The sequence below is a fragment of the Salvia miltiorrhiza genome, chromosome 8 (assembly GCF_028751815.1).
Source record: "Salvia miltiorrhiza cultivar Shanhuang (shh) chromosome 8, IMPLAD_Smil_shh, whole genome shotgun sequence".
Classification (NCBI taxonomy): Eukaryota; Viridiplantae; Streptophyta; class Magnoliopsida; order Lamiales; family Lamiaceae; genus Salvia; species Salvia miltiorrhiza.
In genome coordinates, this window is record NC_080394.1 from 33,352,386 (window position 1) to 33,424,474 (window position 72,089).

The 72,089-nt window shown below is 37.0% G+C and overlaps 3 protein-coding genes across 3 annotated transcripts; 2 read left to right on the top strand and 1 right to left on the bottom strand.

Annotated features, from left to right (window-relative positions):
* The first annotated feature begins 18,728 nt into the window (after positions 1 to 18,728).
* On the top strand, positions 18,729 to 20,840 carry LOC130998358 (uncharacterized). The gene has a single exon (XM_057923782.1). The coding sequence runs from the start codon at positions 18,729 to 18,731 to the stop codon at positions 20,838 to 20,840; it is 2,112 nt and encodes a 703-aa protein (XP_057779765.1).
* Positions 20,841 to 24,099: 3,259 nt separating this feature from the next.
* On the top strand, positions 24,100 to 26,353 carry LOC130997817 (probable xyloglucan endotransglucosylase/hydrolase protein 32). The gene is made up of 4 exons (XM_057923255.1): positions 24,100 to 25,051; positions 25,116 to 25,216; positions 25,299 to 25,516; positions 25,598 to 26,353. The coding sequence occupies exons 1-4, from the start codon at positions 24,832 to 24,834 to the stop codon at positions 25,962 to 25,964; spliced, it is 906 nt and encodes a 301-aa protein (XP_057779238.1). The 5' UTR covers positions 24,100 to 24,831; the 3' UTR covers positions 25,965 to 26,353.
* Positions 26,354 to 70,627: 44,274 nt separating this feature from the next.
* Positions 70,628 to 71,674, bottom strand: LOC130997818 (uncharacterized). The gene is made up of 3 exons (XM_057923256.1): positions 71,624 to 71,674; positions 71,164 to 71,454; positions 70,628 to 70,873 (listed from the first exon to the last, which is right to left on the bottom strand). Exons 1-3 carry the CDS (start codon positions 71,625 to 71,627, stop codon positions 70,866 to 70,868), a joined length of 303 nt encoding a protein of 100 aa, XP_057779239.1. The 5' UTR covers positions 71,628 to 71,674; the 3' UTR covers positions 70,628 to 70,865.
* Positions 71,675 to 72,089: the final 415 nt, after the last annotated feature.

Here is a 72,089-nt window from a genome sequence, read left to right on the forward strand (position 1 = left end):
AACAGTCATGCTGACTGGTGGTCAACCAACTGCTGCTTCTACGTTTGTCAACATAAAAAGCAATGAAGTCCGAGTGCTCATCTGAAGAGGAAGTCATCCTGATGAATCATCCAGGATCACGTGGTATCAACTGACTACTATGTTCAGTTGATCAGTAAGTATTTTAAGATGCTTACCTTTTCAAAATCAGTTATTTCAGTTTAGAGCTTTAAGTTTTTAGTTCAAAATCTTTTCTCTAACTGATCAGTTTCTTTCAAAAACTTTAACTGATTATTGGAATTGTTGGAATTGGAATATCCGAATTAGGACAAGATTTTTATAAAGTAAAAATCTGTTTTGATTGAACTTGTCCTGATCTTTTTGCCAAAAATCCTTCCAACCTTTTTGCCTCTGCAATAAAATTTCTTGAAACGCTCATTGACATGACATGTGTAATGATGCCTTTTGAATTCCCTCGCAGTGACGGCGGACGCGAAATTTTTTCTTCAATTGCATTTAAGGCACAGTTTTCGAAAAACCTTTTCATCTTCTACATGGTTCACATCTTGTCTATTTATACCATGATTGTCTTCATAGTGTTTCTGCATCAACTAACAACTCTCCACAGCTTTCACTGTGAGAGAAAGTTTCAATTGTTTCCAAAGTTGCAGATAAAAATTGTTCCGACTAAAGGAGAAATCTATGACTGCAAAGTCATGGAGTGGAAGAATGACGCTCATAGTCTTGGTCTTCACCGGACCCTTCCACTGGATCACAACGTCTCTCCGGCGTCAAAGTTTGCTCTACCCTCACTTGTATCCAGCGAAACGAGCGTCTTCCATCCTCATGCCCGGCACATGGATTGGAAGTTCCTGTCTAGAATATGGACAGACTTCACCTGTTTCTGAGGAAACTTCTCACCTTTTGGTGAAGACTCCATGTGGTGCAACAGCAATGCGCAAAAGCTCATTGCCATCCGGCGCAAAATCGACAGTGCTAGTCCTCACGACTGTCACTGATTCGATTCTCCATCTTCACATCTTCTTCTCCCCCATGTATGACGAAGGCATGTTCTGATCCAATTCTTTCATGAACGCCTCGTCATATATTTCCTTCGTTTCTCCTCCCCTCCTCTCGCACTTCTAATTCATCTCTTCTCGTCTGTCTCCTCGCTCTTCGGATAGTATGTATAGCTATATCTCATGATTATCTCTAACAATGCTATGCATACTTTCCCTTCCTTCAAACTGCTTCCCATCATTCCTCTGTCTCCCCGCCTTCTCCGTCATTCTTTTTCTTTCTTCTCCACCCACTCCTGACGTTCTTCTCCTTCTGCATTCTCGGGACCTCTCCTCTTCTCAAGACGTTTTCACAACTTGAGAATTGGAGTTGTTGTCTCATTTGATTTTCAGCTTCCATGGTCATCTCTCTCTTTTTGATGTTGCCAAAAAGGGGGAAAGTTGGGAAAGAAAGAGTCAGTGAGTAATCTGTTTGAGAAGATTACTCCTGTCCCTATTTCTTGACTGTAGATGGGATAGCTATGGATCACCAGAAGGATGACGTTTCAGAAGAGACCCCAATTCAACGGAAAACAAGTGAGAGTGAAACAAGCTTAGGAACATTGAAGACACGAAGACAGAAGATGAAGATCAAGAAGTTCAAGGCGCAGACAAGCAGACTGCTGGAGTCCATGGTTTATCCATGATGTTTTTGTTTTACTTTTTACTCCAATGTAAGTCTTGCTCTGTACCTAGACTGATGGCTTATCAGTCCGTTTAATGAAATGAACTTCTTATTGATCTCACCCTGAAGACAATGACTCTTTGTCCAGGCTCTGATTTATGGTTTTGTTTCTGTCTTCTTGTTGTTCTGTGTTTAGAACTATTTTCGTTCTTGCTCTGAGTACAAGTTATTTAGGTTCTGTTGTTAAGGGGGAACAGCTTTCATCCCTTGTCTAGAACTTGTACTGTGAGCTCAGTCTTTTTGCTGTCTAGAACTGCTGTGTGGTTTTGGCATCATCAAAAAGGGGGAAATTGTTGGGAACCTTGTGGAATATCCTAACCCTTGTTTTGATGATACCAAAATTCATAGGACTTAAATGTAATAGACTAGAATCGTTTTTGAACTCAAGTGTTAGAGTTCGTTTCTAGTTTAGTTGCGGTGTCAAAGACTGAAGACTGAAGACTGAAGAACGAAGACTGAAGACTGAAGACTGCAGTCACCAACTGAAGTATCAGTTGAAGAATCAGTTGAATACTGATTATTTAATGCGCGCAACGGACTGATACTAAAGTCAAGTATCAGTTGAACATTCCTCCTAGGACTGATCTTCCAACGTTCAGAGGAAGCCACGTACGCTCAAGTACAGCCGCATTAAATGCAGAGATATCTCAATATCTTATCTCTGCAGAGGTCATTCCTATCTGGTGGTTACTTTTCAGAGATGTCACATCTCCTGTCCATCAAAGAGAGCCGTTTCCACACAGACAAGGAACCTCGAAGATTGAAGCCTCAGCCCAAATTCGAATTGCTCTCCAACGGAAGAAATCTTGAGGACGATTTACGCCAACGGATCTATTCAAGAGTTCTCCTACAAATAGCGCTCGAGGATCACTTCAATCTTCACCGATTCAACGACATAAGCTGAAGCTCTGCCGAAATAGCTACTCAGCCTAAAGCTTAAACCGCCCAAAGCTTGAATCGAAGAAGAGAATTCCAAAGCCAAAATCAGTCACTGCTGATTACATACATTCTCTTAGACCCTAGGCATATATTCTGTGTACCCAGAAGCCAAAGGTCAAACTTGCTTCAAAGAACTTGTTCTTTGTAAGTATAGTTGGCACTCGTTTAAACCTCTCCCCCATAAGAGTGTTTGAGTGACTCGGAGTTTCAGAAGGTGTTCTGAACTCTGATAGGGAAGTCTGAGCACGAGGTGTGCTTAGCAAGGAAATCCTGCGCGAGCTGTGTAGGTGCTGAAATCCTGCGCGAGGTGTGTAGGTAGGGAAACCCTACGCGAGGTGTGTAGGTGCTGAAGAGAGAGCTATCTTCAGTTCACGGTTTGCAGTGCACCCGGGAAGCACTTGCGGAGTGGATTGTTGGTCTGATCAACTAGCCGTGGATGTAGGAAAGAGTTTTTCCGAACCACGTAAAAGTCTCTGTGTTATTTACAGCTTTCAGTTTTATATTCATAACTGTGTTATTTCAATTGATAAAACTGAATGCTGACTAACTGAAAAGAGAAACCTTAATCCAACTATCTGCTCCACCGAGGCTATTCGAAACTAAGTTTAATTTCCGCTGCGTATGATATCAATCTGACTCACTATCCTCTGATAGTAAGGAAGAGAGATATCATCTTCATCTCTGCAAACATGACTGAAGCCCTTACGTGGATCAGTTAAGTTCCAGTGACTTAACTGATAACTCTTTACTGAAGAGCTTTCAGTATCAGTCGTCAACCCTGTTGGTCAACACTTATTTCGGTTAAACAGGTGTCTTGTTTGCGTGTAAAGTTTCGTTTCTATCTCTGACTGAGATCCCTCTGATTGAGGTTTGTAGATAGTCATAAAAATAGCCTATAGGTGTATTCCCCCCCCCATACACATATTCGAGACCCCCCGGACCCAACATCTTCCTCTCTTCTTCCCCCTGAAACTCACCCCTCCGGCGAGTTCCGCCACCGCCACTGCCGTCCCTGTCGCACTACCTCCCTCTCCGTCTCAGGTATTTTTCTGGTGATACGAGGAAGGAAAGAACTCTTTGACCAAGGGATTCAGCTCCTGTTTCTTCAACATATCTACAATTTCCTTCATTCGCAATTCCGATTTCGAATCCACATTCGAATTCAAACCAGAATCGTTAACACCATCAGAGTTGTCAGAATTAGAATTACCAAAGTTTTCTATGTTATTTTTAGGTGACGAAAGCTCGACAGCAGCAGCATGAGACTCCATTTTCGAAACTGCTACTTCACCAAACACCTCTGCCCCAGCAGCCATTGGCTCAAACCACTCCAGAAACACGATTAAGGCTTAAAAATCAATAAGAAGAAAGGAAAATATTGAAGAAAGGGCTAAATAGAAAAGAATTGAGACTCAATGGTATTAAATAGCATTGCTTTTTCACGTCTTTCTTTCCTCAAGCATAAAACACAATCTTTATATCTCTAATTAATATAGAGACAATCAAGAATTGGCCCCTTTTTCTATTTTTTTTTTTTTAGATTTGGCTAATCTTTGTGTAACATCTAGAGAGATTCTCTCAATGTAAGTGCCTGCATACGATCCAATAAAACGGTCTCAGTTGCAAACCCAAATGGTAGGAATTTGATGAGAGAGAGAGGGAGGTGCAATATTTTTGAAGGTTTTTCTCTAACAAAATTCTTGATCACAAGTGGCAATGGTGGTTTATGGAATGAACCAACAGGTGGCCCTTTGCTTTGGCTTTTCTCCATCATCGGAGGAGAGAGAGAGAGAGGCGGGGGAGAGGGGGGGAGGAAACACATAGAGAGAGAGGGAGAGTATGGTTGATATGGATTTAAAAATTAGAATATAAAATGACATGGATTAAAAAAATATATAATTTAAATTACATTGTGTCATCCGGCGAGCGACGTCACGTTTCTGGTGACCGAAAAATAGATGCAGGATATATTTAATAAAACCCTGATACTTTGAGGGTTTAGAGAATATTTCGAAACTTCCAGAGTATTTTTGATTAAGTGGAAATAATTCAAGGTTTACTATGATATTTACTCTATGAAAAATGTCATTAACCACGACACCGTATATGAAAGAAACATTCAAAGATGCCTAATAATTGAACAATTCTGAATTTTCTAAAAAAACCTGACACAACTAAATTTGCCATGCGCATGAGGTGATCATAAATAAAATTTTATTATTATTAAAATAGATGTTATATATAAAGAGAAAAAGAAAAAACCTAAAAGCAACTATGAAAGCACAGCAAAGCAAACTATGGGCCGAGCCTCATTAAAACCTTGTTATGGAAAACCCAAAGGGAAAAACCATAACAAGGAAAAAGAGTACTCGTCTATTTGACAAAGAAAAAGAGAAGGAAAGCCAAAAAACCGGTGACGGGGGGAGGGGGGCGAGGGGGGGAGGGTGGGGAACTTCAGAAGCTCCGGCCTAACCATCGCCCCTAAGCTATTCCGGACCACCCTCACCGCAAAGCGACGCAAAGCAAGCACTAACGAGTGCACCAGACCAAGCAAAGAAAAGCTAAAGAAAAATAAAAAGAGAGGGCCGAAACACCCATCACCAACTCCACAATGACAGTTCAATTGGTGAACAAAAAACTCAACGTCGATGGTGATAAACGGCCATCGCAGAGAAATAAAAAAGACACGCCACCATGCCCCCAAGCCCGAGCTCGCCCGAAACCTGAAAAAAGACCACGTGACATGCCAAACCCCAACCCGAAGACAGCCACCCTGCTGCAGTGCGAAAAAAAATGCAGCTACTGCTGCCACTACCAGTCCACAGCTCCTGCCGGAACCCGACAGTCCAGGAGGGTGCTGTATCGAAATTTGTCAGCTGCTATTAAGATTTGCAATAAATGTAAATTTATTTGTTTCAATTTCAGCCATTAAGGTTATATGTTTTTTGCTTTGGACTTCATGAGTTTTAATTCTCACATAAAATCATACATATATCGTTTAGGTAAGTTTTATTTTTTGTTATCAGATTTTCATTTATTTTTTAAATCATAAAAAATGAGATGTCAACTTCAACATTTTTTGACTTGTCATAAGGGTATTTAAGTATTTTTATCCCAAAATAGTTAATAAATTCATACTTTTGTGAGTGAAAATAAAAAACTTATACACTTTACACTACAAAAAAACCGCGTAAATAGCGACGGCGATTTTGCCGTCGGTAAGGCGACGGCATTTCAGGCGACCTGCCCTTTCTCAATCGCCGGCCAATTACCGCCATCGGTAATTATATTATTCATATTATATATTTAATTTTATATCAACGCTAACTAGCGACGGTAATTGCCGTCGGTAATTAAGTAATATTAGGTCACGCGGGGACCTTTTTTCCCACTTTTGCGCCGCACCCTTCCCCCCCACCCCCACAGACCCCCTCCCCCTGCTGCTGCTGCTGCTGCTTCTCCTTCTCCAGTCGCCACTCGCCACCGCCGCCGACCGCCGTCCCAGGTGCGTCTCTCTCTCTCTCTCTAGATCTCTCTCATTTTAATTATATATATAATTATTTAATTTTCACTTATTTTCCTTGTAGTTCGACGACCCCGTTTCGCCGCCTTCTTCACGACACCTCGCCGGAAACCACCATCGTACGTTTTTTGTTTCTCTTATTTATTTATTTAATTATTTATAAATTTATTTATGTATTTATGTTAATTAAATAGATTTATTTGTTAGATCTAGTTAATTAATTATGAATAATTGATTTTTAATTGGCTTAGTTTATAAATAAATTATATGAAGGATGATTAATTTTAAATTATATTAAGCATGATTAATTTTAATCAATTAGTTTAAGTTGTTAGTTTATATATAATGAAATGTGTAATTAGTTTAATCAATTAGTTTAAGTTGTTAGTTTAAGTTGTTTGTTAGAATAATTTATATATGTTGGATAATTTTGTTAAATTAAATGTTATGTGTTATGTGTTTATGAAATGTTATGTTATTATATATTGTGGGATAAATTTAATCAATTTTTTAAGGATCTTCTCCCTTTGGGATAGAAATTGATTATTTCTTAAGGATCTTCTCCCAACAAATGATTGTTTTTAATTTAATTACCCTGGTTTTTATTGTTTTTATTTGTATTGTATTATTGCTTCGACATTGGGGGGTCGGGTAAACCTAGTATACGCTTAGTAAATTAGGATCACTATGGTCACTATAGCTGCTGGTAGAGTCGAGCACTTGGTAATTAGGATAGTGGGGTTATGCTGTCGAAATTTTGTTAGATTTCAATTTAAAATATTACCGAGGGCAAACTACCGTCGGTAATTAGCGACGGCATATTGCCCTCGGTAATACCCTGGCCAACTCCGGCGTGTGCGCCACCGCCGTCCGGTGGAAATTACCGACGGCGGTGCCGCCGCCGCTAATTAGCGAGGATATTTGCCGTCGGTAATTTTCCGGCAAATCTCCGCCGTTCAACGGCGGAAATGCCGGCGGCTTCGCCGCCGTTAATTGTCGGCGGCGGCCGATCGCCGTCGGTGATGGCGTTACCGACGAGCTGATTAGCGGTGACAAGTTGCCGACGGCGCCGCTGCCGATAGCATATTTCACCGGGGGCCGTGCCTTATTACCGACGGCAGAACGGCGGTCGTTCTACCGTCGGTCATTGTTCGTTTTTTTGTAGTGTTATTAATTTGGGTATTCATATGTATTACCGCTAAATTATTATGATGTAAGGAAAAAACAAAATTTATGAGTTCAAACTTTATATATTAGCATTCTCTCTCTCTACAATTATGTATGATGACAATAGTATAATTCCATAATCATTTCAGAACACTGAATACATTCTTCCCTTTACAGCAGGGGAGTCTACAATCAAATCCACTATCATCAGCTCTTGTCCAAGACAGTGAAGACACTATGGAAAAATTGCCGTACTATCATTTATGTCATATCTGTTTCTTATCAAAAATTACAAAACTATAGTTTTACAAAGATAGAAGTCCTTTTTTATTGGATTAAATTAAATGAATGAAAAAATAAAAACGGTGAAAATTGAATCATTAATCTCACTCTTCACATAAGATATAGTCTCATGATTTGAAATACTTTAATAATATGTTCATCAATCATGCATTCATGCTTAATTACTCGCTGAAATTGTAATTTATGTTATCATATAGTCTTCTAACTCAATATATAGAATTTTCAAAATTTATGAAAGTGAATAATAAACGCCCCTTAAAAGATAAATGTAAATTACAGGAACTCATTGGGCCAATTGTCTGACAAGTCATACATAGTAGAAATATGTCAAGATGCTTTTCTTATTTCGCCTAGAAAATGTTATTGGCTTTCTTAATCGTACAATTAAGAATATCTATTCAACCTTAACTTTTGGCTTTTCTCTATTAAATAAAAGAATATCAAATTTTTAAACTTCCGAACCTCGAGTTTAATTGAGTCTAAATATTTTTTTAATTTATATTTATATTTAGAATATTAATTGTTTTTCTTTTAAAATAAATTATTTCATTCACAATAATATAATATGATAATTATTTTCTTACAAAAAATAAAGTTAATTTAAAGGTTTAATGCAATTAATACTAATTATAGTATATAAATATAAATTTACATATTAATAATTTATATTTTCAAACTAAATCACTTAACGAACTTGTTCACAAGCTAATGAATCAAATAATGCTTAGCTGAAACTTGATTCATTTATTTATCGAACTCAATTAAATAAATTTGAACGAGCTTTTTTCAAGTTGTGCTCCGAACAACTTGAAAGTGATGGATTGATTTGTCTACTCCTATGAATATGCCAGGAAACTTTTGTAAATTAATTTTGGCACCTATAAATTGACGTTAAAGGAGAATTATTAGCTTCTTTCTCATATATTGAAAAATCGACGGTGCACTTTCATACATTAAAATATATGAAAATTATGAAATTATTGCAGTAAATTGATAAAATATCGTCAGCTGGCAGCATCCTAAGCCATTCCCTATATTGTCGGTAGAGACATCAAAATTAATTAGTTGATCTCATGTACGTACTTGACCCCCTCGTACAATTACCCAGAAAAAAAAATATATTGTCAAAAATTGATCGACGAGATATATGATGATCTGCAGAAAGTTTTACATGCAGTTTTTATTGCATCCACAATTTAGTCCATTTTAGACTTTTGATCACTGGTTAGTCAGAAATTTGTATGTCAAAATATAAAATCTATATATAGTTTTTTTTAACCTCTCAAAACTTAAACAGTTAATTTTATACTCCAATAATTGGGTATAGCAGAATCTTGAGATGGGGGAAAATATGTATTAATTTTGGGTGTGTTTGTTGGAAATATGGTTTTAATGCCATATCTGGAAATTATTATTTAATTAAATATTTATTATTTAATTAAAATAATGATTGGATGTTAATCTACATCTCGAGTAGATCAACGTGATATACTTGAAGTCTCAAAACCGATTTCCGATGAGTGAGATATTGTATGTCAAAGTTTGGATGTTGAAGAGGAAAAATAACATTTGTTATGTTATCCCACATTGGAAAACATAGAGATGTTTTTCATGTATAAGAATAGCAAAGCACATGGAGTTGATAAATTGACTTGTGGGTTTGCTAGTGGGCTTGATCTAAGTACTAGCCTCGCGCGCACACACACGCGCGCCGCCGCCGACGACGATCGATCGATCGGACGTCCGGACGGACGGACGACGACGTCGCCGGACGGGCGGGTCGGGTACGGGACTTGGATCTTGGCAATTGGTGCTTTGGGGTGGTGTTTGGGGCCCAAACTATTTTTTGGACCAACTCCACTGGGCTTTTTATTTATTGGCCCAACAGAATTATTCTTGGCCCAATGATTATTTTTTATTCCCAAGCCCAGCAGCAACAGTTGTCAGCAGCAGAAGCACGCCAGTACGACTTCTGCATGGCAACTTCGATTTTGCAGCTGAGTTTTGACTGCGCCCACCGGCCATCATCTTCAACATTTACGGCTTCCAGCCGTCGGAGTAGAATTCAAAGTCTTGAATTCATACTTACCACATGTCTATAAATAGACCTCTGGAAAGCTTGCAGAAGATACACCAACAAATACTGCATTCTGCCATTCCTTCACACTCACTCTCTGCACAACACTTGTGCTCTGTTCTTGATCCTATTTAGTTCGCCGGAGCTCGCCGGATTGTGGTGCTACATCCGACGAGACGTAGTCGTTTTACCTTTGGGGAAGATACGCCAAACCGAAGAGCACTACCGGGGCGATAATCTTCTTGCGGGAAGAGATTCATCTCGACTCGACTTTGTTTATACGTATAATTTATTTATACAGTGTATTTCAGTTGTATCAAATTATTTGAGTTGTAATTTCTCAAATTATTTTCGTTGTAATATCTCAAAATATTTTTTTTGTAATATCTCGATCGTGTACCCGGTTCTAACAATCGCAAGAAGATTATTTCTCTGCCGTTGATACACGTTCGAGAAATGGCTCACACCGACGTCAATATGGATGGCTCCACCACCTCTGCAACCATCGGTTCAACCACGTCGTCAATATTTTCCTCGTTTGCATCAACGGGGGCTTCATCGTCAACATCTAGAACTATTGGTCTTGCCGAGAAACCATCAACGTTCTCAGGCAAGAACTTCAAATATTGGCAAGAGAAGATGCTATTCTACCTCACAACCGTGGGGTTTGCCGGATTCTTAATGGATGATAAACCTCCAACCCCGAGTGAAGGGGAAGGGGAGACAAGCCAAGAAATTCGTGCCGGATATTTGAACTGGTGCCGCGGCGACTACTTGTGCCGTAACACCGTTCTCATATCTCTGGACGAACGGCTCTACCGTGTTTTCAAGGTTCATGAAACCGCGAAACAATTGTGGGAGGCCCTTGATCTGAAATATCAAGTGGACAAGGCAAATACTACCAAGTATATTGTCGCCAAATGGTTGGAATATAAAATGGTCGACTCCCGGCCATTGATGGACCAAGTGGAAGAGTTCCAAAATCTTTCACATGAGGTTCAAGCCGAAGGGATGCCCTTGGCGGATGCATTGCTCGTTGCAATCATCATAGAGAAATTACCTCCTAGTTGGAGGAAATTTCAAAACCTTTTGAAGCATGAGCGCTCGGAGATGTCCGTGCCGATATTAATATCCAAGCTTCAAATGGAGGATCACGTGAGAAGTCGTGATCAAAAGGGAAAAGCTCCAATGGAGGCAAAGGCCAATCTCACCGAGAAAGGCGGTCCCTCCAACAAACGTGGTCGCCCTAACCCTAATAATAAGGGTAAAGGGAAGCAAGGCGGACATCAACCATCAAAGTTTGATGGTGTATGTTATAATTGTGACAAACAAGGTCACATGGCTAAGGATTGCCGCAAGCCAAAGCGGAAGAAGGCAAAGAGCAACGTGAACAACGTCGAGAAGGACTTCGACGATTGGAACCACGATGACTTTGCTGCCATGATCTCCGAGGTGAATCATGTGGATAATCCTAACGCTTGGTTCGTGGACACCGGCGCTACCGTTCATATATGCATAAATCGTGAGTTGTTCCACAACTACAAGGAAGTGGAAAACAAAACGATAATGGAGGCTAGCGAGCGGACATCCCAAGTCCTTGGCATGGGAGATGTGATTCTTCAACTCACGTCGGGCGTGGAGATCACATTGAAAGACGTATTACACGTTCCAACTGTCCGAAAGAATTTAATTTCGGGCTTTAGGCTTACGAATAAGGATTTTGAATTGTTTTTCAAATCTGACTATGTTGTAATACGCAAGTGGGGAAAGTTCCTAGGGAAAGGCTATGCCTCCGAAGGACTTTTCAAACTTGGTGTAAGAGCTTGTAAGCCTGCCAAGGCTAAGATCAATAAAGATGCATCAACCTCTTCTGCTTACTTGATTGAGTGTTCTGATTTATGGCATTGTAGACTTGGACATGTTAATCTAAATGCTATAAAGAGATTAGTAAAAATGAATTTACTAAAAGTTGATGAATACAACTCACAAGAAAAATGTGAAGTTTGTGTTGAAGCCAAAATGGCTAAGTTACCGTTTAAATCGGTAAAAAGGAGCACTCAACCATTGGAACTTATTCACACCGATGTTTGTGATTTAAAGTTCGTGCAAACTAGAGGTGGCAAGAAGTACTTTATCACCTTTATAGACGATTGCACAAAGTATTGTTACCTTTACTTATTGAAAAGTAAAGATGAGGCTATTGAAGCTTTTAGAAACTTCAAAAATGAAGCCGAGAATCAACTTGGATGTCGAATTAAGATGGTTCGAAGTGATAGAGGTGGAGAATATGTAGCTCCGTTTGCTGAATTATGCAACGAAAGTGGTATAATCCATCAAACGACGGCTCCTTATTCACCACAATCTAACGGCGTTGCTGAACGCAAGAATCGAACTCTTAAGGAGATGATGAATGCCTTGTTGATTAGTTCAGGATTACCCCAGAACATGTGGGGGGAAGCTGTCTTAACGGCCAACTATATCTTGAACAAGATTCCACTCAAAGGGAAAGATGTAACTCCCTATGAGCTATGGAAAGGAAGGAAACCTTCGTATAAATACCTCAAAGTGTGGGGGTGTTTAGCCAAGGTAGAAGTGCCTTTACCAAAGCAAGTTACAATAGGACCTAAAACGGTGGATTGTATCTTCATTGGTCATGCACTTAATAGCAGTGCCTATCGTTTTATAGTGCACAGATCGGAGATACCTGATATACATGTTGGGACAACGATAGAATCAAGGAATGCTATATTCTTTGAAAATATCTATCCTAACAAGGATGAAGGTACATCGAACTCTAATGATGGAGTTGATGGTGATGCTACAGGTTCTAAACCTATGGAAGTAGCTAGTAATTCTACTCAAGTAGATGATGCCACAGGTTCTAATCATGTACCACCTAATAGGAAAAGACCAAGGTCTAAACCTATGGATGTAGAACCGAGACGTGGGGAACGAGTTAGAAAAGCTAATGTCTATGGACCGGATTATGTTGTCTTGATGCTAGATGGCGAACCGGTGACGATTAAAGAAGCTATGTCTGGCTCAGATGCAGCTCTCTGGAAAGAAGCCATCGATATTGAGATTGATTCCATTATGCAGAATCATACTTGGGTGTTAGTGGATCTACCACCTGGAAGTAAAGCTTTAGGATGCAAATGGATCCTAAAGAAGAAGTACAAATCTGATGGTACTATAGATAAGTACAAAGCCCGACTTGTCGTTCAAGGTTTCAGGCAGAAAGAAGGGTACGATTTCTTCGATACCTATTCACCTGTGACCAGACTAACATCTATTCGGATGCTTCTCGCTATTGCTGCCTTGCACAATCTCGAGATTCACCAAATGGATGTGAAAACTGCGTTCTTGTATGGCGAGTTGGAAGATGAAATATATATGAAGCAACCTGAAGGGTTTGTAGTACCTGGGCAAGAGCACAAAGTATGCAAACTTCAAAGGTCTTTATATGGGTTGAAGCAAGCACCGCTTCAATGGCATTTAAAATTTGACAGTGTAATGTTGTCAAATGGATTCAGAATCAATGAGTGCGATAAATGTGTCTACATTAAGAATTCTAATAACGGATATGTTATTGTTTGTCTTTATGTAGATGACATGCTCATCATGGGAAGTAATTCCCGAGTGATTCAAGAAACCAAAGGCATGCTAAGTAAAAATTTTAGCATGAAAGATATGGGCTTAGCTGATGTTATCCTTGGAATTAAAATTCTAAGAAGACCTGATGGTATTACTATAACACAATCTCACTACGTTGAGAAAGTGTTAAAGAAATTCAACGCTTTTGACAAGCCAATAGCTAAGACACCATGGGAACCTAATGTGCATTTGAGTGTACACAAGGGAGAACCTGTTGACGCGATAGAATATGCGAAGATTATTGGGAGCTTGTTGTATCTAACAAATTGCACTCGTCCCGATATAGCATGCTCGGTCAACAAGTTGAGCAGCTTTACAGCTAACCCTAGTAATGAACATTGGAAAGCTCTTGAAAGGGTTTTGAGATATTTGAAATATACTCAAAACTATGCGATTCATTATACTAGGGAACCCTCTGTACTTGAAGGGTACTGTGATGCAAATTGGATATCTGATGCCAAAGACTCGTTTTCAACGAGCGGTTATGTATTCACTGTGGGGGGGTGGTGATGTGTCTTGGAAATCCAAGAAGCAAACATGTATTGCTAGATCGACCATGGAATCAGAATTCATAGCTTTGGATAAAGCTGGTGAAGAAGCCGAGTGGCTTAAAAATTTCCTCGAGGATATTCCATGTTGGTCGAAACCTGTGTCGTCCGTAATAATTCATTGTGATAGTCAAGCTGCTATCGGACGAGCACAGAACCATTTGTATAACGGTAAGTCGAGACATATTCGTCGACGTCATAATACCGTGAGACATTTGATCACTAGTGGAGTTATCTCAATTGATTATATAAGATCAATTGATAACATAGCGGATCCTTTGACAAAAAGTATCCATCGAGATCAGATGTATAAACTGTTAGGGGGAATGGGTTTGAAGTCCACAAATTAAGGATAATCATAGTGGCAACCCAACCATGATGATTGGAGGATCCCAAGAACTTGGTTCAATGGGACAACTAAGCTATGAAAATCCGTGTGTTGAACACTCGAATTGCCTATTCCTTGTAGAACAGTGAGTGTTCGGAAACCTGCACGTGGTGAGGTTAAGTCTTTGACTTTTAATGACTCTAGAACTCCTCGAAGAGGACAAGTATAGCAGGATACTTGAGTTAAGAGTCACCTATGTAAGTGTGAAGTGGGGCCGCTTCGATTGAAACACTTATGAATCCAAAGAGGTGTTCCAAGGCCAGTAATGGACACAAACGTGAGAACGAATAAGGATTGAAGCAATATTGTGTCAATATTGTTGACTCAGTATACACCGAGGAGGACTAGTTCAAGGAACCATATCCACTAGGCCGCCGGTATACTCGATAACATTGACTATGGCAGGTTCAAAGCCACAAGCTACCTTTCCAAATGCAATGTTGTTTCTTAAGAGAACTGAGCTAAGTGTTTGCATACTTTCGCATACTGTTTTCTCACTCATGTGGGGGATTGTTGGAAATATGGTTTTAATGCCATATCTGGAAATTATTATTTAATTAAATATTTATTATTTAATTAAAATAATGATTGGATGTTAATCTACATCTCGAGTAGATCAACGTGATATACTTGAAGTCTCAAAACCGATTTCCGATGAGTGAGATATTGTATGTCAAAGTTTGGATGTTGAAGAGGAAAAATAACATTTGTTATGTTATCCCACATTGGAAAACATAGAGATGTTTTTCATGTATAAGAATAGCAAAGCACATGGAGTTGATAAATTGACTTGTGGGCTTGCTAGTGGGCTTGATCTAAGTACTAGCCTCGCGCGCACACACACACGCGCGCCGCCGCCGACGACGATCGATCGGACGGACGGACGGACGACGACGTCGCCGCCGCCGCCGGACGGGCGGGTCGGGTACGGGCCGCGGCCAAGGACTTGGATCTTGGCAATTGGTGCTTTGGGGTGGTGTTTGGGGCCCAAACTATTTTTTGGACCAACTCCACTGGGCTTTTTATTTATTGGCCCAACAGAATTATTCTTGGCCCAATGACTTCTGCATGGCAACTTCGATTTTGCAGCTGAGTTTCTTCAATGACTGCGCCCACCGGCCATCATCTTCAAGCCGTCGGAGTAGAATTCAAAGTCTTGAATTCATACTTACCACATGTCTATAAATAGACCTCTGGAAAGCTTGCAGAAGATACACCAACAAATACTGCATTCTGCCATTCCTTCACACTCACTCTCTGCACAACACTTGTGCTCTGTTCTTGATCCTATTTAGTTCGCCGGAGCTCGCCGGATTGTGGTGCTACATCCGACGAGACGTAGTCGTTTTACCTTTGGGGAAGATACGCCAAACCGAAGAGCACTACCGGGGCGATAATCTTCTTGCGGGAAGAGATTCATCTCGACTCGACTTTGTTTATACGTATAATTTATTTATACAGTGTATTTCAGTTGTATCAAATTATTTGAGTTGTAATTTCTCAAATTATTTTCGTTGTAATATCTCAAAATATTTTTTTTGTAATATCTCGATCGTGTACCCGGTTCTAACAGTGTTGTCCTTATATTGGGATACTGTCTTATTTTTGTTTATGAAGATTTAATCATTTAATGTTAGATCATAAAGACAAACAGCTTGTCTTGAACATTTTGGAGCCCATATACCTTGCTTTTTAGGGCGTGAAAGTGAAATGACATTTGCTCGTCTACCTAGGAATACCCTAATCACTCAATTCCATTTTAATCACTCTTCTTTCAAGTATTAACAACAAAGCATTCATAAGGGAGATGAACGAGATTTAATTTCATGTTGCGTATATTTTATTTTGTATATAGAGGCTCTACATAAATTAACTCAGAATTTGGCCTGAATACCCGAAATCAGGGTGTAGGCCCGTCTCAACTATGGGCTTTCTCGACCACCCCAAATCTACCGTTAGCTAATTAAAATTTGTAAATTAAAAATTGACACAAAAAAATTGAAATTGGAGAAATTTATTAAAATATTATACTAGTACACTATTGCTTAGATTAGGCGTGTCATCATATTCATAGGTAGTTTAATTTCAATGAAATCGGATTTCATAAGTTTAATTTTTTCTTCTTCATCTCAAATTGATAATAGAGAGAGAAAAAAAATCATCGGGCCCTAGACAACTAAAATTGCGCTCCAATTCTTTTATTTATTTTTGACTTAGGGGAGTTGGGGAGGGGGAGCAGTGAGGTTTGAACCCGAGACCTCACAGTTCACACACAGGAGGTCGCACGGCTTGGTGTCTTCTTGGAGACACTGCTCTCCAATTCTAGCTACCTATGATTCCTTTTTTTTTTTTTTTGAATTAAGCTACCCATTCCTTTTAATTGGACTATAAAACATTTCATCCCCCCAAAAAGAAACTCTAAAACATTTAATAAATTGACTGGGACTTCAGAAAATTCCTGCCCTAATAGTTTAAATCAGATAATTTTCAATTGTCATTTTCACATTAAATAGCACGCCCACAAACAATCTCCCCCATTATAATTTAGGCTAAAATATCGCCGACACATAATATGGAAAAATCGTCTTACCTAGCTCAAGAATTAACAAGTAATTAAATTATATCAAAATACGAAAAAAATAGGTCACTAGAATCAACTCGAAATGAAAATTATATAAGCACGTATTCTTCCATCACAAATCATGTTTCGTTCTACTTTCAATTCTTTAATGCAAAAGTATTTACACATATTTCTAATGTTTATAAAACTATGATAAGAAATGCGCATTGATCTTGATCAATGCGCATAATATGATACTGCTAATACCACAATTGATAAAATTATGATAAGAAATACTATAGTCACCAGTTGATCAAAGCGTAATTTGAACAATGACTAGTATTTCTTATTAGTAACATAATCTGATACTGCTAATACCACAATTGATAATTTAATAAGGCAAAAAGAATTACGCCATCATCCTAATTCGAACAAATGAAATAAATTATACTTTTAAGTATAATGTTATTTTACTAATTCGGGGCAAAAGGCGTGAAAATAGCACATACAAAAAGAAAGTCAAAAGTGAAGAATCTGGAAAGTCACATGAAAGAGGTCCCTCATCATTAAAACTGTCGAATTTTACCAAAGGATTTAGAATTGCCGCCGATTTCAAATGCAAATACTTAATAAACTTATATAATGTCCGTACATAAAGTATTAGTATGATTTCGTGAGTTAGGTGGCATTATTTATTGCACACGCTTCACCTAATGGAGAAACTAGTTTTTTATGTCCTTATAGATTATATGGGGACAGCAGCCTCTGTGTAGTATCAAAATTGCTTCGAATGAAAGTATGATATTTTTCATTAGTATGGTCCTCTTATAAATTTGATACTACAAAATATTAATTTCAGATAGCCTTTCCATCCCCATTTTGGCATCTTCTTAGTAGATTAAAATCATTTTAATTAGTTATAGTTGTTGTTGAGTATTTGATACTCATGTTTGGTTATTGTCATTATGTAGACAAATTTGCTAGTGTTGCTCTCAAAGTATCTGACAGAGTTGATACTTCGGCTGGTACTGTTCATTACGGGAGTACTGTTCATTACGGGTTTTCAGCTTTGCGATTTTCCAGCTCATTAGTGTTTGAGTATATCACGTCTCTTATGGATATATCTCACATTATATCAGCTATATGCTCGAAATATTGAGGGTTTATGATTATAGATTGAGTATATCATCTTTATTAGAGTTCTACTCAAGATATAACTCTTTCTAGGGTTTGCCTATTTAAGGAAGAGAATGAGGACGTTTTTGGTGGCTGATTTCTTTGATGTTCTTCTACATATTGGAGAGTAATTTCGTGGGTTTCAGATCATACAATTTCGTGAGTGTGTGTGATCTTGTTCGATTGCTTTTTCGTGGGTTTATTGAGCAATCTGTTGGGGGTAGTGTTTTCTTATTCGTTTGTTGCTTTCTCCAGCCTGTTGGTGGATGTTATTTTCATGGGTGTTGGTGGTGAGTGAGGTTCATTCACGCTTAGAGATTAGATCGTTGTTCTTTTCTCAATTATTCATCGTTGTGAGGGTTTGGGAATATATTGAGGCTAGAAGGCTAGAGAGTCTGTCGCATAAGTCCTGTAAATATCTTATCTTCACTAGTGGATAATTTACCCTGGGCGTGGCCCCTCAGACGTAGGTGTTTTATCACCGAACTGGGTGAACAACTCTTGTGTTCAGTGTTGTTACTTTCGTTGATACTTTGTGCTGCACGTTTGCTTTTTGTGTGTGCGACATATGCAATTGGATAGGTAACTTTTCAATTGGTATCAGAGCGGGTCACCTAAGTTATCGGTGTTGATCTTGGTGTTTTCCGCAATCTATCCCGTTGTCGCGCTCGATGGCCTCGCAGAAAGAAAGTGGGTCAATTGTCAGGCCACCATTACTGGATGGAACGAATTATGTGTACTGGAAGCATCGAATGGCCTCATTCATTCGAGCAGTGGATGAAAATTCATGGACTTCTGTTGAAGAGGGCTGGACTTCTCCTGTGGATGATGAAGGAAAAGAGAAACCTAGAACCAAGTGGACGACCAAAGAATTGGCTGCATCGAATGCAAATCAAAAGGCGCTAAATTCTATTCAGAATGCTGTTTCCATGGAGGTATTTACTCTGATCTCTATGTGTGCTACTACGAAGGAAACTTGGGATGTACTTCAAAACACATACGAAGGAAATTCTAAAGTAAAGAAACAGAGGCTTCAACAACTGACTTCGAGGTTCGAAGAGTTAAAGATGGACGAGCATGAAACTATCACTATGTTTCATAGTAAAATTCTTGCTATTGCAAACGAGAGCTTTTCATTGGGTGAAAGAATACCTGAAGAAAAACTTGTTCGAAAGGTGATGCGTTCCTTACCGGAAAGGTTTGATTATAAAGTCACAACTATTGATGAAGCGCATGACGTGACTGATATTAAACTTGAAGAGTTGATTGGATCACTGAGAACGTTTGAGATGAACATAAGGACTGGGAAGAATGATAAAAGAAAGAGCATTGCTCTGGCGGTGGAGTCCAAAAGCTGCAAAACGGAAGTGACGAACTTTGATACAGATGATCTGGTGGAATCGTTTGCCTTATTTACTAAAAAATTTGGAAAGGCATTTAATAGGTTCAAGAAGAAAAGAGGGACTCAAAAGGATTTCAATAATTCGAACCACATGCAGAGTGAGAAAAATTCTTCTATGACAAGCATTCAATGTTATGAATGTCATGGATTTGGTCATACTCAATCCGAATGCGCCAATACCCTGAAGAAACTCAAGGAGCATAACAAATCCTACAACGTGTCTCAAAGTGATGAAGAAACGGATGAAAGCGGGAGTGGTTCTGATGAGGAAACTGTTGCTCTGGTAGTAAGAACTCTGAAACAGGTGAATAAGTATGAGGATCCTCTAAAGCTTGAAGAAATAACTGATTCTGAATCTGTGAATGTCAAGTGTGATAGTGAGCCAAACAAAGTATCAGATGAAGTAACTACTTTGATGCGAACTTCGGAGAAAACTGATATTGATGTTGTGGCATTTACTGTCAAATTGAATGATCTAAAGAATTCTGAGTCAACCCAAGATATGCTGAAAGATGATGATGTTGTGGATCCTGATGAAGATTATCTTGTGCAAAATTATGAGCTTATGTATCAAAAATGTTTGGCTATGCTTGAAGTTAACAAAACGCTTTCTGTCAAGCTTGGAGTTGTCACGAAGGAGAGAGATGAGTTTAAAGGTTTATCAGATAGTCTTCAGAAAGATGTTGATGCTCTACAACAAACAATAAAGTTAAAAATTAGTGAACTCGAACATCACCAGAAACTAGTTAAGATGATGAATTCTGGAACTGAAAAATTTGATGAAATTCTGGAACAAGGGCAGAATACAGATGATAAAGCTGGTATTGGATTTCACAAGAAACAATGGGTTCCAAAAGATGAGATTTTGAGTACAAACAAAGTTTGTAATCCTTCTAAAGATGTTCCTCATGCTCATATTGCCCATGCCTCGTACAGAAACTTGCCTCCTAAAAGGAACCTTCCATCTAAGTTTGTTCCAGTTTGTCATCATTGTCAAAGGCGCGGCCACATTCGACCTCGTTGCAGATTTCTTATAGCTGACAGGAAGGCAAATTTCAAAAACTTGAGAAAGTCCTCCTACAGAAATCACAGAAGTTATGTTGTTCGTACTTCTTCTTGGTCAGGCGCGCAAGATAAATGGTATCTTGATAGTGGATGCTCAAGGCATATGACTGGAAACAAGAGTTTATTGACAAATATCAAGACTGTATCCGAGAAAGGAGTTACTTTGGGTGATGGAGTTCAAAGTAAAGTCATTGGAACAGACGATGAGACTGGTATGACTGGAAAAGGTACTGTTAGTATCTCTCATTCCTTTCGACGTGGAGTTGGTTCTGGTTTAGCTAATGGTGTTCATGGAAATGGTCTGCTAATTGCTTGATCTTTTTGTGATACATCCTCTATTTGCTCTTGATGTGAGGGGGAGAAGTATCGTTTGGTACTCTACTGTTGTTGCTGCTACTCTATGATGATTCTTCCTAGATGATAATGCTCTTGATTATTTGTTGATGGTCTTTGTTTTTTTTTTTTTTTTTTTTCTGATGGGGATGTATGATCTTCCTTGTCCTTGATGTCTGACAAAAAGGGGGAGTGAGTGGCTGATATTCGTTTTTGGTGTGTTTGTTGGTTGATGGAGGTTTGTTTATCTGATGCTATCTCTTGGTTTATGATTGATGATTTAAGGGAGAGCTTATGATTAAGGGGGAGCTGCTTATGCGAAGCTTGTGAATTGAGGGGGAGCAACTATAATGCTTGCTTATGGTGTGATCTTGTTGTTTGTTGATTCTGTTGAGGTTCTGCTGGTGCTTTGGTGTTTTGTCTACATCAATGACAAAGGGGGAGTTTGTTGAGTATTTGATACTCATGTTTGGTTATTGTCATTATGTAGACAAATTTACTAGTGTTGCTCTCAAAGTATCTGACAGAGTTGATACTTCGGCTGGTACTGTTCATTACGGGAGTACTGTTCATTACGGGTTTTCAGCTTTGCGATTTTCCAGCTCATTAGTATTTGAGTATATCACGTCTCTTATGGATATATCTCACATTATATCAGCTATATGCTCGAAATATTGAGGGTTTATGATTATAGATTGAGTATATCATCTTTACTAGAGTTCTACTCAAGATATAACTCTTTCTAGGGTTTGCCTATTTAAGGAAGAGAATTAGGACGTTTTTGGTGGCTGATTTCTTTGATGTTCTTCTACATATTGGAGAGTAATTTCGTGGGTTTCAGATCATACAATTTCGTGAGTGTGTGTGATCTTGTTCGATTGCTTTTTCGTGGGTTTATTGAGCAATCTGTTGGGGTAGTGTTTTCTTATTCGTTTGTTGCTTTCTCTAGCCTGTTGGTGGATGTTATTTTCGTGGGTGTTGGTGGTGAGTGAGGTTCATTCACGCTTAGAGATTAGATCGTTGTTCTTTTCTCAATTATTCATCGTTGTGAGGGTTTGGGAAGATATTGAGGCTAGAAGGCTAGAGAGTCTGTCGCATAAGTCCTGTAAATATCTTATCTTCACTAGTGGATAATTTACCCTGGGCGTGGCCCCCCAGACGTAGGTGTTTTATCACCGAACTGGGTGAACAACTCTTGTGTTCAGTGTTGTTACTTTCGTTGATACTTTGTGCTGCACGTTTGCTTTTTGTGTGTGCGACATATGCAATTGGATAGGTAACTTTTCAGTTGTTGCAATCGTTACTTTACTAGTGTATTGATCAAGTGGGTAGGGTGGATATATTTTCTACATTATATTCAAGTATACAAATGGTTTTGGGGAATGTATTTGTCAGAAATATCAAATACGTACGTTTCAGAAAATATGGAGAAATAATTTCAGATTCACTGAATGTATAATTTGAATAAATTAAAGTTGTTATAAATTATGGAATGATTGCCACTACATATATCTATTCATTTTATTTTTATTTTTTCTCATTTGTTTTTTTCGTTTCTATTCAATTCCTGCCACTGCACGATTTTCCTATATCCAATGATAACATGTGGTAGGAGAAAAAACTTATACTCCCACGTATTGTTTTATTTTTTCATCTATTATCTTTGTTTCGACAAAGTAGCATCCCCATGTTTTTCCGCCACTTACTTATGGAGTTTTTTTTGTTTTTTTTTTCATGCAATTGATTCGATCATACTAGTTTATGACATTTTGTTTTGAAGTATTAGAGTTAGGTATATGATTTATCTCTTCTTCACAAGAATTCGATCAGTGTATTCTTTGATGAGTTTTTAGAACAATTTAATTAGATGTATAAAGAAAGGGGAAAAAATAACGTTGGCTCTATATATATGTACTTTAATGCAATAATAATGGCGGACGTGTATATAAATAAAATAAAAATACTAAAACATGAAAAATTAGTTGTTAAATACTTGGAAGAAATTTGTGTAAAAGTCGGCATCATTCAGAAAATAAATAATACAAAAACATGAAATAACATAATTGTTAAATACTTGGAAGAAACTTGTGTAAGCGTCGGCATCATTCAGAAAATAATTAAAAAAAATAAGAAAAAAAAAAAAACAAATTCTGAGGGCTCAATATTTCGGTCCCAAATTGACATAAAATAATATATTGGATCGCTAAATGATAAGTATATATGAACAAAATTCATTACCAAATACACATTACAACGCATATATACTCATCATGCAAAATAAATAAATAAATAAAAAGTCTATCCATTAGTCCATATCAAATTATCATTTTTTGTATTTCTCAGACAAGCTCTCAAATCAAATTAATTGTAATATGAAAAACCATTTAAAAAACATCTATATATATATATATATATATATATATATATATATAGGGAGAGGTTCAAGAAAGAACCATAAATAAAAGAAGACCGGAGAACCATTTTTAGCCATTCGATCATCAAGATCTACGGTGGATGCATCATCTTGTTGGATGAATGCAGATCCTGGGTTCGAATCCTGAAGGGAGCATTTTTTTTTTTATTTTTTTAGTGCATTAATTTTAACAGCGAATGCATTAATTTTTACAGTGGATGCATTAGATTTGATGGTTCTCCCATTCTCACAAATAATGTAGTTCTCTCTAGAACCACACCCTATATATATATATATATATATATATATATATATATATATATACCTATAAAGGGAGAGGTTCAAATAAGAACCACTAATAAAATAAGAACGGAGAACCATTTTAAGCCATTCGATCATCAAGGTCAACGGTGGATGCATCATCTTGGTGGATGGAAGCAGGTGCTGGGTTCGAATCCTGAAGGGAGCAAAAAAATTATTTTTTTCGGATGCATTAAATTTAATAGCGGATGCATTAATTTGTATAGCAGATGCAGTAATTTTATTGGTTCTTATGTTCTCACGATAATTGTGGTTCTCACTATAACCGCACCCATATATATATATATATATGTGTGTGTGTGTGTGTGTGGGGGGGGGGGTACTTGGACTAAGTTCAGTGAAAAATCACCGGCCAAAGTGTCTAAATCTCAGGAAAAATCATATTCATCAATTTATATGAATGTTGAAATGCACGGGCAGAAAATCAAAATCATATCTTCAAACTCAAAATCAAGATACCATTGTCCCTACTCCATGAAAGAAAATTTGCTCTAAGTTCCCATTTTTTTTTTTTTTACATTTTAGGTAAGACTAAGTTCTCAACCTTTGTTATTACCAGCTCTCAGAACCTTAAATTTTCTGACCCCACAAATGTGGATGTGGTCATGGCTAGTAACTAGTAATATTGAGAGAGAGAGATCGAGGTAAAAATGAGACATATAGTGGAGTGTGTAATATGAGAATCGTAGCTTTAAAGGATGAGACAGTGATAAATGTTGCTTTCAGCAAAGGATCGGATAGATGTAAAGGCAAGTTTGTAACAGTAGTGTTGAGACAAATAATTGGTGTATTGATGTGTAATGCAGATGGGGAATGATTTCACAAAATGAAGATGCCTTCATTTCCGGAAATTACCTTTCTTGTTACATACTCTCTGCATCTCCATACACCACTTTCACTTTCACTTTCACAAAAATCTTATTGTATATTATATTATAAAAGTCCGTATCTAGTTGAGAAGACTACTAATTGTCACCCAATGGAATGGAATTTGCGAAAACACAATACCCTCAGGCTCACATTCAGAATTCGAATGCAGATTTCACATTTCTTTCTCGGTGAAGCCATAAGCATAAGAAATTGATGACCACAAAAATTGAGGTATAGCATAGGCTGAGTTAGACTGGCACGAGAAGCCAAAATTACTGACTTGTCCATGTGGGCCCACCATTTTTGTATTATTTATATCCAATCCCATCTTCACATTTAAGTTAGCACTCTCTCCCCACAGTGAATAGTGATGGCTTCTTCTCCATCTCCAGTAGTTAATGTTGTTGTTGTGTTGATCATCATCTCCCTGAGGCTGATCAATGCAGCTGAATGGCCTCCCTCACCGGGCTACTACCCTAGCTCCCGTTATCGCACCATGAGCTTCTACCAAGGCTATAGGAATCTTTGGGGCCCTGCTCACCAGAGTGTCGACAACAATGGCGTCACTATTTGGCTCGACAGAAACTCTGGTACCTTTATTAATTTCGATCATCACTTCATTATAACTACTTAATATATACTCCTTGTTGGCAGGAAGCGGGTTCAAGTCGGTTAAACCGTTTCGTTCCGGTTACTTTGGAGCCTCCATTAAGCTCCAACCCGGTTATACAGCCGGAGTTATTACAGCTTTCTATGTGAGATCCACCTTCACTACTCATTTTAATTTACTTCCTTCCAAAATTAATTAAGTAGATGAATATGTGTGCATTTTGGCAGCTTTCAAACAATGAAGCTCATCCGGGGTTCCACGATGAGGTGGACATCGAGTTTCTTGGGACAACCTTTGGGAAGCCATACACCCTTCAAACAAATGTTTATGTGAGAGGGAGTGGGGATGGGAGAATTATTGGGAGAGAGATGAAATTTCATTTATGGTTTGATCCCACACAGGATTTTCATCACTATGCCATTCTATGGACTCCCAAGGAGATCACGTAACACACTTTAATTATTTAATGCAATTCAACCATGATATTTTGATTCCAATAATAAATAATATTGTTTGTAATTTGCAGATTCTTTGTGGATGATGTGCCGATAAGGAGGTATCCAAAGAAGAGTGTAGCAACATTTCCACTAAGGCCAATGTGGGTGTATGGGTCGATATGGGACGCATCATCATGGGCCACAGAGGATGGCAAATATAAGGCCGATTATCGCTACCAACCCTTTGTCGGAAAATTCACCAACTTCAAGGCCACCGGCTGCTCTGCCTACTCCCCGCCGCGCTGCCGCCCCGTCTCCGGATCGCCCTACCGCTCCGGCCGCCTCACGGCCCAGCAGAGCAGCGCTATGCACTGGGTGCAAACTCACTATTTGGCATATGACTACTGCAGGGACTATAAAAGGGACCATTCCCTAACACCCGAATGCTTCCGTTAATTCATTCCTATTTTATTATAAATGCACTACCAAATCTTCTCATCTCTAATTAATTTCAACATTCTTCCATTTCAAAAAAAAAAAAAAAAAGTTTCTTGAGATGTGTTCATCTACTCTTGCCAACGACAGTGCAAGAGTAGAACTGCATCCAAGCAACCAAAAAAAATGTATACAAGGAAAGAGAAAAAAAAAAGGTGTACTTATTTTAATTCTTGTGGGTTTTTGTTGATGTATTTAGTTTTTTTTTTTCTCTCTTTCTTAAGAAAAACATTGAAATTCAATACGAGAGTGGTGAGAAAATAAGAAAATGAGTGAGGCCAGTCGCACTACAATACTGTATTATTACATTCACTTGTCAATTCTCAAATAAAGCAAGATCTTTTTTTTCAGTTTTTGTCTTCCTTATGTGTCATTTTTTTTTCTTTCTTTCTTGCTGATCGATGAAAGTAGTCGACATTATTTTTCATATTTTCTCTCTATATATATGTCAAATAATTATTCAATATATGCATATATCAATATTAGTACATTATAAGAACATAATTCATTGATGTGGTTGGGGTGTCATTAATTCCAATTGGATCGACACCTGTACGAGTGCTGCCACAACAACCAACACCATATATCACTAAATTTCTAATCTGTGAATAGATATAAGAGGTGAAGACTATATACATATATACGTCCGTGCATGATTAATAAAATTAGGGGCTAAATGTCATATAAATCCAAGCATTATAATTTGGTATTCTTCACCCATGCATGTAAATATGTAATTGGGGTGGGAAACTGATTTTCGATTTCATTCAACAAAATAAAATAAGAAAATCGCAATCTTTTAACATTTTTTTTTTAAATCAACGTGATTTCAAATACATTAACATCGTTAGACATCACTTGGCTAGTTTAGTTTGTCTCTTCTACATAGTTTACACTTGCTACTGGCTCCGTCCCACGAATCTTGACACGTTTTTTTTTTTGGGTCGTCCCACGAATCTTGACACATTTTCAAATAAGGTAATAATTATTTTATCACTTTTATTACTTTTTCTCTCCTACTTTATCACTTTTATACTTTATTAACTACACACTTAAAACACTCCTTAATTTCTGTGTCAAAATCAAACGTGTAAAGATTCGTGGGACGGAGGGATTATTTATTTATTCTACTTAAAGAAATTTGAATCTTAGGATCATATGTCTGTTAGTAGTTACAATTCAGAATTGGAGTACTCAGATAATGATATGCAATCATTAATTTTACTTTATAAATGCAAGAAAAAAAAGTACACATTAATATATTTAATTGTTTTCATCATTAAATACACATTAATATACGTGGTAATACATAGGAATAGCCAATTTGATAAAGTGTATAACTTTAATATCCTCACTTATAATCGTACGAGTTTTATAGTTATTTTGGGTAGAACAAATACTTTTATGACAAGTAAAAAAGTAATAATGATAACATTACATTTATTTATACTTAAAATAAAATTAAAACTGATTCTTCTTCAAAATTGACGCTGACTTTGAAGGATTACAAAGTATGATTTTATGTGAACTTTAAAATCCACGTTCACTCTCATTTAAAATTGAAAAGTTATCATTTTATGTGCAATAGGCACATGTATGAAACTCATGGTAGCTTGATAACACTCATTTTTATATGATTAGCAGAGATGACGTGCGAAAGAATTATTTTAATGAATAAATTGTTATGCGTGTAAATTTATATTTTATTTTATTTTATAGCAATATTTATCATTTTTAGTGTATTTTTTTAACCAATTATTGATTAGTATTTTAAACGTATAATGTTATAGAACTCATAAAATTAAAATAAAATTTTAGTTTTATTTAATTAACATCACATAATTTTGTCTTCATATTTATTTTATTGGTTTCATCTTAATTAATTTTAATTTCAAAGATTCTAGCAAAATTAAAATTGTAATTCTTTGTATTTTTTAATTCTAAATTATTAAAGTTATATAATAAAAAAATAGTAACTTATATGATGAAGAGTCCTAATGGATACTACTACTTAAATAACTATTAAAATATAAAAGATAAACCATAATATATTTATAGATATATTATATGTATAATATATTAAATTACACAATTGACCTTAAATTAAGTATATATATATGAGGGATATAATAGGCAAATCAAATTTTGTAAAATAAGGCTCCTTTATAATAGGTATAGATTTTTAATGTTCCTATGATATCAATTTTGTAGGAAATTGAGTGTTTGATGATTGTTTTGTTCTTAAATTGCTTTATCGTGTAAAATATGATACTTGCTTGTACTTTAATGAAATCTACAGAAATATGATTATTTTTTCTTGATACTTACGGACAATAGAAAGTATATTAATCTATTATCATATATTGTTTTGGCAAGAATATATGGTGAGTTTTGTTATCTCTCATCAGGACTAGATTAAACTGGTAGTTAGGATTAATACACTACAAAAAATGCGTTTTTACCGGCGAAAACTACCGGCGGCTATTTTGCCGTCGGTAGCTAACGGCGGCGGCAGTCCAGGCGACCCGAACTTTCGAATTTACCGGCCAGCTACCGACGGCAAATTCGCCGCCGTTAGCTAGCGGCGGCGACGCCGCCCTTAATGTTAAAATACACATTAATTAATTTATTTTATAGAATTAACGGCGGCAAAATTGCCGCCGCTAGCTAGCGGCGGCATTTGCCGTCGGTAACCGTTAAAATATAGGGCAGCGGGGATCCTTCTTTTTTCAGTTTCTGCGCCGCACACACACACGAAAATCCACCCCCCTCTCCCCTGCGGCTGCTTCGCCGCCGCCGCCGACCGCTGCCGCCGACCGCCGCCGCCGACCGCCGCCGCCCTAGCAGGTAACTCTCTCTCTCTCTCTCTCTCTAGATCTATATATATATATATATATATATATATATATGTCATTAATTTTAATTATATATATATAATTATATAATCTTCACTTATATTATTTATTGTAGTTCGACGACCTCGTTTCACCGTCTTCTTCACGACACCCACCGGAAACCACCACCGTACGCTCTCTTATTTATTTATTTAATTATGAATTTATTTATGTATTTAATTATATATTAATTAAATAGATTTATTTGTTATATATAGTTAATTAATTTATAATTGATTTTGTTTATAACTAAATTATATGAAGCATGATTAATTTTAAATTATATTAATCCATTTAATATATGTTGTTAGTTTAATTTTAAATTATGAAGCATGATTAATTTTAAATTATATTAATTTTAATCAATTAGTTTAAGTTGTTTGTTAGAATAATTTATATATGTTGGATAATTTTGTTAAATTAAATGTTATGTGCTATGTGTTTATGAAATGTTATATTATTATATATATATATATATATTGTGGGATAGATTTAATCAATTTCTTAAGGATCTTCTCCCAACAAATGATTGTTTTTAATTTAATTACCATGATTTTTATTGCTTTTATTTGTATTGTATTATTGCTTCGACATTGGGGTGCCGGGTAGACCTAGTATAGGCTTAGTAAATTAGGACCACTATGGTCACTATAGTTGCTGGTAGAGTCGAGCACTTGGTAGTTAGGATAGTGGGGTTATGCTGTCGAAATTTTGTTAGATTTCAAGTAATTTATTATATTTTATTTGTTTTTTTCAATTAGAATTTGCAAGAATGAGTGATAATCGTATGTGGATGTACGCGAGATACAATGATCGTACTGCATTTGAAACGGGGCTTGAGTTTTTCCTTGAGTGGGCGTTCAATCAAACGGCGTACACAGATGGACAAGGTAACATTAGGTGCCCGTGTAAGAAGTGCAAGAATCAAGCGTATTTAGATGTACCTACGGTCAGAAAACATGTTAGTAGGCGTGGATTTGTCCTGAATTACAAAGTTTGGGTTTGTCACGGGGAAGCACCGCTGTATATGCCGAGAGAACATGCTATAATGAATGAGGATGATGGATTATACAATAACTACGAAAGGATGGTGCATGACCATGCTGGACCTAGTAATTATCAAGATCCTCCAAATCTGGAGCAACCGCCCAATAATGACGCTCAACAGATTTATAACATGTTGGATGCAGCGGATACTCCATTGTACGCAGGATGTGACACGTACACACAATTAAGCTGGATGACTCAATTCATGAGCATAAAGACTGAAAGCCACATGTCAGAGAGGACTTACAATCAGATGTCTTCGATGATGAAAGCTGCTTTACCAGAGGGTAACAATTGTCCAGAAGACTTCTATAGTACGAAAAGAAATCTACGTGGTTTGGGTTTGCCAGTAGAGAAGATCGATTGCTGTGTTAATAACTGCATGTTGTATTGGGGGGAAACTAGTGAGCTACATAGTTGTATGTTCTGTGACCAATCACGATATAAGGACAGCTTGCGTGCATCTGGGAGTCGCAGAAAGAAACAAGTGCCCGCCAAACAGATGCACTATTTTCCCTTGATGCCCCGATTGCAGAGATTGTTTGCATCTCCTGCAACTGCTGAACATATGCGGTGGCATGCGACCTCCACAGACGATGGGATAATGCGCCACCCGGCTGACTCTCCGGCATGGAAACATTTGAATTCAGTCTTTCCTGGATTCGCCGAGGAGATCAGAAATGTGAGATTGGGCCTCTCTACAGATGGTTTTGCCCCATTTGCACAATCAGGGCGTCAATATTCTTCTTGGCCAGTTATTGTCACGCCGTATAACCTACCTCCGTGGTTGTGCATGAAAGAACAATTCATGTTCCTCACAGTCCTCGTGCCTGGCCCATCAAACCCAAAGATGAAGTTGGACGTATTCTTACAGCCATTGATACACGAGTTAAAATCTCTGTGGGAGGTTGGTGTGAACACTTACGACATATCGTTGAAGCAAAATTTCCAGATGCGAGCAGCTCTGATATGGACTATCAGTGATTTTCCAGCGTACGCTATGTTGTCTGGGTGGGGTACAGCTGGGAAATTGGCATGTCCACATTGCATGGAGAATACAGAAGCATTCACTTTGCCGATGAGTGGAAAACAATCGTGGTTTGATAATCATCGGAAGTTCTTACCTCCTAACCATGTGTTTAGGAGAAACAAAACTTCATTCTTGAGAAATAAGACATGCAATGTTGGTCCACCAGAACAAAGATCAGGAATACAAATCTTGAATCAAATCGAGGGGTTAGGCTTCGTGAAGGTTACCGAAGACGATGATCCCCCGTTGACATCTAACGATAGTGATGATGATAGTAGTGATGCTTATGAATAAATGTAAATGCACATTTTTGTTGAATTTGATTGCAAATTTGTTATGTTTGTTAGTTACTGTTAATGTTATGTTTCGCTATATATTTGTTAATTTCATTGTATGCAACAGGCATCATGTCTACCTCTCGAGGCTTCTTGGGATTTGGGAGGCGATCTGGCGTTAATGCGCCAGAAGCTACAGTAGATACATCTGATGGGTCTGGGACGCATATTTCTGGGACTCCCGAGACTCCCCAGGCTTCTAGTAGTTCACGGGCTAGAAGGCCTAGGGGCCCTACAGCTGCCGCTATCAGAGAGAGAGAGGTTAAGGCACCTGATGGGAGGACGGTATTTAAGAGGCATCCTACGACTGGGTAAGTATTTTAGTTTAAATTACTGTTTCTCGTACACCATGATTAAGTGATAAAATTACTTGTACACAGTGTTTTGTTGGAGCCCACTGGCCTGTCCAAAGCTTGCACGCGCACATTTAAGATGTTTGATAACCCAGGCGGGTACACATGGAAGTTGACGCCCCCGGCGATGAATGATAAATTTTTTGATGAATTACAGGTACAATTAAATTTATAATACATATAAATATATCATATTAAATTGTTAAAATGTTTGATATTAAATTAATTCTCTTTCTTTCAACAGAAAGAGTTTCTGTGGCAGCCCGCTGATGAGCGTGACGTGAGGAAAATGTGGGTGAAAAACGCCCGCAAAAGGTACTCCGACATGATGAGCGACTACAAGGCAGACCTCAAGCAGTGTACCCGCCAAGGGAGAGAGATGTCTAGACCTATCTGGATGACGCCCGATTTTTGGACTGGACTGCGGGATTACTGGCATACTCCCGAGGTTGAGGCTGTTTCAGATCGAGCACGTGCCAACCGGATGTCCGAGCCCGATGGGGAGGGTACAGGGATCAGTAGGCACGTGGGCGGGTCCCAGTCGACTCGTATCCTGCAGCAGTATATGGTATGTAATTAACAAATAATTAAGTATATAAATTAAATTAATATATTGACTAATATAACTTATTTATATTATATAAATGCATCTACAGAGCTTGGATCCTGATACTCCCCAGGATGCACCGAACTATGCCACCTTCCTCCGCCTCCACATGTACGCCGACGGAAGTTATACGTCGGAGAGAGATGCAAGAATTGACGTAAGTGTTTAAGTTTATTCAAATATTTAGTGAATGTATTTATTTTCTAACAATTATGCATTGTTATGTATGAATTAGGCCGAGGTTCATCGACTGGCCGCTGCCACAGGACGAGAGTCACGGCTAGATGAGGTGTATTTGGAGGTGGTGCATCCGGATAGGTCACGGATCTACGGCGTCGGGAGTGCCGGGCAGAGTCAGGCTAGTAGGGGGTCTATCCGCAGCACGGGCAGTTCTGCGGTGTCTCAGCAGCTTTATGAGACACGGATCACCACGCTGGAGGAGCGATTGGCGGCAGAGCAAGCACAACGCCAACAGATTGAGGAGCGCATGGCGGCAGAGCAAGCACAACGCCAACAGATGCAGGACCGCATGGCTCAATTGGAGGCGTTTATGAGGATGTATAATGCTCAGCCACCTCCACACCCTGATGCCGATGATGATGATGATGATGATGATGCTTAGAACTTTCCGTCTTTTATTACCATGCTAGACTTATATTTATGTTTTCAAACAAAATTACATTTGCACTTTCTTTTCAAATTTATGTTTTATTGAACTATATATTTCAAGTGCTTTAATTATTAAAACTATATATGTTTTATATATTTATGGCAATGATGATGATAATTGCATTTAACATAAACAAATAAATTCAAATCACATTATAATAACCAAATTAAAACACTTTTGGTGTATTAATGTTAAATATATATATATATATATATATATATATTAATTAATTAATTAATTAATAATTAAATATTTTACCGACGATAAAAATAAGGACCGAAACGAACTCGATCACTAATTAACAACATATTTCAGGTATTATCTCCACATATTCAAAGATTATAATTATATGAGTGAGTATATAGCATTTATATGAATTAATAGATGTAGATATATCAATAATACGAGTGTTCTGTACTGGTGACCACTCGAAAAGAATTTCAAAGTTAAGCGTGCTTGACACAGAGCACAAGCAAGATGGGTGACCCACTGGGAAGTCGGGTCGCCGACTGGGAAGTTCGTCTAGAGTATGCAATACCGTATAAATACGGAAATAAATTGTGGATATACAATATACAATTAATTAATTAATTAAATAAATAAATAAATAAATAAATAAATAAAATAAAATAAATAAAATAAATAAAATTAAAAACATTACCGTGGGCATTTCGCCGTCGGTAGTTACCGACGGCGTTTTGCCCTCGGTAAATACCCGGCCATCCTCCGGCAAAGACCCACCGGACTGCGGTAGCCTGTTACCGACGGCGTTTTGCCGCCGCTAGTTAGCGGCGGTAATCGCGGTCGCTAGGTTTCCGGCAGGGTCTGCCGGACTCCGGTGGCTCTCTACCGACGGCAAAATCGCCTTCGGTAACTAGCGGCGGCGGCTGCCGCCGCTAATTCTCCGGCTAGGCTCCGCCGTTTAACGGCGACATTAACGGCGGCATCGCCGCCGTTAACTGCCGACGGCGTATGATCGCCGCCGTTATTGTTGTTGCCGACGAACCGTTTAGCGGCGGTACTTTGCCGCCGTTATCGCCGCCGGTAACACTATTTACCGGCGGCCGTCTTTTTGTACCGACGGCATTTCGCCGTCGGTAATCAGCGAATTTTTTGTAGTGATATGTTAATTGTGTAGATTTGATTAATGAATTTACATTCCCTAGAATCAATCTTTTATTTATTTGATTTATTTATTCTGTTTTGAGTTTAGTTTTTGTTCTCCATCATATTTATGTTTACCTGGATATTACATTATATAGTACAATTAGGATTATTCATCGTGTTTTTGATTTTTCAATCCTTGTGGATATAATACTCAGTTTCTGTTTATACTTCAATTACATCGTGTTATTTGCGATATTTTTATTGCTAGTAAAATAATGATCATGGCTACAAAAATATATTAATCATGCTATATATATTAAAGTCACGATCGCCAAAAAAATTATATGATTTATGTGAGGTAAAAATCCACGTACAAGCAAAACTACAATCAATTAAATTCACATTCATTATATGTAAGAGAGGTTGTGTAATTAAATAAGAGAGAATATGTGTGAACATATGATTTCAGTTAATTCATGAATGCATATATTGTAGATTGTACAAAGAAAATTAGAAAATTCTCTAAAATAGTACATGAATCGTGCACGGTTTACTACTAGATAATCTAATATACATAACGACTTTTTTCAAAAAAAATTATGTATGAGCGCTTTTTTCATAATAGATAACTGTTTAATAAATTTATGCTATGTATGTAGTGTTATCCATATACATATATAACGGTATGAAGCTATTTATGCTTTATATATGAGCGTTATCTATTAGTTATATACGTTCTCTATGAGCGTCTCTTTTATAACGATAGTTAGAGCATTAAGAGAAACATTGTATATAAGCGTCTTTTATAACGTTTGTTTTAACCGTTACGGTAACTGTTATGTATGAGCATCATTTTTTTTTTTTTTTTTTCAATTTTTTATCAATTTATTTTTTCAAAACTATAATATATCTATTTTTAAAATAATAAAAAAAACTGTTAATCTAAAAATTAAAAATTAAAAAAAAAACTAAAAAACTTGTTGATTACTAGAGTTAAGTGAAATATTCAATTTTTTCTTATGTTCTACACTATACGATTATTATTCTATAGTGTACGGTTGTACACGGATTAACCTAAATGTGTTTAATTGATGTTTAAAATTTTTTGGATTAGTATTTTAGCGTTTAGGACCAAACAAAATAAGTTAGAACCTTTAAAATGAACAGTGCACGAATCGTGCACGGTTATGTTTATATGTACACTGTTTCAATTTACTTTTTGTGAATAGTTTCTTGTAATATTTATGTTATATGTAGGCTTTATTACATGTTTTGGAATTAGTTATTGCATCCAAAACACTATATGTGACGTCTGGGCTTGAAGTAAGGACTGATCGTCGATGCACAAGGCATGAACAAATAGTGGCTCCTATTAGTGTTTCGAAGCGGAGGGGTACATATGAACGAACCGAAACACACCAAAAAGAGAGGGATTCCAAGAATATGCAGGTATGAGACTACATATTTGAAGAGAGCTTAAGTGATTTGATTGATGCTACTCATACTAATAAGGTGCATCTTCTTTTCTGGTGACCACGTAGAAAGGCAAGAAATCTGCAGATACAGTTTTACCTCCTAAGATGGATGCAAGTAGAAGTAGCCCAATACTTGATGACTACAATGACGATCATGCCTCGCAGAAAAAGAAGAACCCGAGTCTTCGGATAAAGAAGAAGACGAAAGACGACACAGAGATATTGGATTCAGTAACACCTGAATTTTGCGCTTGGAGACAGCCAGAGCATCACAACTTCACATCGGAGCATCAGTTTGGGAAGCGAGTCCAAGCTACAAAACTGGACGATTCCATACCTTGATTTTGATAGTACGCTACCATTAGTTTGGGAAGAACCTAGTGTACTGGAAAGCAAGATAGTATCGGTGGGTGCTATATTACGGACGGAAGATGACTTAGCGATTGTTATGTGGGATTGTACTATATGGAAAATTATGTAGAGTACGTCGTGGATCGATCAAGCAATACACATTTAGTGTTTGCAAGCATGGTAATGGTTGTCCATTTAAGTTGCGAGCCCTTCAGACTACATAACTTTGGAGAGTGATTAAGTTGGTGAAGTCTCATACCTGCCACATGGATTTCAATCGAACTACCTCGAGACAGATGCCGCCAAGATTGTTGGAAAATATTTTGCACGAAAACTGGTCGGTGAAGGGGTTGTGTTGAAGCCTAAAGATTTTATTATAGATATGCAAAGCTTATTTGGCATGGAGATCAATTACAACTTCGCTCTCCGAGAAAAAAATATCGCGATTGAAATTACATATGGTAATTTCGACAACTCATATCATGTGTTTCCATCATATTTATATTTGTTGAGATTGACTAATCTTGATATGTCATATTATATGACATTGAGCGTCTGTTGATGGGGAGTTCTAGCATATGTTTGTTGCTCTTGGACATAGTGTGGCTGCCTTCAAGAGTTATTTGCGGTCGGTTATCGTAGTAGACGTGATCCATCTGAAGGGGAGGAACAAAGGCATATTTTTTGTCATTGTTACAAATGATGGGAACGCGCAGTTGGGATTGGTTCAATTGAGAATGATGAGTTTTAGACTTGATTTTTCTATCGACTTAGGAGTTGCTTTGGTTAGCCTGATGATCTCTTAATTGTTTCTGATCAGAATAAGAGTATCAAAAATATTGTGAAGTGTGTGTATCCGAATGTCCCATATGTGTTGTGTTATTACCATTTGCAGAAGAATATTATGCACTATTGTGCATAAGAATGCCTTTGGGTTGAAATGACCAAAATATGATAAATAATTACACTTACATTACTAACATTCATCTAAGGCCAGGTATGTTCGGCATCAGTGACGTGGGACATTGTGAACAACCTCTCCGGTATATATCACCTCGTGTATAAATTGCGTTCCTCCACGTTAATCCCATGTGGATCTTTCGGATGCATCATAGCGAACTCTCCTCTTAGTGTTTCCTAAATTAAAAACAAAATGGCATTATTAGGGTTAAAACATAGAGTGGACTTTGAAAATGGCCATTTTGGAATATACAGTAAAAATAAAAATTGTCCACTGAGATAGAAAGCTTAAAAATTAGTCACACTTATCGTTTTACCCTTCACATAATAAACTTAAAAATTATCCACTAATTTTTTAGTTATGAATTCGAGTTTTTGAACTATAATTCACAACCAATAATATTTCTAGTCATGAATTTGAGTTTTAAAGTTTGAATTCACAATTAGAAAAATAATGTTGGTTCTGAATTCGAATTTTAAAATTCGAATTCACGCTAACACTATGTCACAGCCCAAAACCATTTATTTTCTTTATTACTTTATTTATAAATTATTAAAATTTCAAATCATAAAATTCTTGAAAAAAAATATATTTAGCAATCGATCTTATGCTTAGTCAAATTGTGCCTCTAATTAAAATTCAACTTTGATATTAAAAGTTGCGCATTAAACATAAGATTTTCATTTACAAGTAAAATTACATAATATTTATATATATGTATAATTATTTATGATTAGAAAATAAATAAATAGACCTCTAATTCTTGAAAGTTAAGGAATCTACCTAGATACCTATATAAACGTATAAATATAGGGAAAATTGCACCTAAATACACAAATTTTGCCAAAAATTCATATTTGACGCGAAGTTAGGATTTTACATTTTAATACACCAATGTTTGTTGTTGTCCAAATTTGACACGACTTAATTCTTAAAAATTCAAAAAACAACCCCTTTTTGTAAATAATTATACAAAGACCCACTTATATTATAATTTGAGACATTTAAACCAAAACAAGATATTTCCTTATGATGTTTTCTTTTAAATCATTTTAGGCGCGGATCAAAGATTAAAAGAAAACATCATAAGGAAATATCTTGTTTTGGTTTAAATGTCCCAAATAATAATATAAGTGGGTCTTTGTATAATTATTTACAAAAAGGGGTTATTTTTTGAATTTTTAAGAATTAAGTCGTGTCAAATTTAGACAACGAAAGTTGGTGTATTAAAATGTAAAATCCTAACTTCGCGTCAAATATGAATTTTTGGCAAAGTTTGTGTATTTTCACGCAATTATCCCTATAAATATATGTATATACATTACAAAAAAAGTTTCTATTAGTGACATGAGACTTGGTAGCTAATATTGGTGTCATAAAAATTAGTGGAGTTTAAAAGTGTAATTATTAGTGATTAACTACATTAAATGTCACTAATTTTTATGACACACATAATAGTTACCAAATTTCATGTCACTAGTGGAATTTTTTTGTGATAGTTTAGATTAAACTTCAAGATAATGATAAGATATATATATATATATATATATATATATATATATATATATGTGTGTGTGTGTGTGTAAGTGATTTTACAAGTTTAGTAATGAAAGCTAGGTATTACTCATGAAACCTAAGAATAGCCTATTATGCTGACTCGCCAAATTCTGAAGGAAATAATTTAGTATAAATAAGGTTATTAGCTATGAAATACTCAACGCACAGATATATATGTTACAACATTCACTAGATTAAAGAGTTCAACTTTTCGGTCATCACTGAGCCACTGAGGACACAGTGGAGATGTTGATTATTTTGAATTGCTCGAGTTAATTTACAAAGCTCGAGTTTCAGGCGTGGAATTTATTTTAAATATATATTGTGATTAATTGTTATCTATTTTAATGTTATGTATTTATCATATGTGAATTAAATTATATCACTAGAGGCCCGCTCAATGGGTGTTGGGTTGGCTTCTTGATCTCAACATGAACACAATATCTTTTTGTCCAAGCTCTGATTACTTGCACATGTTTTTCAGGTTTGTTGTCTTCCTTAATCTATAACTGCTTAGTTTTTTTTTTTCAGTTTGCAAGATAATAGGTTATATTGTTAAGGGGGAATAGTATTCACCTAATTTAGTATCTCTCTTTTCAGTTTTCAGTCGTCGCTTGTCTAAGGACTGATTGTATAGTTTTGGCATCATCAAAAATGGGGAAAATTGTTGAGAAATTAATGAAATATCCATGTCCTAGTTTTGATGATACAAAAATCCTTAGATTTTCTTTTTCTAGACTAAAACCTTTTGAATTCAAGTGTTAGAGTTCAGTTTACTAGCTAGACTGAAGGATGAAGACTGAAGGCCGCTGGACTGAAGACGCTTAACTGAAGATTGGAATTGATAAGGCTGAAGACAAAATACTAAAGTATTTTGAAGGACGAACTTTCACTGAAGATTCAATTATGACTGAATAACTAATGCTGACCACGCGAAAATAGCGGACTGATACTTAAATCAAGTATCAGTAGACATTCTTCATAGGATTGAAGACTTAAGTTTAAAAGAAGCCACGTATTCACGCCAAGTGCAGCTGCATTAAATGCGAAGATATGAAGATCGTCCTCGCCTGCGCAGAGCTTTCTTATTTCGTGCTAATTTTTCAAAAGTACCATGCTCCTACTGCTAGAGACACTCATTCCTCAACCAATCAAGCCTCAGCCAAAGATTCAAATTTGTCTCACAACGGCTGAAAACTTGAAGACCATCTCACCAACGGATCTATTCAAGATATCGCTTATAAATAGAGCTCGAGGATCATCTTCAATCTTCACCGATTCAAACACTTAAGCTGAAACTCTGCCAAATTTGCAACTCAGCCTTCTCACTACTTTCCAAAGTTTGAATCGAAGAAGAGAATATCCAAAGCCAAATCAGTTCACTGATTACTTAAATTCTCTTATAATCTTAGGCAATTTCATTGTAAACCCTTAGCCTAAGTTTCGATTACTGAGAGCCTGTTCTCAATAATCTAGTTGGTATTCGAACCCTTTTCAAAAGAGCGAAAAGTGAGTTTGAGAGAGAGAGTTCTAGACTGTTGTCTGAACTCAAGAGTTCTTAGCCCCCGCAAGCAAGACGTATGTTGTCGTTGCAACTGTGAGCTGAGAAGGAAACGAGAAGTCCAATCCAGTGTATTGGCACTGAAACTCTATTGTTTCAGTTTAAGGTTTGTTGTGCACACGTAAGCACAAGCCCAAAGTGATTGTCAGTTTGATCAGCTGGTCGTGGACGTAGGAACTTGTTTTCTGAACCACGTAAAAATTGTTGTGTTATTTATTACTTTCAGTTAATTCTTTTCTTCTGTTGTGTTCAAACTCGTTATTTAACTGAAACTGTTTAACTGAAAAGTAAAACTTAAAAACTGACAAAGTGTTAATCACAAAGGATATTTCTAAAGTTTAATTTCCACTGCTGGTGTTATCAGTCTAACTGACAAATCATTGGATAGTCAGTAAGATTTATAACACTCATCTGATTTCAAAATCTAGACTGAAACCTTACGTGGAATATCAGTTATCTCTTTGTGCGTAACTGAAATCAAATACTGAAACAATTTCAGTATCAGTCTGAACCTCTTTCTAAACTGAAATATCTTTGATTGTTGACTTCAGTCTATATTCTTTCAGTATCAGTTGATACTCTATTTCTGTTTTACAAAAGAGTTTTTCGAAAAATAGCCTACTAGTGTATTCCCCCCTCCTATACACCAGTTCAGTGACCCTCCGGGACCCAACAATGGGTCCAGGACTTCACAGTCCTTGGTATGCCACAATGCGATTACATGTTACAGTTAAGGTTGCAACCTATTCGCCAAGAGCCTGCTCAATGGGTCTAGGATATTAAAGTCCTTGGTATGCCACCGTGCGAATTTCAATTATAAGTATTACAGTGCAGTACGTATGTTTTGACCATTTTATTAACGTAGACAATGATTGTATGTTCTCACACTAAGTATATTTTATATGTTCATCTCATATTTAACATTTTCAGATAATTAAGGTTGGAGACGCGTGGAGGATCGAATGGGCGCGTCAAGTAAATTTTTGAAAACAAATATGATGTTGTAGTTGCACCTAACCTTTTGCTTAGTATAGTTTTTGAATCTCAAACTACTCTTGAGATTTTGTTTAACTTATCAAGTTTAATGTTATCTGATGAGGAGTAATATGTGCAGAGCAGAGAAATGATATAAGCCAGAGGAGCGGGCTTCATCAGAGAAACGGGCTCCCGCAGAGAAGTCAGAGGGATGGGCCTTATCAGAGGAACGGCCTGCACCAGAGAAGCCATTCTCGCCAGAGCAACGGTCTTCGCCAGAGGAACCACCAGAAGAGCGGGAAAATCTCCCGCCTGAGGGCAATTTTACTATTATGCCCCTGACCACGCAAGGCGCATGCTCCGACAATGAAGTTACCATTTTACCCTTTACGTGTAATCTATAGATAGCTACCAACGTGCTCTTTGTAATCTTACGTTATCTTCACTCGCAATACAACAGCAATCGGTTTTCGTGCTCTCAACTTTACTTTTCTCTCTCAACTCTCAAGCAACACTAGGTATAATTCATAGTTCTACAACAATTCACCAAACAAACGATCACCGTTCATTTATGCAACACTTTAGTTTTTAAACTTTCGAAACTTGCCATTATGTGGATGATTTTTTTAATAAATAGTAATGTGTTAAATAAGTTAAAAAGAAGTAGAGATCATAAGGGATATGTAACAAATTACTCCCTCCGTCCCGCGAGTCTTGACACGTTTTCCTTTTTGGGCCGTCCCACGAATCTTGACACGTTTCCTTTTTGGTCAATAATTATTACATTATCTCTCATACTTTATCACCTTTATTATATTCTTTCTCCTACTTTATCACTTTTATTACCTTCTCTCTCCTACTTTATCAATTTTATACTTTATTAATTAATACTTAAAACACTAATCTACAACTCCTTAATTCCTGTGCCGAAGCCAAACGTGTCAAGACTCGCGGGACGGAGGGAGTACAAGAAAATGGTTATAAAATTTATTATTTAACCATTTATAATTTTATAAAGTAAGATAAAAACTTATACTGCTCTTATCATTTAGGCTATACATGACCTTCAATCTTAATATATTTAATTGTTTTCATCATTTTCAATTTGGCCTAGGTAGTCTTTTAGGCTACATGGAGCATCTTATTATTGGAGTATTGTTTGTCTTTTAGCATAAGAATTATCAAAAATGACAATTTAATCTAACATGAACCGGTAAAGCTTTGCCTTCATGAAATAGAGACAAAGATAATTAGGGAATCCAATTCTCTCGAAATATTTTATTTATTTATTTTACTCTTCTTCTTCATTTTTTTGTTTTTTTGTGATTTAAGTTGGTTGACGAAGGAATGCTCTTTCTTTCACCATTTCTTTCTCTACGTCACAATTCCCAATTTAATTGTATTTTAATATATATGTTAATATATTATAATTGAAAATATGAAAAATATATATAGAGAATGGTTCCAATGAAATCCGTCATATATGATGAGATCTTAGATTGATTTGTAGCTGTATATAAATTTGGATCAAAATATTCTATTACTATAAAAGTGTATACTCTTAATAAACATTATATTTATAAGGGTTAATGGTGGCAAATATGAAAAGATGATAGTGAAAATTAATAGTTATTCATCAACTTAATTTTAATAAATTTTAGCTAACTTTATATTAAAAAGACAAAAAAAAATCTTACTTGCTCTTAAACTTTATATCACAATTTTCTCTTCCTTAGATCTGAAACTCTCGCTCTCTATTCCTATTATAACTTTTTTCTAATATTTTTTTCTCTCTTATTTTTGGATCTCTGAATCTAGATTATTTTATTTGTCTCTCAGTTATTTTCTCCGACACCAGTATAGGTGTTTTTTTCTGGCGAAGGCGGTGTTCATTTTACCACGTGTTTATGTTGTCCATGTTATATTCTATGTATTTATTTTTCTAATTATCTTCTCCAATCAAATACTTATTAAGCAGTCGTTTCTTGTTTCTCTCCATTAAAATACTTATTTTTCAGATCTAGTCGAAATATTACATTTTAGCTATATTTTAAATCTTATTTTTCAGTTGTATTTCAAATCTGGTATGAACGGGGTTATTCGTACCAGTCCCGACACGCCATTCGATCTTGTACTTGATACGAATGGTACGTAGACTCATCTGTATCATTCATGTCAAGTGTTGGCGCGATAAATCTTAGAACGAATGAACTCATTTGTGCCATTCGTTCCAAGGTATGCCGCGCCACCAACACTTGACACGATTAATGGTACAAATGAGTTCTTCGGTACCATTCATCCCCAAAAAATGGCACAATTTGTTCCAACAAAAAACTGCTAACCTTTAGTTTGTTCCAACTACAATTCATGAACAAATTCAAATCAAACGAGCAAAATAATTGTTGGGAAATTAATAAAATATCATAGCCCTAGTTTTGATGATACCAAACTCTTAGATTTTCTTTGTAAATAGACTAGAACTTTTCAAACTCAAGTGTTACAGTTCATGTTTTCTAGTTAGACTAAAGTTCTAAAAACTGAAGATCGTTGGACAGAAGACTGAAGACTACTCGACTGAAGATAGCAAGTGGAAAGACCAAAGTCAAACACTAAAGTATTAAATGGACGAAGATCTCACTGAAGAATCAGTTATGACTGAATAACTAATGTTGGCCACGTGGAATTAGCGAACTAATACTTAAGTCAAGTATTAGTTGACATTCTTCCTCTGACTGAAGAATTTAGGTTAAAAGGAAACCACGTACACACCAAGTACAACCGCATTAAATGCAGAGATATTGAAGATCATCCTTTCCTGCAGAGCATTCATTTTTGGTGCTAACTTTTCAGAGGCACCATGCTCCTGCACTTAGAGACGTCGTTCCTCACCAAATCAGGAACCTCGAAGATTGAAGCCTCAGCCAAATTTAAATCTCTCTCACAACAGCCGAATTCTTGAAGACCATCTTGCCAACGGATCTATTCAAGACTTCGCCTATAAATAGAGATCGAGAATCATCTATAATCTTCACTGATCCAATGTTCAAGCTGAAACTCTGCCAAAATCGCAACTCAGCCTATTCACTGCTATCCAATATTTGAATCGAAAGAATAGAAGATCTAAAGTTCAAATCAATGTACTGATTACACAAATTCTCTTACATTCTAGGCAAATCCCTTGTAAAATCCCTAGGCTAAGTCCCCAATTATAGAGAGCTTATTCTCTGTAATCTAATTGGTATTTCGAACCCTTTTCAACTGAGCGAAAAGAGAGTTTGAGAGAGTGAGTTCGAGACGGTGGCCTGAACTCAAGAGTTCTTAGCCCCGGCAAGCAAGACAAGTGTAGTCCTTGCAACTGCGAGCTGAGAAGGAGACGAGATATCCAATCCAGAGTATTGGCACTGAAACCTTGTTTCAATTGAAGGTTTGTTGTGCACCCGTAAGCACAAGCCCAGAGTGATTATCAGTGTGATCAACTGACCGTGGACGTAGGAACTTTTCCGAACCACGTAAAAACCTTGTATTGTTTATCGCTTTCTGTATTTATTTTCTTTATCTGTGCACAAACTATTTATTTCACTAAAACTGATAAATCGCAAAGTGAAACTTAAAATCTGACAAAGTGCTAATCACAAAGGCTATTTTTTTCATAAGCAAAAAGGAATTTATAAACTAAACCATGGGTACCAGCAGTACCAATATCACATTACAGAGTCACAAAAGATGAAGCATCTGCAACCATCCCTCTAAGTTCGAATCTAAGTCAAGAAACCCGAAAATCTTACCCCAGCTCCACATCCTCACCTTAATCTCCGTAACCACTTTGTGTATGTCCCATCCTTTGTCTTCGAATCTGCTCACATTTCTACATCTCCAGACGATCCAGTTAACACAGCACCACATCGCAAGTAAGAATTTCCTACTCCCTTTCCAGTTTTCCAAATTAGTAAAAGAAAGGAAGTGTGAAACCACGTTAAGTGGTCTCACAAAACACAGGCCAAGCCAACAAAGGATATCGTCCCAAACTTTTTCCGTCTTCGGGCAATGTAAAAGGAAATGATTAATCATCTCCTCGTAATGAAAGCATGCGTTGCAGCCGAGATCCTCTTCGTCCACCAGAATATTTCTTCTTCTAAGATTGGCACACATGGGAAGTCTATCTCTTAGCGTCCGCCATGCTGTGACCCTTACTTTATGTGGAACTGGGCTTTTCCACACCTTCGAGAGGATGTCGTTGATCGCTTCCGATGCTGGCCTCTCCTGTCTTGTCTTAAGGCCCTTACGTATCACAAAGGCTATTACTTAAGGCCCTTACGTGGATCATCAGTTAAAGCTTTGTGCCTAACTGAAATCAAAATACTGAAGTTATTTCAGTATCAGTCTACAACCCCCTCCCCCCGTAAACTGAAAATATATTTGACTGTTGACTTCAGTCCACTTCTTCTAGTATCAGTCAATACTCTTTCAGTCATAACAAAAGAATTTTCGAAAAATAGCTTACTGGTGTATCCCCCCATACACTAGTTCAATGACCCTCCGGGACCCAACAATAATATGAAATCACACAATGCTCAGTCATATCTAGCTAACTAAATGTCTGAACTAAATTTTAAGAGTGAAAAGAGAGAGAGAGAGAGAGATTAGAAATAAGTTACGAAATAAGTTACGAAATAATAATTATTCAAATTTAATATAGGGACAATTTTGTACAAAATCCTAAAAATTCATTAACATATATTAAAATAATAGTAATGAACAATCATTAATTTGTATTATTTATATTGATTAATACAAAAATCGCCTCTATTTATAATATCTTTGCTTATCTTGATTCATAAACGACAGCATATTGATGCTCAAACGAAAAAGAACGTAAAAATAAATCATATTCCGATTCGAAACAATGTAGCCTTGGATTCAGGCCTCCCATATTAGAATGCTTCGAATATGTAACCTTGATCATATTTGAAGTTCGCACCTAAAGATCAGATTAATTTTGTAATTTTGTAAAAATTTAATCAGGTAGTTCATCGTAAAATTTAGATTATAAATTATAACTAATTCATAAATAACTATTGTCTGTAGGTCCCTTCGTCGTAATCAATAATCATTAGAATGGACAATGTTTTGGAAAAAGATTTGGACGGCTAAAAATCGATGATATAATAAATAGAACAAACAACAAAACAATGACCCAATTTCCGTAAGTGGACAATAATGAGAAGACATTTTTAACCCCATATTACTTTTCAACGGGTAACTAAATACGGCTTTACCGATCCAATAATGCAAATAAACTTGCAATTTGTTGTAAATATATCTATAAGATATATCTTATGTGTGTTGACCAAAAAATCTCCCTAAAACCCTAGCTTCCTACTTGTATAAATAGAGGCCTTTGGCCCTCATATTGAATACGCTCAATACATATTCTCTTCTCTATTCTCCCGTTTCTCTCTAGTTTATAAAACGTTATCAGCACGATAGTTCTAGTTCTCTCATCTCTCTTCAATCGTAGAAACTAATCGATTGACTCAATGATGGAGGTATGCCCTAGGAAAGAATCGTGTCTTTCCAATAAGGTAATTCATATTCGATTATAGAAGTGATATTCGAATTGTTACTTCGAAATTGAAAAAAAAAAATTGATGAAACACGGTTTAAATCTATGATACGATTTACAAATTGTTTGCTTGATTAATTTAAATTTTTGTGAATCCTAATCATATCAATATATGTTGTCGCCATTTATAAATTTGATGATGTATATTTCATCATATATGTTTGATTGTCATTCTGATTTGCCATTAAAACAATCCCAGAAGGATCGCTACAATTTTAAATATCAATTTTAATGATGGTGAATTATTATTTGATTTCATATGTATTCAATCAATATATATATATATCCAACGCATCACTTTATTGTTAATCGTTTAGTTAATCTGCTGTATGTTACAGTGCAAAATTGAATTTACTTTTTGATTACCATCATAGTATTCTGAGTAATTACAATTTTCTGAATTGTGTCCAATTTAGCAGAGTAGATTTACGTACTACTATTTTTTTAAAGTTGAGTTCGTTCCCTCACAAACTTCGGTTGAGAGTGAATTTCTTATAGATATGTAAGACGCACCGTCTTTTCATGTTTTTGCATCTACATATATCTTAGTTGATTTGTACAGTAATAATAATAATAATAAATAAAATATTTTCTTCTAATCACTTATTTTTAGTATTTAATTGTTGGAAGCAAATAATTTATGCGAAATTTATTCATTTGCTTATGCTATTAACGAATTAATATTCATTAAAACAAATCAAATAAATTTGTTTACTGTGAAGTTTATTGTTATATTATGAAATATACTATATATATACAATCTTTTTTTTAAAATGATCTTTAAAATTAATTGATGCTATTTAAATAGCGCAAGTAGTATTCCTGAAGAATATTACATTCAAGATCTTAAATTGGTGCTATTTAAATAGCACAAGTAGTATTCTTAAAGAATATTACATTCAAAATCTTAAACTGATGCTATTAAAGTAGCACAGGTAATACTCCTGAAGAATATTACATGCTCTAAGAGCAAGTAAATTAAATATTTGGATAACATATCCTTGAATCTTTATCTATTTGATTCATATTGTTGCTCCCGATGTAGCACAATCAATATTCCATGAAGAATATTACATAGTCTTCAAGAGCAATCCATATTACATGCTCTTGAAAATTAGACCTTGAAGGTCAAACGGCCCTAAAGGCCGAATGGTTGTACTCTTTTTCCCTTACTAAGTTTTTTTTCCTACGAGGTTTTCTTAGTTAAGGTTTTTAACGAGGCAACTAGTGTAATATATGAGTAAATATATATGTCTTGCACTCTTTTCCTCTACCGAATTTTTCCCATAGGGTTTTTACGGAGAGGTTTTTAACAAGGCATGAACATTTATACACTAACATCATATGGAATCCTATGATATTTGTCTTGGTGAAATAATTACACATATTATTATTCGAAAGAAGAAGCAGTGTTTCCTTGAGTTGACATTAGATGAGAATAATGTTAACACAATATCAGGTGCATCAAACATCATTGAAGGCTCCGGAAGAGCTTGTATCATTTTGTCAAATGATACTAAATTAGATATTGAAAATGCCCTGTACTCTAGTACGTTTAAAAGGAACTTACTAAGTTTCAAGAATGTCCGTAATAATGGATACCACATCGAGACAATTGTGTGGAAGGTAAAAATGAATATCTTTGCATAAATTCTTTTGTTTCAAGCTATAAGCTGACAAAAGAAAAATTAGCATCACTACCTTCTGGAATGTATTATACATTCATAAAAGCAATTGAGACAAACCATGTCATGAACGTGAAGTTCAATGACACAAAAGCTTTAAGCTTTGGCATGATAGGTTTGGACATCCTGGAGCAACTATAATGCGCTGAATAATCAATAATTCATATGGGCACAACATAAGAATCAAAAGGTTCTTTCTACAAATGAATTCTAATGTGATGCTTGTGCGCAAGGCAAGTTAGTCATTAGACCTTCATATACGAAGGATAATACTGAATCTCCATCTTTCTTAGAAAGACTTAAAGGAGACATTTATGGACCTATACATTCACCTTGTGGAACTTTTCGATATTTTATGGTATTAATTGATGCCTTTTATAGATGGTCACATGTATGCTTGCTTTCTACTAGAAATGCAACATTTGCTAGACTACTTGCGCAAATCATAAAATTAACAGCTCAATTCCCAGACAATTCAATTAAAAGAATTCGTCTCGATAATGCTGGTGAGTTTACATCTCAAACATTTGATAACTATTGTATGGCTATTGGAATTGAGATTGAACATCCAATAGCTCATGTCCATACTCAAAATGGTTTAGCGAAATCATTTATTAAACGTCTTCAAATTATTGCTAGACTATTACTTATGAAATAAAAACTCCCAACTACTGCTTGGGGTCATGCCATATTACATGCTGCAATATTAATTCGACTAAGGCCATCAGCCAATCATGAATACTCCCCAATGCAGATTATTTTTGGCCGAGAACCTGATGTTTCTCACTTACGAATTTTTGGTTGCGGGTTCAAGTCCCAATTGCACCCCCACAACGAACAAAAATGGGTCCCCAACAAAGACTTGGGATATATGTTGGATTTGATTCACCCTCGGTTATAAGGTATATAGAACCTTTAACAGGTGATTTATTTACTGCACGTTTTGCAGATTGTCATTTTGACGAAATGACATTTCCAACATTATGAGGAATAAATCTACATCCAGAAAAGCACAAGGAACTCTCTTGAAATGAGAAAAACTTATCACATTTTGATTATAGAACAAATCAATGTGAACAAGAAATTGAAAAGATCATTCATTTGCAAAATATTGCAAATCAAATTCCTGATGCTTTTGTAGATACAAGAAAAGTGACACAATCTCACATACATGCTGCAAATACTCCAGCTAAAATTGATGTCCTTGAATGACAAATAAATTTGGCAGCAAATGAGTCTAAAATTCGTCAAAAATGTGGTCGACCAGTTGGTTCCAAAGATTCTATGCCTAGAAAAAGAAAGGGGCAAGATGGAAACCAAACAATGACGAAAATGACTAATCAACCAATGAAAGCGTTGTAATTCCTAAAGAATTACAAGTATCTGAAAATCATGAGATCTCAATAAATTATTTACATCAGATACTAGAGAGAGAAAATATCATTGTTGATGATATATTTGCCTTTCATATAGCTCTTCATGTTTTAAATGAGGATCCTCAACTAAAATCTGTTGCAAAATACAAACAGAGACTTGATTGGCCAAAGTGAAAAGAAGCTATAGAAAGGGAATTAAATTCCTGTGATAACCGGAAAGTATTTGAATACATAGCCCTAACTCCGGAATCTAAAATCCATGTTGAATACAAGTGGATCTTTGTTAGAAAGAGAACCGAGAAAAATGAAGTTACGAGATATAGAGCAAAACTCGTAGCACAAGGTTTCTCACAAAAACCAGGAATTGATTATGAGGAAATATACTCTCCCCTAATGAACGCTATTATTTTCAGATTTTGATTAGTCTGGCTGTGTCACAAAGGCTTGATATGCGCCTTATGGATGTAGTAACTGCTTATCTATATGGGTCATTACATAATGACATATTTATGAAAATTCCTGAAGGATTTAACAAATGCCTGAAGGATTGCAGTCAAAACCCAAAAGCATGTATTCAATTAAACTGCAAAAATCGTTGTATGGACTGAAACAGTCTAGTCGTATGTGGTACAATAGACTGAGCGAGTATCTTTTGAAAGAGGATACAAGAATAAAGATATCCGCCCTTGTGTTTTCATTAAGAAAACAGAAAGTGGATTTGCAATCATAGCAGTTTATGTTGATGATTTAAATTTAATTGGGACTCCTGAAGAGCTCAATAAAACTGCTGAATATTTGAAGAAAGAATTGAGATGAAAGATTTGGGAAAGACAAAGTTTTGTCTTGGTTTGCAAATGGAACGTATCCGTGGATGAACGTTTATCCATCAATCCACATAGCTTTTACATGGATAATGCACATTCATCACCAATGGTCGTTAGATCTATTGATACTAAGAAATAACCATTTCGACCAATTGAAGAGAGTGAAACAATACATGGTCCTAAAGTACCATATCTAAGTGCAATTGGAGCGTTGACTTATCTGGCTAATAATACTAGACCATATATAGCTTTTTCTGTCAATCTTCTAGCAAGATTTAGCGCTGCACCCACTTTGAGGCATTGGAATGGTGTTAAGCACATTCTACATTATCTAAAGGGGTACCATTGACCTTGAATTATATTATCAAGAAAAAATTGATAATACTATAGTGGGGTACTCGGATGCAGGATTTTTATCCGATCCACATGAAGCTAAGTCACAAACTAGATACGTTTCACATGTGGTGGAACTGCTACATCATGAAAATCTGTGAAGCAAACCTTGACTGCAACATCGTCAAATCATTCTGAAATCATTGCAATCTACGAAACAAGTCGAGAAATGTGTATGGTTGAGAAATGTGACGAGTCATATCCAAGAGTCGTGCGGGTTAGCTTCATCAAAGGCCAAACCAATCATTTTATATGAAGACAATATTGTTTGCATCGCGCAACTCAAGGAAGGATACATCAAAGGCGATCGGACGAAGCATATTTCTCCCAAGCTCTTCTACACACACGACCTTCAAAAGAATGGCGATATCGACGTTCAACAAATTCGCTCAAGTGATAATCTGGCGGACTTATTCACCAAGGCATTACCAACATCGACATTTAGAAGTTGGTACATGAGATCGGCATACGTCGACTCAAAGATCTTCTATGATTTCAAGCTCAGGGGAAGCAGTTGTACTCTTTTTCCTTCGACTAGGTTTTGTCCCATTGGGTTTTCCTAGCAAGGTTTTAATGAGGCAACAACTTTTGTTTTAGGGATTGGTCAATCAAGGGGAAGTGTTGTAAATATATCTATAAGATATATCTTATGTGTGTTGACCAAGAAATCTCCCTAAAACCCTAGCTTCCTACTTGTATAAATAGAGGCCTTTGGCCCTCATATTGAATACGCTCAATACATATTCTCTTCTCTATTCTCCCGTTTCTCTCTAGTTTATAAAACAATTATTATTGTCGGAAAGTATATGGCTCTTGATAAATCATTAATCAATAATTATTTTTAGACACCTAAGTGTCTACACACCTAGCTGTAAACCGGTTTTTTTGGATTTTTTTTATTGGGTCGATTTTTACTAATTTGTGGTTTTACTAAAATATCTCTTCCTTAAATTTCTCAACTACTTTTAATAGTATCCTAAATATATTTTATTTACATTTTTATTTTATCTTAATTTCTGTTTTTTTTACAATTTTTTTTCAAAATTATTTTTTATTTTCGAATTATTTTTATTTATTTTTTTTTCGATTTTTCTATTTTTCTTTTAAAATATCATTTCCTAAAATTTCTCAACTACTACTTTTTATCTTATCCTAACTATATTTTATTTGCATTTTTATTTTAACTTAATTTCCATTTTTTTTTTTGCCAAATTTTTATTTTCGAAAATTATTTTTTATTTTTGAATTTTTTTTTTATTTTTTTTTCAATTTTTTTTATTTTCTTTTAAAATATCCTTTCCTTAAATTTCCCAACTACTTTTTATCTTATCCTAAATACTATATTTTATTTACATTTTTATTTTTATTTTTATCTTATCATAAATACTATAATTTCGAAAATTATATTTTATTTTTTCGGAATTTTTTTTATTTGTTTCAAAAATTTTGTTATTATTTTTTATTTCACTAATTTTGATTCTCTTCTAAAAATAATCCTAGATTTGTTTCCACTAAATTAGAGATTCTAATTCTCCTAAATATAATCATAGATTTGTTTCCACTAATTTAGAGATTTTAATTCTCCTAAAAATAATCCTAGATTTGTTTACACTAATTTAGAGATTCTAAATCTCCTAAAAATAATCATAGATTTGTTTCCATTATTTTAGAGATTCTAATTCTCCTAAGAATAATCCTAGATTTGTTCCACTAATTTAGAGATTATAATTCTCCTAAAAATAATCCTAAATTTGTTTCTACATATATTTTATTTTTCGATATTATTTTTTTTTTAATTTTTTGCCCAAAATAATATTTAGAAGTCGTTTTTATATAATAAAAAAAAATCGAAATAAGGGCAAAGATATTTTAATTGCGAATTTTTTTTTTTCGAATTTCATGTGCAAAAAACATTTTGAAGATTGTTTTTTAAAAAAAATCAAAATAAGGAAAAAGATGCTTGAGGGATTTGAACTTGAGACCTATATAAAATGTGAATGATATTTTGTCACCTTGTCCGGTAGTGGAAACCGCATAAATCCTTGGTTTGAATTAAAAATAAAATGATTCATGCGATTGGACATCGAGCGAAAAATTTAAATAACATATACATTATTTAATCTCTTATAATAAAGTATTAATTAATTGAAGTAAATTAGTGAATGTCAGAAAAAATAAAATCAAAAGACTATTTAACATATACTTGAATGAAAAATAATGTATTATTGTAAATAATACAATGAGGTGAAATGATTCATATGATTTCGCTTAACTATGTAACGAAGTCAATATAATTATTCGTTATAAAATAAATATTTATTAATTAATTTAAATTAAATTAGTGATTTTGAGGAAAATAAAAAATAAAATGAGGTGAAATTGTTCATATGAATGTATTTCGCTCGCAAGACTATGTATAACAAGTCGAATCAATTATTCATTACAAAATAAAGATTTATTAATTTTTTTAGTTAAATTAGTGATTTTGAGGAAAAATAATAAAATGAGGTGAAATGGTTCGTATGAATGTATTTCGCTCGCAAGACTATGTATAACAAGTCGATTCAATCATTCGTTATAAAATAAAAATTAATTAGTTATTTTAAGTTAAATTAGTGATTTTGAGGAAAAATATAATAAAATGAGGTGAAATGGTTCATATGAATGTGTTTATCTTGCAAGACCATGTACAATATGTTTAACTAATTTTCCGTTATTTTTTTTTTTTTTTTTTTTAAAGGCACTCGATGTTTAACATACTTACTACTTACATATAAAACTTTTTTTGCACGCCAAGTGTTTTTTTCTATGGTTGTACGAATATTGTATAAAATTTTTCAAGATTTACATGATCCATCAACTTTTGTGGGATTATGTTTATCCAAAGTAAAATTTTCACAACATATTGTTGAGATTTTGTCCCTCTTGAAACCAAAAAAAATGAAAAAATCTCGGCCACCTCTTTTTAAAACTAACAACAAGTTTAAGATTTTGTTAACTATATTTCTTATAAAAACTAGGGTTTATTAGTAGAACAAATCGATTATAATCTTTCGTGCATGTCCACGCTGATTTGTTAAGGGGAAAAAAAACTATACGACATGGGGGATTCGCCAAAAAAAATAAAAATTCACACCCTTAAGAGACATGGGGGATTCGAACCTGCGACCTCCCTATAATGTAAATGATACTTTGCCACCTTGTCCAACAGTGGCTGCCACACTAATTCATGGTTCGAAATTAACTTATACGACCCGACGGTGGTAGCCGCACTAATTCATGGTTCGAAATTAACTTATACGACCCGATGGTGGCAGCCGCACTAATTTATGGGTTTAGATGTACCCGGCAAGCATCTAGGTTTGCGTTGCACCCGGTAAGCATCGCAATTAGGTTTGTTGTGCACCCGTAAGCACAAGCGAGTGTTTGTCAGTAGTTTAGCTGATCGTGGATGTAGGAACGTAACTTCCGAACCACGTAAAAATCCTTGTGTCCTTTATATGCTTTAAGTTATTTCCTCTATGTGTAAAACTGCTTTCAAATTGAATTGGACTAACTGAAAACTTGAACTAAGGATTTGATTGTAAACATTTTCTAAAGGCTATTCGAACTAAGTTTAAATATTCGTTGTCGGAGTTATAGGTCTGACTGATCTATCTTTCGATAGTCAGGAAGATTCATAACTCTACTCTGTTTTAGTTCAAACCGTGACTAAAGCTTTACGTGGACTGAAGTTAACTGATCCACTCAATTGACCCAAGTCATCCACTGATAGTTCTATCAGTATCAGTCGCATCCCTTTCGCAAATATTCTAAACTGGTTTAAGTATCCTGACTGGTCAACTCAACTGATCATTTAAATACAAATCTTTGTATCAGTCAGGTTACAACAAAGTGTTTTTGCGAAAAATAGCCTACAAGTGTGTTCCCCCCCCCTCCATACACGTGTTCAGTGACCCTCCGGGACCCCAACAACGTGCAAAAAAAATTGGTGGATGATTTGGAGATGAGAAGACCGAAAATTTTCATTGTTTTGTGAAGATTTGATTTTGGTTTTCTTCATGGCAAATAAATCATTAAGGAGTGGTGAATATATTTTAGATTTTCTTCATGGTAAAAAATTATGATCTAATTTAATGATGATAAAATCACTCAAAATCTTATAGAAAATTCAAACAGGCGTTTTAACAAGCATGCAATCAAGCTCTTTAATTTAATATACTTACTTAATAATTTTAAATTAAAGCAAAAAAAAATACTTCATTATTTACAAGTATTAATCTTACTTAAATATTAGTGGAGAAAAAAAATAAAAAATCACCATTTTCGAAAAAAATTAATAATAGAAAATTTCAAGAAAAATAATACGTATGGAAACAAATCTATAAGTATTTTAAAGAGAATCCTAACATAAATGTAAACAAATGAATAAAATATTATCTAAAAATATAAATAATAGGACTTTCGGTAAAAATAATATGTGTGGAAACAAATTTAATTTTTTTTAGGAGAATACCCATATTAAAGGAAACAAATCAAAAAATAAATAATACAATTTTCAAAAACAAAAAAGAGCTAAAATTACAGAAGTAAAAAAAACAGAAAATAGAAAGAATTAAAATCGAATAATACTAAAAAACAGTTGAGATAATTTTGGAAAGGATATTCTAGGGGAAACAAATCAAAAAGATAGCTGAAAATAGAACCCTCAATAATCGAACAAATTTACCCTAAAAAAATAATCGGACAAATTAAAAAGAAAAAAAATAGTCAATTCATAAATTTTTGAAAAAAATAAAAAAAATCAAAAAATAAATAATATAAATTTCAAAAAAAAATTGTTTTCGTTATAATAAAAAAAATAATTACTCTAGGATTATGTTAGGTCCGGAGGGTCTCGAATAGGTGTATGGGGGGGGAATACACCTATGGGCTATTTTTCTTTCCTCTAAAAACAGAGGGATCTCAAGATAAAGATCAAAACGAAACTTTACAAGCAAACTAAGACACCTGTTAACAGAGAAGAGTTTTGACCAACAGGGTTAACGACTGATACTGAAAGACTCTTCAGTAAAGAGTTATCAGTTAAGTTACTGGAACTTAACTGATGCACGTAAAGGCTTCAGTCGAGTTTGCTAAAACGGAGATGATATAAATCTTCCTGACTATCAGAGGATAGATCAGTCAGACTGATATCATACGCAGCGGAAATAACTTTGTTTCGTAATAGCCTCGGTTGAGCACGTTGTTAGTCTTAGGTTTCTCTTTGCCGTTAATCAGAATTCAGTTTATCAAATGTAAATACACAAGTAAGAATGTAAATACACAAGTAAGAATGTAAGACTGAAAGCTGTAAATAACATAGAGACGTTTACGTGGTTCGGAAAACACTTCCTACATCCACGGTCGGTTGATCAGACCAACAATCCACTCCGCAAGTGCTTAACTGGTGCACTGCAAACCGAATCGTGTGCTTGCCGGGTGCACACAACCGTTCCACTGAAGATTCCACTCTTTAGTACCAACACTTCACTCGCGCTGGATTTCTCACTCCTAGCACGACCTTGCACTAGGATCTCATGGAGTCAGAGTACCTTCCTGAACTCCTTTACCACTCAAACACTCGATTCTATCTCTCGAAAGGAGTTTTGAAAACTTGACAACTAGACTTCAAAGAACAAGTTCTTTGGAGCAAGTTTGACCTAGGCTTCTGGGTAAACAGATATTCCTAAGGTCTAAGAGAATGTGTGTAATCAGCAGTGACTGATTTTGGCTTTGGAATTCTCTTCTTCGATTCAAGCTTTGGGGGGGTTAAGCTTTGGGCTGAGTAGCAATTTTGGCAGAGCTTCAGCTTATGTCGTTGAATCGGTGAAGATTGAAGTGATCCTTGAGCACTACTTATAGGAGAGATCTTGAATAGATCCGTTGGCGGAGAACGTCTTCAAGATTTCTTCCGTTGGAGAGCTTTTTGAATTTAGGTTGAGGCTTCAATCTTCGAGGTTCCTTGTTTGGTGGGAACGGCTAGGTTGAAGAGCAGGAGATGCGACGTCTCTGATAAAGTAGCCACCAAATAGGAATGACCTCTGCAGAGAGGGATGATCCTGAGATCTCTGCATTTAATGCGGCTGTACTATGTGAGTACGTGGCTTCCTTTTGAACGTTGGAAGTTCAGTCCGATGAAGAATGTTTAACTGATACTTGTCTTTAGTATCAGTCCGCTGAGTCCAGGTGGCACGCATTAAGTAATCAGTTCCGAACTGATTCTTCAACTGATACTTCAGTTGGTAACTTCAGTCTTCAGTCTTCAGTCCTTCGTTCTTCAGTCTTCAGTCTTCAGAACCGCAAACTAAACTAGAAACGAACTCTAACACTTGAGTTCAAACAGTTCTAGTCTATTACATATTAAACCTAAGGATTTTGGTATCATCAAAACAAAACAAGATATTTCATGGGGTTCCCAACAATTTTTTCCTTTTTGATGATGCCAAAACCTTACAGCAGTTCTAAGCATTACAAAGACTGAACTCAGAGCACAAGTTCTAAAACATGGTGAATACTATTCCCCCTTAACAATAGAACCTAAAAACTTGTACTTAGAGTCAAGAACACAACAGTTCAAAACGAGAACGAGGAAAAAGATAGAAAAGCATTAATCAGAGCCTGGACAAAAAGTTATTGTCTTCAGGTTGAGATCAAACGAGGTTCTTTTCATTAAAAGTGAAAACTGATAAAACATCAGTTTGAATTACAAGTTAAAGCTGAAAAGAACATTTCAGGTAAAGATAAGACAACAGACAGACTCAGGGTTTCTGACCATACAGGTTGAAGACTAATTTCCTTATCTCGTCTGCATCTTCTGGATGGGTGTTTGGAGACATATTCCAGATCTTGTAGATGGCTTTGATCTCCATCTTGATTTTCTCCCTGTTGACTCCGTTCTTGATTCTTGGCGGAGTCACCGTCTTCTTCATGGGGTCAGGAATGCCAGTTCTAAGTCTCCTTTGAGCATCTTGCATCCTCAAGACCAGTGCTCGTTCAGACCACTGCAGCAGAAAGTATTTCCAGGCTTCATTCCTGAAATCCCTATTTCCTTTGATGTTGGCAAAGACCATCCACTTGGTGTAACATTCATTCCTTTAGTTTTTCCAACCAGTCATTCAAGTCAGCCGGTATCCATTGATCTTGACGCTCAAATTTGTCTATGTAGGACACCATCAGGCCTTCGCTGACATAGTGATGAAGCTTTTGTTCTTCCTTAAGACTCTGTAAGAAGGAGAGTCTATTGTCGTCACCCAAAGAAGAGCCTTTTTGGCCTTTGGTTCTGATTCTCTCGAGGAGCTTTCTTCTCTGGATCTTTTTCTGCTGAATTCTTCTGTGGCAGAGGGAGGAGCTTGAACAGATGGCTTGGTGAATTTTGAGATAAGATCTTTAGACTTAGCAAAGTCTTTTTTCAAAGATGTAGGAAGATCGAAACTCAATTTTCGCTTCTTGATATTCTCTTCCCCCTTTTTGGCATCATCAGGAGGAAGTCGACTTTTGAGCTCTTGGAGATCGTCAAGCATCTTTTGAACAAGCGCAGAGTCAGGGGATTCTCGGATAAGTTGAAGTTGATGTTCAACCTTGGCAAGGCGACCAAGGACAGGATGCATCTCCTCTGCAACAAGCAATTCAGCATCGGTTGATGTCATGAAATCCTGCAGGAACTCAAGTCGCAGTTTGTCCAGATGAGTGTGGAACCCCTGAAATTGTTGCTTGGTCTTGATTTCTGCTTCCAGCACATACTGATGCAGCTCGTGATGATCTTTCCTGATTTTGGGAAGGCCTTTGGCAGGGTCATTCATGTCCTTCTTGAACTGAAGAAGGTCGATTTCAACCTTCTTTAAGTCAATCTGAAGATCATTGATCAATTTAGAATGATGAATCATATCATCTTTCGCCTGTTGTTCAACAGCGATGAGCTTCTTCAGAAACTTGAAACCATAGATCTCTTGGCGTTCGAGTTCATGCTTGAGCGTCTCGATTTCATACTGTTGGTTGGAGATATGCTCAAGTAGAATAGGAACTGGATCTGTTGTACCTTCAGGGATCAGAAACTGAGTTTTGAGCGGTCTTCTACTGTTCCAGACGGTGAGGTGCTCATCATTTCTTCATCAGAATCAAATAGAACAGGTCCGGTTGGTCGAGGGAGTTCAACGTGTTCTATCGGAATTTCTGAATCAACCAGAAGAGCCTCAGCTTGCGGTTCGGCGAAGGGAGCTCCTTGGGATGAGGTGGAGGCCTCAGTGATGCTCGGAGGAGCAGAGGGAGCATCTTGAGAAGTTGGTATGGGAGGAGAAGAAACATTAATAACTTCAATGAGTCCGTCCATGGTGGATGGATTCTCATCCTTCTCTGATGACTTTTTCTCAGCTTGACCACAATCAGCTGTATTTGTACCAGTAAGCTGATTCTCTTCATGGATGGGACAAGGTGTAGGCTCACTTGTCTGTGGGGTCATTGGAGCTGAAGATGAAGCGGGTTCAGCAGTCGGGGAGGTTCTGATGACCTCATCTACCTCTAGAGCAGGAGTGTGTTGGGCTTGTAGGTCTTTGACTGCTTGAACCTGAACTGTTCCCCCTTGACTGATGCCATCTGCAGTAGCTTCAGTCTGAGCTTCGGAGGAAGGTGTAGCTTCAGTAGTGTCTGCCGCTAATTTGGTGTTCGAAACAGTTGGAGACTGATTCAGTAAGTTATGTTCTCTAGGACTGTCTAGTGAGGCAAGATAATCAAATTCTTGAAGAATGTCAGTGAGTGGTTCTTCATGAGTCGCTATAGAGGTTCTTGCTTCATTTACAGTTCTGGGGGACCCTCTTGAGTAGCAGTAGGTTTTGATGTAATACAGAGCAAACTGATCAAAACCATGGATGACATCCCATACTCTGGTGAAATTAAAAATGCTGACCAGCGTGGCTTCTTCCAGTTCAAGCCAATCTTCACCATTCAAAAGTCGAAGATTCTTGATTCTAGGACAGGAGGCTGTTTTGATGAAGGTAAAGGTTATAAGTCTATGGAGATTCTGATAGACTTCTGGATCAATATCGAGATCATTTCCAAGAAGAGATTGTAAGTGAGCAGTTGCATCATTTTTCGCTTCAGTTTGCAACTCTTCAGCCTCACGAATTTGTTCTGAAAAGTCAGAACTGAAATTGACAGAGGGATACTGTAAAACAGCTTTTCCCTTAGTTCTGGGTGAAAGACGTGGGGTAGGTGAAGGGGTGCTTATTTGGAGAGATGAACGGGGACGTTTGGGAATTTTGAGGGTGACTGCTGGTTGTTCGGGAGAGGTGTGTTCCAATTCAACTGGCTGAGAAGGAGAAAGAACAATTACCTTTTCCTTCTTTGATGGTTTGGGTCCACCTTTATCAGTCTTGAAAAGTTGCAGACTGTCCGTGAACGGAATCATCTCCGGCCAGTACACAATGCTGTGAGATTGTATTCCGTGAATGATGATTTGGGATACCCTGTTCCCTTGTCGAACCATGGTAGCTGGCCTTGTGTTATGTGCTTCGTTGTAGAGAAGATTTAGATAAGCTTCTTCCCAGTTGATGGATTCATCCTTCAGTAGAGCCGCCATAACATTCTTCTGGGGTTGCGAAGCTTTGTCAGGAGTTCTGGTTGCTCCTATCCAACATTTCTGAATAATTTTTCCCAGCATCGCGTATTCGGGCTGGAGGTGAGAAAGGGTAAGGGTTCCCTCTGTTGAGTCAGTCTGCATCTGTTAGGTCCGGGGGGTCTCGAATAGGTGTATGGGGGGGGGGATACACCTATAGGCTATTTTTATGACTATCTACTGACCTCAATCAGAGGGATCTCAGTCAGAGATAAAAACGAAACTTTACACGCAAACAAAGACTCCTGTTTTACTGAAATCAGTTTTGACCAACAGGGTTGACGACTGATACTGAAGGCTCTTCAGTAATTAGTTATCATTTTAAGTTACTGGAACTTAACTGATTCAAATAAGGACTTCAGTCGTGTTTGCTAAGATAGAGATGATATCGCTCTTCCTTACTATCAGAGGATAGTTTAGTCAGATTGATATCATACGCAGCGGAAATTAAACTTAGTTTCGCAATAGCCTCGGTGGAGCAAGTTGTTGGATTAAGGTTTCTCTTTGCTGTTAGTCAGTGTTCAGTTTTATCAATTGAAATAGCACAAGTATGAATGTAAAACTGAAAGCTGTAAATAACACAGAGACTTTTACGTGGTTCGGAAAAACCCTTTCCTACATCCACGGCTGGTTGATCAGACCAACAATCCACTCCGCAAGTGCTTGCCTGGTGCACTGCAAACCGTACCCGTGTGCTTGCCTGGTGCACACAACCGTAAACTGAAGATAACCCCTCTTCAGCACCCACACACCTCGCGTAGGATTTCCCTGCTAAGCACACCTCGTGCTCAGACTTTTCACTCAGAGTTCAGATGTGACAGCCCGCACTCAATTTATTTATTTAAAATTGTTTATCTTTGAAATATTTGAATTCTAATTGTTATGAAGTCATTGAAAATTTTTATTATATTTAGTTTATGGATTATCTAGTTGCGCCCCTAGTTAGATATATTATATATATATAAATTACAAATTATACCTTCAGAATTTTAAGCTCAAATGTATTAATTTAAATTTGAGCTTCTTTGATGATTGGGCCTTATTATTTATACAATCTCTTTATATTGAACTTTATTATGTTATGTACTTTTGTTGGGCTAGGAACTGAAGAAGCCCATAACGTTTATTTTTACTGGGCATTAATTTTTCGGATTTTAGCAAGATAGCAATAACGTGTTATCCTTCCAGCCAAAATTTCATTTTTTTTTGCAATTTTTACTTTAGCTTGTGGAGAACTACTCTTAAATTCATTCTATTTAAATTTTACTTTCGATTCCACCGCCTCATTTTAGCTTATTAACTCGTTTCACTCCTGAAAACAAATTGAAACCCTAGCTACCGACTTCTCATCTGTTCATTTCGCTCAAGTGGTAATTTTGATTTTTGTTTTGTGCAGAAATTATGAAATTTTATTTCAGCATCTCAATTGCTTCTTTTTCTGCTCAAAACCGAGATTTCCAAATCCAAACATGCATATGCATCAATAAAACTATTATCTGCAACTCATAAGAAACAAAAGTAGAATACATATTTACTGCTTTCACAGAAAGAACTAAGAAATTTAGATTGATAAAGGGAGTTTAGATTAATTAAAGTGAGGAGTTGTCGCCGGAGCCACGGCCGCTGCTGCATGTGAGAGGCGGCGGCGAAGATAAGTGGAGGCGGCGGCGCGGTAGTCTTGACCGCTGCTGGGCTGTTCCGGTTGGGGAGACGGAGGAGAAGACTAGGCTGCTGCTACTGCCGTCTGTCGCGGGGCGGCAAGGACTGCTGCTGTCGACCAAACGAGGGAGAGATGGGGGTGAAGGTGACGCCGGGCAGGAGGGAGTGGTGGCTGGCGACGATTGTCGCCGGAAAAGGGAGGACGCCGCTGTTGGGCACAGTGAGTAGAATGGAGAGAGAGATAAGAGGTGAGTAGAGAGAGGAGAAAGGGGGGGAGAAGGAGGACGGCGAGCCGCTGGCCTCCGGCAACGGCGCTGCCGTCTGGTGGCTGCGGCAGAACGGGAAAGGAAGAAAGGGGGGCTGGGGGCTTGTGTGCGTGAGTTGTATGTTTGTGTTGCGTGTGAATTTAGGTTTAAATTGGTAGAAATGGGAAGAGTGGGCTTGGGCCTATGGTGGGTTATACTAAGTGGGCTCACATTTATTAAGAATGTTTTGGCTCAACTTTTAGATTCTATTTATGGGCTGCAGATTTTAGTTTAAATTGGTTGCACTTGATTTTTAAAACAAATATTCACTCATATTTTATATGAAAATATATTTTATTATTTAAATTATTAGACCAATGATTTTAATGGTCTTACATAATACATTTCTAAGTTTAGATTATTTTTAAATTTCAATTAGGCTCTTATATTGGTTATTTGAATTTCTTTTGACTAGGTGCGGCGCGACTAGGACTTGGACTGTGATTTTGAATTATCGAAGTTAATTTTCAAGTCAAGCTAAGGTGTGGGATTATTTAAATGCATGTTGTGGTGATTCTTGTCCATTTTAATATTATGTGTTTACCATATGTGAGTTAAATATATATCGCTAGGGGCCCGTTGAATGGGTCCAGGATGGAAAGATCCTTGGTATGCCACAATGCGATATAAATGTAAAAGTTAAGGTTGCAACCATTTAATTATCGCCAGGGGCCCGTTGAATGGGTCCAGGACGGAAAGGTCCTTGGTATGCCACCGTGCGAGCAAATGTTATGAAATGTTAAGATCATATGTGTTACCATTTTATTAACATGGACAATTATTGCATGTTCCCACACTAAGTATACTTTGTATGCTTATCCCTTATTTAACATTTTCAGGTAACTGATGTTGGAGACGCGTGGAGGGTCGAATGGGCGCGTCGAATCTTTTTGAGTTCAAAAGAAATTATCTTCTTTTGAACTTTGTACAGTATCAGATACTTTTGTTTTAGCAATAGCTTTGGATTTTCAAACTGTTTTCCAGGTCATGTTTGACTTAGTACGCTATAATGTTGTTATGTTATGTATATATCAGGGTTTGATACTTTTAAACTCAAATATTATTTGAGTAATATATATAATGGTTATCTATTTTTGAACGTGATTTATTTTTGAAATTTATCAAAAATTATTTATTATATGGTGTTATGCGTTAAATAGTTTCTTTAATTTATATTTTATTCTTTAGTTAGATTAGGGTGTTACAGCATGGTATCAGAGCAGGTCTACTTTCCTGTAGACTCTGCAAAATGATTTTGCATAAAATTTTAAAAGTCATTCGCATTAACACCATTCGACCGCCATGCGCTCCGACTTCGAGGTAAAAGTGTTTTAAACAGTTTTCATGGGGATAAGTATAAACTATCGTATTCCGAAATTATGTTGAATTTGCTGCAATTATTAATGTTATTTTGAGAAAGTTAAGATCCAGTATTGAGGTTATTATGCTGAAAATTTATTGCAGCTATGATTTTGTTTCGGAATTTTACAGTATATGATGTTACGACGTGAGTTATGAAATTTTGTGTTTGAACATAGTCCTCGAAATAGGAATAATCTAGAACTTCCCTTAGAAAAGCTTTGTCCTATATTATTTTTTTTTTCTTTTCGATAAGTGTGGACAAGTTGAACTAATAGTGCCTCGGAATGTAGGACCATGAGGAATACACGAGCGTCTTCCCAAAATGTCGAGAATACAAGTACAAATCGTGAAGAAAACGATGGACAGCCAAATCAAGCTAGTGGTGAAGAATTCATGAACAAGTTTCTTAGCGCTTTACAAGGATTCGTCCAACAACAAACTCCAATTCAAGCCACCCAACCTAACCCTGCTCCGACTACTAACACAATGGATCAAGCTGTGGAACGATTCCGAAACTACAACCCGCCGCGATTTAACGGACGTGATGGGCCGTTAGCAGCCGAGGAATGGTTGGAGGAACTCGAACGAGTTTTTGCCCACATCAATTGCACCGACGCACAGAAAGTGTCTTGCGCTGTTTTTCAACTCAAAGAAGATGCACGACAATGGTGGAAACACTTCTACCGCTTGCTCGGAGAGGAAGATCGCAACGTTTTGAATTGGGATATCTTCAAGAAAGTGGTGATGGATAAGTATTTTCCTCTCTCGTTTAGAGAAAAGAAGGAGACAGAATTCTTTGAGTTGAAACAAGGAAATATGACCATCGAGGAATACGAGAGGAAATTCAACGAGTTGGCTCGCTTCGCGCCACACTTGGTTGACACAGAAGATAAGATGATAGCGAGGTTCAGGAGAGGATTGAGGACTGATATTAAGGGAATCATGGCTGCGCATGTGTTTGATGATTTCAGCGATCTAGTCAAACGAGCTGAAGAGGTAGGCACGGCTCTTGGAACAAACATCTCTGCACCAAAGCCAACTAACCAACCTATGAAACGGAAATGGGAAAATTACAATCAAAGCAAAGGAAACTTTCAAGACAAGAGGCAGAAGTTTGGAGGTGACAATGTAGGCTCAACAGGAATGAGACCACAATGCCAGAATTGCGGGAAGTTTCACTATGGAGAGTGCATGCGGGGCAAGGGGGTTTACTTTTTCTGCCATGAACCAGGGCATACTGTGCAGAACTGCCCTAAGACGAACAAAAATGCACAAGCGGTGAGGCAGAATTTTGGGCCAGACAAAAGAGGAGGCAAAGAACCAGAAAAGAGAGGAAACGCTCGTTTTTTCGCTTTGGCACAACAAGAAGGAGCAGATGATGATGACACTATGACTGGTATGTTACTAGTATCTGGAACACCTGCAGTCGTTTTATTTGATTCTGGAGCTTCGCACTCGTTTATTTCTGCTAAGTTCTGTCAAAAGAATAAGATCACTTGTGAAGTAGAAGACTTAGCACTGAACATAAGCATCCCATCTGGAGAATGCGTTAAGACCAATAGAATTGCTCGGAGAATTCCATTGAACTTTAGAAGTAGAGAACCTGAAGCTGACCTATATCTCATCGATATGCGTGATTTTGATGTGATATTGGGAATGGACTGGTTGAGTCGAAACTACGCCACAATTAGGTGCCGTGAGAGGGAAGTTATTTTTAAGATACCGGGGGAGGAAGAATTTTCCTTTCGAGGATCAAAGATTAGTAAAATGCCCATGATGATATCCGCGATGAAAGCAATAAAGATTCTAAGCAAAGGTTGTGGTGAAGGCTATTTAGTGAGCATTGTTGGCAAGGAAAACGAAGAACTCACTCTCGAAAATGTATCAGTGGTACGTGATTACCCCGATGTTTTCCCTGAGAACCTACCTGGAATACCGCCGGATAGGCAAGTGGAGTTCGCGATTGACTTAGTGCCTGGAGCAGTACCTGTCTCTAAAGCACCATATAGGATGGCGCCAAAAGAATTGGTGGAATTAAAGACGCAATTGCAAGAGCTTTTGGACCTAGGGTTTATTCGGCCAAGCGTGTCACCCTGGGGAGCGCCAGTCTTGTTTGTCAAGAAGAAAGACGGAACAATGCGTATGTGCATTGATTACCGTGAACTCAATCGACTCACCATCAAGAACAAGTATCCTTTGCCAAGGATAGAAGATTTGTTCGATCAACTGAAAGGAGCAGGAGTGTTCTCGAAGATTGATTTGAGGTCAGGCTATCATCAACTCAAGATAAAGGGGAGTGACATACCGAAGACGGCTTTTCGAACAAGATATGGCCATTACGAATTTGTAGTCATGCCCTTTGGTTTGACCAACGCCCCTGCAGTATTTATGGATTTGATGAATCGTGTTTTCCACCCATATTTGGACAAGTTCGTTATAGTTTTCATTGATGATATCTTGATATACTCAACTGACAATGCACAACATGAGGAGCACCTCAAGATTGTATTGGAGACATTGAGAAGCGAGAAACTGTATGCTAAATTTAAGAAGTGCGAGTTTTGGTTAGATCGAGTAGTTTTTCTCGGTCATGTGGTGACTGCCAATGGGATTGAAGTGGACCCTGCTAAAGTCGAAGCTGTAAATAACTGGAGGACGCCTACGAACGCTAGTGAAGTGAGAAGTTTCTTAGGACTTGCTGGTTATTATAGAAGATTCATCGAAGGGTTCTCAAAAATAGCAGGCTCGATGACACAATTAACGAGGAAAGGGGTCACTTTCAAATGGACTGACAAGTGCGAGCAGAGTTTTCAAGAGTTAAAAAGAAGATTAACTACGGCGCCTGTGTTGGCAATACCCGATGGATCAGATAATTTTGTCATTTATACTGACACATCGAAGCAAGGCCTAGGCTGTGTTCTTATGCAAAAGGGGAAGGTTATTGCTTACGCATCAAGGCAATTGAAGACGCACGAGCATAACTACCCAACACACGACCTGGAGCTAGCTGCCGTAGTGCACGCACTAAAGATTTGGAGACACTATTTGTATGGTGGAAAATGTGAGATCTTCACCGACCATAAAAGCCTGAAATACTTCTTCACACAAAAAGAGCTGAACATGAGACAGCGGAGATGGCTAGAGCTCGTGAAAGATTATGATTGCACCATCCAATATCACCCGGGAAAGGCTAATGTGGTGGCCGATGCACTTAGTAGAAAAAGTGAAGGGCAATTAGCTTCACTGATAACTCAACAAGAGACCCTGATAAGGGAATTTGAAAGGTTGAAACTGGAGGTGGTAACTCCTGATACCAAGAAGGCCAGGCTAGCAGCGCTAGTTGTTAAACCCACACTACGGGATAGAATTAAGAAGGCTCAGGAAACCAATGATTTTCTCCAGAAAATGAAGAATAAGGGATTGAGGGACGATAATATGGGTTTCTTGTTGGCAAGTGATGGGGCGCTTATGTATGCAGGCAGAATCTGTGTGCCCAAGGATAAGGAATTGATAAAAGAAATTTTGGATGAGGCGCATTGCACGACTTATACGTCACACCCCGGAAGCACCAAGATGTACCAAGATCTGCACAAAACGTTTTGGTGGAGAGGAATGAAGAGAACAATAGCCGAATATGTTGGGAAATGTATGACTTGTCAACAGGTGAAAGCCGAGCATCAACGACCATCTGGGTTGTTGAACCCTTTGGAGATACCTGAATGGAAATGGGAACATATTACAATGGATTTTGTGGTGAAACTCCCGAAGACGACACGTGGACATGATGCAGTTTGGGTGGTCGTTGATCGACTTACTAAGTCAGCGCATTTTCTCCCAGTGAAGATGACGTACTCAATGGATCAATTGGCAAGATTGTATGTTCAAGAGGTGGTGAGATTACATGGAGTCCCAGTATCTATTGTTTCTGATCGAGATCCAAGATTCACGTCCAAACTTTGGAAAAGCTTACACGCAGCCATGGGAACTAAGCTCAACTTCTCAACTGCATAGCATCCTCAAACAGACGGACAATCCGAAAGAACTATCCAGATTTTGGAAGATATGTTGCGAACTTGCGTCACGGATATGGGAGGAAGTTGGGAAGCTCATATTCCGTTGATAGAATTCGCATATAATAATAGTTTCCAAACAACTCTTGGCATGGCTCCATACGAGGCATTGTATGGGAGGAGGTGTAGGTCACCTTTATATTGGGATGAAGTTGGTGAACGAAAAGTGTTAGGCCCAGAGATCGTCGAGAAAACAGTCGAAGTGATTGATAAAATAAAAGAAAGGATTAAGATGGCTCAGGATCGACAGAAATCCTATGCGGATCCCAGAAGAAAAGAGTTATATTTTGAAGTTGGCGAAAAAGTATTTCTTAAAGTGGCACCCATGAAAGGGGTACTTCGATTTGGGAAGAAAGGGAAGTTGAGACCTCGATTCATAGGACCGTTTGAAATCCTAGAGCGTATAGGGGATGTAGCATATCGTCTTGCTTTAACGCCAGGATTGTCAACTGTACACAACGTGTTTCACGTCTCAATGCTGCGAAAATATCTACATGATCCTAGCCACATCGTTCATCATGAAGAACTTCAAATCAACAAGGACCTCACATACGAGGAAGAGCCGAGTGTTATACTGGATCGAAAGTTAAAAGTCTTGCGGGGTAAAGAGATACCCTTAGTCAAAATTCAATGGACTAGACACGGACCTGACGAGGCGACATGGGAACGCGAAGAAGAAATCCTAGCTCGTTACCCTCACTTAGAGCCAAGTAAGTTAAATTTCGAGGACGAAATTTCCTTTAAGTGGGTAGGGTTGTGACAGCCCGCACTCAATTTATTTATTTAAAATTGTTTATCTTTGAAATATTTGAATTCTAATTGTTATGAAGTCATTGAAAATTTTTATTATATTTAGTTTATGGATTATCTAGTCGCGCCCCTAGTTAGATATATTATATATATATAAATTACAAATTATACCTTCAGAATTTTAAGCTCAAATGTATTAATTTAAATTTGAGCTTCTTTGATGATTGGGCCTTATTATTTATACAATCTCTTTATATTGAACTTTATTATGTTATGTACTTTTGTTGGGCTAGGAACTGAAGAAGCCCATAACGTTTATTTTTACTGGGCATTAATTTTTCGGATTTTAGCAAGATAGCAATAACGTGTTATCCTTCCAGCCAAAATTTCATTTTTTTTGCAATTTTTACTTTAGCTTGTGGAGAACTACTCTTAAATTCATTCTATTTAAATTTTACTTTCGATTCCACCGCCTCATTTTAGCTTATTAACTCGTTTCACTCCTGAAAACAAATTGAAACCCTAGCTACCGACTTCTCATCTGTTCATTTCGCTCAAGTGGTAATTTTGATTTTTGTTTTGTGCAGAAATTATGAAATTTTATTTCAGCATCTCAATTGCTTCTTTTTCTGCTCAAAACCGAGATTTCCAAATCCAAACATGCATATGCATCAATAAAACTATTATCTGCAACTCATAAGAAATAAAAGTAGAATACATATTTACTGCTTTCACAGAAAGAACTAAGAAATTTAGATTGATAAAGGGAGTTTAGATTAATTAAAGTGAGGAGTTGTCGCCGGAGCCACGGCCGCTGCTGCATGTGAGAGGCGGCGGCGAAGATAAGTGGAGGCGGCGGCGCGGTAGTCTTGACCGCTGCTGGGCTGTTCCGGTTGGGGAGACGGAGGAGAAGACTAGGCTGCTGCTACTGCCGTCTGTCGCGGGGCGGCAAGGACTGCTGCTGTCGACCAAACGAGGGAGAGAAGGGGGTGAAGGTGACGCCGGGCAGGAGGGAGTGGTGGCTGGCGACGATTGTCGCCGGAAAAGGGAGGACGCCGCTGTTGGGCACAATGAGTAGAATGGAGAGAGAGATAAGAGGTGAGTAGAGAGAGGAGAAAGGGGGGGAGAAGGAGGACGGCGAGCCGCTGGCCTCCGGCAACGGCGCTGCCGTCTGGTGGCTGCGGCAGAACGGGAAAGGAAGAAAGGGGGGTTGGGGTAGGGCTGGCAAATCGTGCGTGTCGGATCGTTATCGGGTCGACCTGATATCGACCCGACCTGTTAAGGCCAAACCTGAACACGACCTGTTAAGGAATTGCTCGACACGAACCCGAACCCGACACGATTTACTCAAACCCGAACACGACACGAACCCGACACGAACCCGATAGCAACACGATTTAAATCGGGTTGACACGATACGATAACGACACGATATGCTTATAACCTGAATTTGACCTGATTAAACACGAACACAATAATAACACAAATTTGACCTGATTAAAACAACACAATAATAATACAATAATATGCGAATTACATATCAAATTAACCACTGAACAGATTCATGGTTTGAAAAAACAATGAAATTTAAAAGCTCACATAATAAGTCCCATTCATCAACATAAATCATAGGTTCAGTCCAACAAAATAAAAGTCTAGCAACATAAAAATATCGCCATCTAGTGAAGTGTTTCAAGTTCAACAAAATAAAAGTCTAACAACATAAAAATATCGCCATCTAGTGCCCGTTCTTGGAGTCCAATCCACAAATAGTTCTTCATATCAGGACATACTCATCCTGGAAATTTCAAGATGAAAATATAAGAACATATCAGGCTGAAATCAAGTGAATCCAATTAGGAAAAGGCCTAAGTTTTATGTCTACAATTTATTTCCATTAACAGTTTAACACCATCTTTTTGAGATTATCTAAGGATTGAAAGATCGAATGAATAATTTAGTATAATACTCAAACAAAAAGAATTAGTAATAGTATTATTGAATTTGAATGAATCATCACCAGGTGGTCTCTACCAAACAAAACAATAGGAAATAATCTAAATTACTCTTTTCTTGGAGTCCAATCCACAAATAGTTCTTGTCACTTTGTCTGAACAAAATGCAAAATCAAAGGCTGTTTTCAATTTTCGCTCAGGAAAATATCGCCATCGGCTGTTTTCAATTTTCGCTCAGGAAACCAAAGGCAGCCGAAGAGGCGAAGACCGTGGAGTGATACTACTCTTTCACTTGTCTGAACAAAATGCAAAATCACAAACTCAAAGGCCCATACTAACCACAATCTATGATTCATGAACAAGCACTCATTTCATAATTGATTTCATAACTGAAATGGTCACAAATGAAGACAAAAATTTATCACCTAAATCAGGAGCAAACACCCAAAAAAAATTGACAGCAGGTGACCAACGAGATGCTAAAGATGAAAAAAAGCTCTCATCCAAACACCAAACTTACATCGGAACTAATTTAGTCAACAACTGCTATAGGTAATTAAATAATGGCAGATCCCATTCTACCTACCTAAGTCCGAGAATCCACTGCGTCTGAGAGTGAGGGCGGGGTGACTATTGAAGGAATCACCGGCGTTGGCGAAGAGGGAGCGACTGTGAGGCTGGGCAGTGCGGGCGGCTGGAGGCGCCGCGGCGGGGCGGGGCAGTGAGAGTCGACGTCGAGTGCGGGCGGCGCCGCGGCGGGGCGGGGCAGTGCGGCGGCTGGAGGCTGGGACTGGGAGTTGGAAGAATGGAAATTGGAATTTGGAAGGGACGAAAGGGTGTGTGCGGCGGGAATGAAAGTATGAAACCAAAAACCCTACTAAGAAATCAAAAGTTTAAAAATTAAAATAAATGTTTAATAAAAATAATAATATTATTATCGGGTTACCTGAACCGAACCCGACCCAACCCGAACCCGACCTGAAATTATCAGGTCCTTATCAGGTCGACCTGATAAGGACCCGAACCTTATCGTGCGTGTTACTAACCCATTAATTCCGTGCGGTTTCGTGTCGGGTTTTCGTGTCGTGTCGAAAATTGCCAGCCCTAGGTTGGGGGCTTGTGTGCGTGAGTTGTATGTTTGTGTTGCGTGTGAATTTAGGTTTAAATTGGTAGAAATGGGAAGAGTGGGCTTGGGCCTATGGTGGGTTATACTAAGTGGGCTCACATTTATTAAGAATGTTTGGGCTCAACTTTTAGATTCTATTTATGGGCTGCAGATTTTAGTTTAAATTGGTTGCACTTGATTTTTAAAACAAATATTCACTCATATTTTATATGAAAATATATTTTATTATTTAAATTATTAGACCAATGGTTTTAATGGTCTTACATAATACATTTCTAAAGTTTAGATTATTTTTAAATTTCAATTAGGCTCTTATATTGGTTATTTGAATTTCTTTTGACTAGGTGCGGCGCGACTAGGACTTGGACTGTGATTTTGAATTATCG

Excerpts from the sequence above, each read along its gene's own strand:
- LOC130998358 (XM_057923782.1), top strand. The coding sequence starts at position 18,729 with ATGGCCTCGCAGAAAGAAAGTGGGTCAATTGTCAGGCCACCATTACTG.
- LOC130997817 (XM_057923255.1), top strand. The coding sequence starts at position 24,832 with ATGGCTTCTTCTCCATCTCCAGTAGTTAATGTTGTTGTTGTGTTGATC. Across the intron at positions 25,217-25,298 it reads GAGTTATTACAGCTTTCTAT|CTTTCAAACAATGAAGCTCA; the intron begins GTGAGATCCACC and ends GCATTTTGGCAG. Across the intron at positions 25,517-25,597 it reads TGGACTCCCAAGGAGATCAC|ATTCTTTGTGGATGATGTGC; the intron begins GTAACACACTTT and ends TGTAATTTGCAG.